Below are 72089 nucleotides of genomic sequence, written 5' to 3'. Positions count from 1 at the left end.
CGTTTTCATACGCTTCTTTTATCTCATCGACAAACCACCGACCAATATTAATTGATCTCTTGTGACTCACACGTTTTCATATGTCTCTTTATCCATCGACCGACAAACCACCCGATCGAATCTCATCTCTTGATCTCACACCATCTCTTAAATATTTATAATACTCACTTTTAAATTCACATTTGTTGAGATTTGAACTCTAATCTTAAGATTGAAATATGAACACTTTAACTATTAGACTACTTAAGATTGTCGAAATAATTTTATGTATGCATATATATTTTGTATTTAATATTTATTATCAATTGGTTAATCTTTATATTAACTAACAAATTATTTATACTCATAAAAACAATTATTATTTATGATAATAGATAAAATGATTCTCTCTTCTAGCCTAGCGACAATAAGAGTTGAATATTAACCCTAAGTTTCTATGTTCGAGCAAATTTTGCGCATGGTTAAATTGTTAAGTGTATTTGCGAGTTATATCTTTAATCTATTTTTCATTTTATTTTCTAAAAAAGATAGATAAAATGTATTTATATAAAGTTAATGATGAAAAATAATATATTATATATATAATAATTGTATTTATAATAACTTTGTTTATATAGTTTTTTTTTAATGAGAGATGATTGAGAGAGTAATTTTGGGTGAGAGAATTTAAGAGAGAATTAAGTGACGGCTCTTCTCTGTTTCACCTTATATTTTTTTAGCCTCCCTCTCCTAAATCCCTTCCTTATTAAGCTTTTATTTTTTATTTTTGTATATAGTGTTATTATATATATATATATATTAATTATATATATATATATATTAATTAATATATATATTATAATATATATATTATATATATATATTAATTAATATATATATATAATGAATATATATATTTAATATATATATATATATTAATATATATTAATATATATAATTATATATATATATTAATATATATGTATATATTAATATATATATATATATATTAATTATATATATATATATTAATATATATATTTATATATCATATATATATATATATTAATTATATATATATTAATATATATATATATATTAATTATATATATATAATTAATATATATATATATATATATATTAATATATATATAATAGGATCGGCTTTATTGATAGAGACGGAGTCTGGCTATTGACGAAGGCTTACGAAAAACGGTTTGAAAGAAATTCTGTTAGGGATTTAATTCACTTTCTATTTTACGCAAACACTTGTAAACACTTGAAACAGATTCAAAGCGGAATTGTTTTATTTGGTTTGAAGCTCAAGATGAAAGATGAAAAGATGACAGAAATGAAAGAACACATTAGTTTGTTTATGGATGTTCGGAGAAACTCTCCTACGTCACCCCTTCTTCCAACCACCGGAATGATTCACTATAATTTGATTATAATCAAATACAGTTTGCACACACTTAGCTCACTATTGAACAGAACACACTATGTTCAATTTACAAGATGAAGAATATCACTCAACTAAAGGTGTTTTTGATTCTAGCTCTCTCTTGATTCACACACAGTACAATCAGGAAAGCAACTTCACTGTAAAAGGCTTGATTTCTCTCTCTGGAATAGCAAGCATAATTGTAGATTGACTCTTTGTAAAATCTGGCAGTTCGTGAGGCAGATTGTCCGTTGTCCTTGAGATTTGATAAATACTGAGCAGAGGCTAACGGTCGAATCTTTTAGAATGATACGTGGTACTCTTACATTGGAAAGTCTCCATAGTACACAACAGGTTCTGAGCACAAGGATTGTGGTCGTACACCATTGGTAGTGCGCCGAATATTCCATCAGAGATGTACCTGCAAAACAAGTAATATGAGGAAAATTCTCTTACGTGGCATTCATTGGTTGGTTGCATATAGTTGTTGTACTAATCTTCACTAGAAAGTGGAACATGAGTAGGGTACAACTATAGCACGTGGGTAGGCTGGTGCTAGCTTCAAGCATACTGCTTAAGCTGAGCATTAGACGTATTTCAATTAGACGACCTCGTTAATGAAATCAAACATCCCCGTCTAAAAACAGAGACCATTAGACCGCCTGGTCTAATGGGATTAGACTAACGTCTAATTACAATCACTTCAGACTAATCTGAAGGAGTTAGACTACACGTCTAACTTTCACTAATTAGACTACACATTTAATTATCCAATAACCATTAGACTGCACGTCTAACTCCACTGAGTTAGACTACACGTCTAATTCCGGTTCTACTTCAGACTTGTCTGAAAGAGTTAAACTCACATCTAACCTTTACTAATTAGACTACACGTCTAATTATTCACTTAACCATTAGACTGCACGTCTAACTCCACTGAGTTAGACTACACGTCTAATTCCGGTTCTACTTCAGACTTGTCTGAAGGAGTTAGACTCACGTCTAACCTTCACAATCCAATAGACTGCATGTCTAACTCGACTAAGTTAGACTGCACGTCTAATTCCGTATACATTAGAATTCATGTCTAACTCCGCTGAGTTAGACTGCACGTCTAATTCCGTATACATTAGACTACACGTCTAACTCCGTTGAGTTAGACTGCACATCTAATTCCGTATACATTAGACTACACCTCTAATTTCGTATACATTAGACTGCACGTCTAACTCCGTTGAGTTAGACTGCACGTCTAATTCCGTATACATTAGACTACACGTCTAATTCCGTATACATTAGACTACATGTCTAATTCCAAATATATTAGACTGCACGTCTAACTCCGCTGAGTTAGACTGCACGTCTAATTCTGATATCTATTAGACTGCATGTCTAACTCCACTAAGTCAGATTGCACGTCTAATTCTGAGATCTATTAGACTGCACGTCTAACTCCACTGAGTCAGACTGTACGTCTAATTCTGAGATCTATTAGACTGCACGTCTAACTCCACTGAGTCAGATTGCACGTCTAATTATGTGCATTCATTAGACTGCCTAATTATTTGCATCTAATGTCAAAATCGGTCTAATGAGCCTCATTAGAGCCAAGTCTTATGAAATATAATTTTGATACACCTGCATCAAAACGCATAAGTCATTTCATCATCAAAATTCCACTAGTTAAATTATTTTAACACTCAGTCAAAATAATTTGACCCAACAATATATATATTACATATATATTAATTATATATATATATTAATATATATATATATATATTAATTATATATATATTGTGCTGAAGTAATACTGTACTTAAAGATTTTTTTTTTAATTTTTAGATTTCTCTTTGTACAAGTTTTAAAAAATAAACAATCTAAATGTAACTCATGATCAAACTATTGATTAAGATCCAAAATTAATTACTTTTATAAATGGGTTTGATTTCATTGCTTATATATATAATATCCTTCTCATACTATATATATATATATACTTTCAAACATTAAAATGATCAATTTAGATAGATGAGTAATTAGTCAATTAAATAACTGTAAAATTCATGTATATAAAAAAAGAAGAAGAAAGAAGAAAGAAGAAAGAACCAATGTATATACCTTTAGGGGGAGAAATGGCCACGAAATTGAAGAGATGAGGATAATGGAAAGAATATAAGAAATATAGATATTATATATTATATATTATATAATTTGCTTGACCAGTTGTTGAAGAGACTCTTGAAAGTTGGTTCTTTCATATATTTTTTATTTGGTAATTTTTTTTATCATGATCTTGTTTAGTTAGGTTGATCTAAAATTTAAAAACTTTATTTAATTCGTCATATCTCTTACCAAATGAAAACAAATTAAATAATTTTTAAAAGGGATAATAATTATGATAATAATCCTGACAAAATTTTAATTTTCAGATAATAGAAAAAAAAACATGATTATATATATATATTAATAGAGGAGTAATAGAAGGAGGGAATTTGAGGGAGGGAATGAGAGAGGGAATGACTTTTCATCACCTCATTGGTTGGAAAAAGGGTAAGTAAGAGGAAAGAGATAAGAGAGAAATTATTTAATTTTTTCAGCCAATCATATTGCCGCCACGTTATTCCCTCTCTTATTCCCTCACCAAATTCCCTCCCCCAATCATTTCTCATATTAATATATATATATATATATATTAATTATATATATATATATAATTAATGATGTTTAAATTTTAAAATGTTTGGATTGTCGAGTCGAGATCTATGGTTAATTTAGATATATATATGTGAGAGTAAATGAATATTTGGGTCGGATTGTGGGTTGACCCGCTCATAAACTTAAAACGGCTAAAATAAAATTAAAAATGTTATATGTAAGTTTGAACTTACAACCTAACAAAAACAAGTATAACCATTTAACCAACAAGGCTAATAACACTTTATATTTAAAATTCAACATCAAATTTGATGAACGCGGGACATTTTAACATTATAAGTTGAGAGCCTTTAAAAATATAACATTTTTCATACATTGGAGCATTTAAATCATTTTAGAAAAATCAAAAAAAAATATAGGCCGATCAAAAATATTATTTTCCACAATAATAAAAAATATTCCATAATTTTAAGGCCTATTTAAAAAATATCCTATCTTTGAGAGCTCATATCTTGAGTTATACATCTCCAAAATGATGAAATTAATTATCAAGTTTATAAAAATATTTTTAACCTACACAAAAAAAGTCAGAATTTTTGGAACACATTTGGAAAAATGTTATTTTTCATAATGTCATAACCGAAGTTTTGTTTTTTGAAGAAGGTCCATATATATTAAAAATGGAAAGAAAAAAAATTGTTTAAGCACAACAACAAAGCATGCCATGAAATAAAAAAAATCAAAATAAAAATAAGAAAAAATGGTACTCAATAAGTTATTGTTAGATAAAATTAGATCGGTTAAATAAAACTTAACAAAAACAAATCCCTTGTGCAGGAATAGGCAAAGAATTCAACCGGTAAATGAACTCAACCGGTTAAGAAACTCAACCGGTCAAGCAATCAAACCGACCAAAAACATGACCGAACAAGAAAGACAAGATCGGTCAAATCAGAAGGCCAGAATCAGTAAACAGTCGGTCAATAAGAAGATATGGAAAAACCGGAAGTCATCCGGTTAACATAAACAACCGACCAGTACAAAAAGACACTTCGAGTATCTGTTGAGAATGATACCGAAGGAACATACTTAATATTGCCATATTCATACAAGTCTGAGGAAAGTCTGCAAGCTGCAGAAGATCGTCCTACAAGATCTTTCCACTCCAGGATAAATCAGAAAGGCAATCTTCCAGGTACAGGCAACTGTCCAACCGACAGTTGCCATATTGAGTAAAAGACAAACCCAGCCGGTTTGACCTACACACTGGAAGACTAGACCGCCAGGTCTGAAGACTAGACCGCCAGGTCTGAAGACTAGACCGCCAGGTCTGAATCACTGAACTTCTGCTCAACCAATCAGATTCAAGGAAATGAAATGTGACCGTTAGCACATTTCACCTATAAAAGAAAGAGCTGAAGAGGAATAAACGGGGTTACTAGTTCTAAAAAATTTCCACAGCCTAAGTCAAAAATCGTGTTCTATCTCAAAAGAGCTTAAGCATTCATTTGAAGAGTAATTACAATTTCGGTTAAAATTGTACGGGTGTTATCGAGCAGAAAATAAGTCTCGATCAGATTGTGTGTGTATTCCTTAATGAATATCCTTCTCGCAGTTTCGAGAGGAAGGGGTGACATAGGAGTTTCATCTCCGAACATCCATAAAAACCTGTCTTGTCATTTACTTTCCGCCTACTTTACATTCTAACCGACCTGCATTAACCTACTAATACCGCTCCAACCGATTCAACATCATCTAAACCGAATTACTAAGTAGCAAAACTGACCCAGCAATTTCCAAACCTGTCCTATTCAAATCCAGTTCTGTCTATCTCGTGCGTGTGCTGCTTCAACCTGAAACAAACCACTTTCGCACTTGAACTCGGTTCAAGGGTTTGTGACAGTTTGTGAAGTATTAAAACCCCAGTGATAATCTCTAACCGAATTAATCACCACCCTTTGAGTGAGACGCGCTAATCGGCCAACCCCAGTTCCCCATCCGCGACCTAGATCCTAACAATTGGTATCAAAGCAGTTAGTTTCAATACTCAAGCAAGCATGTCTTTTGATAGACCCCCAATGCTAGAAGGTGACGACTTTGCCAATTGGAAGGCACGCATGCACCTGCACTTAATCACCATGGATGACGAGATGCAGTTCATTATAGCCGAAGGACCGATAATAATTGATAAAGACAGAAAGGATTGGACAGTTGAAGATAGGATAAGAAATAATTTGGACAATCATGCCAGAAACCGCATCTCCAACGGTTTGGATAGAAATACGTATTGCAAGGTCAGAGATTGCAAAACAGCAAAGGAAACATGGGAAGCGGTGATTCAGATTCATGAGGGAAATGAAAGAACCAAGGAAAACAAGATAATGGTGGCTACTCAGAAGTTTGAAAACATCAAGATGAGACCAGGAGAAACAATGAGAGAATACAGTGACCGGTTCACAGATGTGATAGACGAGCTAACAACTTTTGGCAAGAGGTATGACAACAAGGAAGTCATCATGAAAGCATTAAGATCTCTTCCAAGTGCATGGGACATAAAGACAATGGTGATGAGGGAATCAAACTGCCTAAGCAAGATGAAGCTACATGATGTATTTGAAGATCTTAAGGCAGATGAGTTTGAAATGAGATCTAGGACTGAAGAAGAAGTCTCAGCCTCAACCTCAACCAGAGCATTGGTCACATCCACAGAACCAGTTGCTCCCACACTGATCAGAACCACTGAACAGTTCACCGAGGATGCCATGGCAATGCTTGCACAGAAATTTGGCAGATTCATGAAGAGAAGCCAACCAACAAACAACAACTATAACTACAGTGATAAATCCAATGTTAGATGTTATAACTGCAACTGTTTAGGACATTTCAAGTGGGAATGCAGAAAACCGAGGAGAGATGACCGGAAATTGGACAATCAGAATCACCGAAATAACTATCAACAAACCGGTGAATGAAGTGAAGTTTAGAAAGCACTGATAGCCGATGATGGAGGAAGCTTATGGGCTCACAGTGACAGTGATGATGAACTCACCTGCCTTATGGCAAACGAGGAACATGTATTTGATTCTCCCTGTGACGAATTTACTAAAGATGAGTTATTTAATGCACTAAATGATATGGTAGCAGAGTATAAAAACCTATTAACATTATTACCTACTCAACTCAACTTTAGAACCGACCCCATAGTACCTATCTTGACCGAACCAAAGATCATACAACCTGATGAAACTCCTACCCTGGAAACCGAGGCAACAATTGAACAATCCTCTGAGACCGAACAGCTCAAGGAGTCAGTTCAAGAGTTGACAGAAGAGGAAAATGCCCGAATCCAGTATCGAATGGCCGCGTGGAAAAGGTCTAGTGAAATGGTAAACAGAATGTGTAGTTATAAAAGACACCCTAAGTGCATGTTTAGTCTAGGATACAAAAACAATAGATCCAACAACCGGAAACACTTCGACAAAATGAGGCTCACAAAGGATAATCTCCCCTTTGTAAGCTTTGTCAAAAGTTACTTAACCGTTGAAGAAGAATTAAGTGCCTCATATCCGAAAGACAAACTAACCTATGTAGGTCCAACCGATTCTGAAAAAAGGCTTCATCCTGAGAAAAGAAAAGTCAATCGGCCTAAAAGTAAGAAAACCGAACCACATAGGTCAAACCAAAGACCATCTCCGAATAAGGCACTTTTAGGAAAGCAGAAAGACTCCAAACCAAGTGCAAGAAAATTAGTTAAAACATTAACCGAGAAAGTAGTCCGACTTGTCAAAGTCTGGATACCCAAGGGACTAATCGCTTGTGGACCCAAGTAAATGTGGGTACCAAATAGTTGTAAATATGTACATTTTACAGGATATGAAGAAACGGCTAGGAAACTCTGAATGGTACCTGGACAGCGGTTGCTCCAGACACATGACCGGGAACAACAATCTTCTAACCGACATCAGAATAGAAACCGGTGCTATGATCACTTTCGGTGACAACTCAAAAGGTAGAACTGTGGGCAAGGGTAAGATTGTCCATGGTAACCTAACAATTGATAATTTACTCTTAGTTAAAAACCTGCATTTTAACCTGTTAAGCATTAGTCAAATGTGTGATGCTGGATACACTGTAGAATTTCTTAAACATGTATGTTTAGTTAAAAACTCTCAAGGTATCATATTACTAACCGGAAATAGACTAGGAAACATATACAAGGTAGATTGGAAAAATAAAGTAGAATACCCAGTTTGCATGGTGGCTAAAATCGATCAAACCTGGCTATGGCACAAAAGACTAAACCACTTAAACCTGAAAACCTTAAACTATATCCGCGGTAAAAAGTTAGTTGAAGGAATTCCTGACATAGTATTTAATAAGGATAAAGTCTGTTCAGCATGTCAAATGGGTAAACAAACTAAGTCAACCTTTAAAAGTAAAGGACACATTCAATCCAACTGATGCTTAGATCTCCTTCACATGGACCTATTTGGACCAATTAGGGTCGTCAGCCTAGGAGGTATGCTTTATACTCTGGTAGTTGTTGATGATTACTCTAGGTATACATGGGTAATATTCCTGCCATCCAAACGTGAAACCGCATCAAATTTGATTACATTGCTTAAATGTTTGCAAAATGAAAAATCAACACGCATTAATAGTATTAGAAGTGATAGAAGAACCGAATTTACTAACAGTACTCTAAATGCATTTCTTGATGAATCCGGTATTAGACACGAGTTGTCTAGTGCTAGGACTCCTAAACAGAACGGCCTGGCCGAGAGAAGAAACCGAACTCCTAAGGAAGTCGCACGGTCCATGATAGCCGATTCGGGTATTGCCTAGAAATTCTGGGCTGAGGCTATCAATACCGCATGTCGTACACAAAACCAGTCTTTAATCAACAAGTATCACAACAAAACACCTTTTGAGGTATACTTTGATAGGGTTCCTAACCTTAGGTATCTTAAGATTTTCGGTTGTAAATGCTACATTCACATAAATGGCAAAACCTATTTATCTACTTTTGATGCAAAAGCCGATATTGGGATCATGTTAGGTTACTCAGCAGTTAGTAAAGCATATAGAGTGTATAACACTAGAACTTTAACCGTGGAGGAATCACTTCATGTTGTTTTCGATGAATCGATTGAAAGCAACACTACATCATGCTTTGATCTACACAACATATTGGAAAATAACAATATCCATTCTGATAGTGAAGATGAGATTCCGGTTTTTAGGCGGTTTGTCCATGACCAAATGGATAATGATGAAACCCAGCCGGATCAAGCTATCCCACAGCAGGAAGCTGACACTTCGGTTCAAACCGAGAAAAACGGTCGGTCTGACACTCTTGTTCAGCCTACCAATATGTCTAGCCTTGATCAAGTAAACGGTGATTTGGTAGATGCCCCTAAATCGAATCTCAAAAGGAACACAAAACACCCTCCTGAGCTAATTATAGGTGACCCTTCAGAACCCGTTCGAACTAGGCGACAAATCCTAGAGGAATACTTCAATTCCGCCTTTATATCCCAGATTGAGCCAAAAAGAGTGGATGAAGCATTGTTAGATCCAGACTGGATCTTGGGAATGCAAGAAGAGTTAAACTAGTTTGAGAGTAACAAAGTCTGGTACCTAGTCCCCAGACCGAAAGATCAACCGGTCATAGGAACAAGATGGGTATTTAGAAACAAACTCAATGAAGACGGTTTGGTCATGAGGAACAAAACTAGATTAGTGGCACAAGGATACAAATAGGAAGAAGGCATTGATTTTAAAGAGTCATTTGCCCCTGTAGCTAGGATTGACGCTATTAGGATTTTTCTAGCTTTTGCTGCATTCAAAAATTTTAAAGTTTTTCAAATGGATGTTAAAAGTGCATTTTTGAATGGTGACCTACGTGAAGAAGTATATGTTGAACAGCCACCCGGTTTCAAAAATGTTGAACTACCCAACCATGTATACCGCCTAAACAAAGCTTTATACAGTTTAAAGCAAGCTCTTAGAGCTTGGTATGATACACTAACCGCATTCTTGTTAAAACATGATTTCACTATCGGTTCGGTGGACAAAACACTATTCAAATTTGAGAAAAAGGAATATATCCTACTTGTTCAAATATATGTAGATGATATCATTTTCGGTTCAACCGATCCTAAGCTATGTGATAAATTCTCAACCTTGATGACTAACAAATTTGAAATGAATATGATGGGAGAATTAAGTTTCTTCCTAGGCCTTCAAGTTAAGCAACTCGAAGAAGGAACCTTCATCAGCCAACCCAAGTACACTAAGGAACTTCTAAAGAAATTTGGGATGGACACGTGCTCCTCAGCCGCTACTCCAATGAACTCATCGGTCAAACTGGACAAGGATGATGACGGTCAAGTAGTAGACCTGACAGCTTACCGAGGAATCATCGGCTCTCTCCTCTACCTGACAGCAAGTAGACTGGACATACTATTCGCGGTCGGCGTGTGTGGAAGATTCCAGGCTAACCCAAAACAGTCTCACTACACAGCCGCAAAGCGAATCTTGAAATACCTAAAGGGAACTCCTAAAGTCGCTTTGTGGTATCCAAAGGACTCATCTTTTAACTTCACCAGTTATTCAGATGCAGACTATGCAGGTTGTAAGGTTGATAGAAAAAGCACCAGCGGAACATGCCAATTCCTAGGTGATCGGCTTATTTCATGGCACATCAAGAAACAGACATATGTTGCCACGTCAACCGCAGAAGCTGAATATCTGGAAGCCGGAAGTTGCTGTTCACAACTTCTTTGGATCCAACAACAACTGAAGGATTTCGGTATCACAACCGAAGAGTCTCCAATTTTCTGTGATAATACAAGTGCCATAGCAATCACTTACAATCTGATTCTACACTCTAGAACCAAACACATTGACATAAGGCACCACTTCATTCGAGAACATGTCATGCTAAAGCATATCCGGCTGGAATACGTATCAACAGAACAACAAGTAGCCGATATCTTCACAAAGCCTCTGCAGGAAGCTAAGTTTTCTCAATTCAGACTCACACTCGGTTTGACCGATATTAATCAACTTATCTCTAAAAATGTTTAAAAGGGAAATCAGCTCGGACAGACAAAACCGGTAGTTCCTCCTACATTGTCGGATTCCAAATTCACCAAGGTATCTATGGAAGAACCGCTTTGTCTATCAGTTAGATTAAACCGACCAGTTAATTAGTGCATGCACCAATTAACCGCATCAGAACAAATAAGTGAAAACCGACCGGTTTGGAAATAGTTTACTTCGGATTATTTGGCCTCCGAACAAAAATGGAATAATAATATGTGTTTAGGTTTATCTGTTTTGAAAAATTACCCTTTTCAAAGTAAAACGGTCATACCTCAAAAGACGTGAAGATACGATATCTTTTATTGTCCAGGTCTATGACCCACATCCTAGGTTGTAGACATGCTTATTTTATGCAAAATGCATTACCCTATGGGTAATAGACATCATTACATGTCACTCACTAGATAATACTCTCATCCCTTCACTAATATATAACTTAGGCAAACATCAGACAAAATATTCACAAGTATCAAACTACCCTCTTATTAAGACAAAATGTCTCAGTTTCCAAACATCCTTCAAGTGGATTTTGATTCAGCCCAAGGCACTGAACATTATGAAGTCTTCAAGATGATTAAGTCACTTGAAGACACCGGTCTCAAACATTTTCTAGATGACAAACACGTCATCTTTCCGGAAACAGTCCTGGAAATTTTCTACAATGCCAGGGTTTTCCGAGGTACTCCTCACTTCGACACCCACATTTAGTCCAAGGTGGGAGGGACTGTGTTTGATTTCACAGAAAATGATTTCGCCAGATGCTTCGACCTTCCGAAGCAAGGGTTCACCGATCTAAACGTTCCGGCTGAACTAAAGGCCGAAATCGCCTTAAGTTTTGCTCGGTCAAACCGCCCGGTCAATGACCACGGTGTCAGGTCATCGCTAAGAGCTGAGTACCAGCTTCTCAACGATGTCATCGGTCGAAGCATCCTGGGTAGGGATGTGACAAACACTTACTGTGCTGCATTTTTTAACATGGTGTCTGCCATAACCACGGGTACGCCAGTCAACTGGTCAAGGGTGTTGTTCGATGTCATAATCTGGATGATCGGCATTCGCCAAACCGGCCTCATTCCCTAGATAAGTTGTCTACTTTTGGAACTTGGGGTTCCACTCTGTCCGGGAGAAGGGTTGAACCAAGCCCAGGTCATCACCAAAGAGGTCATCGACTCATTCTATGAGCGGTTTCAGAAGGCCTGGAAAAGGAGGAACCGCCACCTCAACTCCTCCAGCAACTAAGTCACTCCTTCCTACAACCGGTCATTTTGTTGTACGCACCGGTTGTATCAGTGTTCCACTCTATCATGATAATTTCGGTTTAGTCTATGATATTTTCGGTTTTAATTACTTACTTCCGGTTTCTTGTACCCTCTTTTATTAATGATAAGTAACTTTCAACGTCCAACTACATGAGTACTTACTATCTAACAAGCTTAGTTACTCTCTAACTAGATTCTAACCTCGAGCTCCACAACCGGTCAAAAGTAACTCCTTCCCAAGGAGTTTTAGAAACATAAATATTCTCTTCTTAAATGAGACAAAACTGAATTTCAGCATTAAATGCTTTCATTTTCCCTCCAAATTTTAACACTATATAAGGAATCTTCCCGAAACAATCCAACACACCTCCAACAAATCAGAACTTTCTAATTCTCTTAGAAAAACTTGAAATCATGTCGAGCCGCACTCTAAGAAACTTTCTATGTGTTGATTTCGATTCAGTTCTTCAACATGATGACCTGGAGACAAAGGAACTCATGTTTGAATCACTAATCGACACCGGTCTTCGCACCTTTCTCGAAGAATCTGGACCTATACTCATTCCAGAAGTTCTGGAATTCTTTCACAATGCATACATAAGTGACGATGTTATTGTCTCCACGGTGAGAAGGCACACCATCTCTCTGAGCGAATCCCAATTTGCTGAAATGTTTAATCTGCCCACAGAAGGGTTTTCCGACTTTCCATCCAGGGTGGGAAGCGCAACAACCGACTATTCAGAACTGTTCTCCGGAACCGAGGTGCCGGTGGAGAACCATGGTCTTAAAACCCGCCTTGCTCACCATATCCAACTCCTTTACGAGATTGTCAATCGATCCATCATTTGCCAATCTCCGAACCAACACTACTCCAAAAAGGTTTTCGACATGATGACCTACATTGTCAGTAACACCCCTATCAATTGGGCATCGGTTCTTTTCCAAAACCTGAGGACTATGGTCGAGACAAAGAAAGGTCTCGGTTACGCCCCCCACATCAGCGGGCTCATCATGGACCACAGTTCAGATTTTGGACCGGGTACACTGGCGTGCCCATCGAATGTTCTCGATATGGATGGGGTGGAGGACAAGCTCTCTAAAATATTCATTACATAGGTTGTAATCTTATTTCCTATGTATTCTAAACCGATCATTGAATCGGTTTCTATCATGTATCTTTTCTTTCAATGACTATCTAACTTTTAAGCTTGTTAACCAGGTCAAAAATCGCAATATTGGAATATCCATCTAACTAACCGGTTAATATCGATAAATCACTTCGTTGAATAAATCATGTCAAAATCAAAAAAACCGAATCATCAAGGTTAAATAATCGCTTCGTTTAATAGACGGTTATAAGAAGAACCGCTTCACCGTCGGTTAAATGACCGCAATGAAAAACACGTCAAAAAATTACCGCTCAAAACCTTTGGAGGGAAAATTCCCGCCAATAGATTCCCGCCTATAAGTTCTCGCTCATGGGTTCCCGCCCATGGTTTCCCGCCTTGTGTCATTGGATGGAAAGTTCCCGCCTAATCATGATGGGACGGTTCGCGACAGTTGGAATTCCAAACCGCAACTATAAATAGGGTCCTTAGTCATTTTATTTCATTCTCACGCGAATCGGCTTTCTCTCTCTAGCTTTTAGCTTTCTCAAATCTCTCAAATTCTTATTCTCTTGATCTCTCGGTTCGATTATCTAAAATGGGTCACGATTCAGTGTTGTTCAAACACATCATCCAAGTCGATTTTGAGGAAATCCGGGCAAACGGTTTGGCTCAGGCAAAGCAGGTGTTATCCCGGATCTCCGAGTCTGGCCTCGAATATTTTCTGGGCGGTCCATTCGTATTATACCAGGATGCGGTTAACGAATTTTTCCTAACCGCATTCGTCACCGAAGGATCAATAATTGCAAACATAGGCGGTCAGCGGCTCGAACTGACGGAGGAGTCGATCGCTAAAATACTACATCTACCATCCGAAGGGAGCAACTTCTCGCCGACCTTAGATGAGGAAACATTCGAGGCCGCTTGTCAGGTTCTTTCGGAAACCGTGGTCCCTATCGTGGTATCTGAAAAGAAATCATCTCTTTGACCAGAATACCGACCGCTGTGTGATATTTTCACAAAATCGGTCCAAGCAAGAGGGGGAAACTATGACAGTCTCACCCGGGCAAAGATTGAGATGCTTGCCAGTTTGGTCAACGACATCAAAATAAACTAGGCTAAGGTAGTTTTCACTAACCTGTGTGAAATGGTGGATCCGACATCCACTCGGTCATGGGGATACGCCATCCCACTTGGAAAAATCATGCGTCATTTCAACATCAACACCGACCCTGGTGTTCTCCTCGCCCCTAGCAAAATCATAAAGTCTCAGCAGTTCAAGGAAAGGAAAAGCAAAAGGAAGTGTTAGGATCTAGGTCGCGGCTAGAGGACCGGGGTTGGGCCGGTTAGCGCGTCTCACTCAAAGGGTGGTGATTAATCCGGTTAGAGATTAACACCAGGGTTTCAATACTACACAAACTATCACAAACCCTTGAATTAGGTTCAAGCGCAGAAGAGGTTTGTTTCAGGTTGAAGCAGCACACTTATATGATAGACAGAACCAGTTTTGAATAGGATATGTTTAGAAATTGATGGGTCAGTTTTTGTAACTTGGTGATTCGGTTTAAGTAGTGTAGAGTCGGTTAGAGCGGTGTAGATAGGTTAGTACAGGTCGGTTAGAATGTAGAACCAGCAGAAAGTAAATAACAAGACGGGTTTTTATGGATGTTCGGAGATAAAACTCCTACGTCACCCCTTCCTCTCGAAACTGCGAGAAGGATATTCACTAAGGAATACAAATACAATCCGATCGAGACTTATTTCCTGCTCGATAACACCCGTACAATTTACACCGAAATTGTAAATACACACTTCAACTTAGCACTTAAGCTCTTCTAGAGATAGAACACAATCTTATCACTTGTAAATTAAATGCTCACTTGTTCCAATATGTTCCTTTTTGTCCCACGTTTACCTTTCTTCAGCTACTCCTTTTATAGGTGAAATATGCCAACGGTCATATTTCACTTCCTTGAATTTGATTGGCTGAGTAGAGGTTCAGTGATTCAGACCTGGCGGTCAACTGTTCAGACCTGGCAGTCAACTTGGCAGTCTGTTCTTTCGGTGTGTAAGACAAACCTTCTAGGTTTTTTTTTTACTCAATATGGTGACTGTCTGTTAGACAGTTGTCTGTACTTGGAAGATTGCCTTTCTGATTTATCCTGAAGTGGAAAGATCTTGTAGGACTGTCTTCTGCAGCCTGCAGACTTTCCTCAGACTTGTATGAATATGGAAGTGTTCAGTCTGTTCCTTTGGTATCATTCTCAATAGATACTCGAAGTATCTTCTTATGTTGGTCGATCATTTGACTTAACCGGATGACTTCTGGTGTGATTGGTTTAACTGGACAGCTTCCGGTTATTCCTTTGCCTTCTAGCTGATCGACTGTCTGGTGTTTCTGGTTTTTTAGTTTTGGCCGATCCTTTCTTTGTGCGGTCACGTTCTGAATGTTCCTGGTCAGTTTAATAACTTGACCGGTTAATCTTCTTAACCGGTTCATTTGTTTGACCGGTCCGGTTCCTTGTTCCTTCATGAAAGGTTTATTTATGTTAAGTTCTGTGAACCAGTCTAATTTTATCTAACAGGAAGGCTTCCGGTTCTACAGGTGGCCGAAAGAAGAAGGCAACCGGTAAGAAAGCAGCTCCGGTAAAAGAAAAATCCGGAAGCAAAAAGATAAACACCCAATCGGATCGGCTAATACGATGTCCGACACCCCCGACACTGAAGAATCGGCATCCAGCTCTGGCCGAACAGATTTACAACATACCGGAGGGAATCAGTCCGGTAAGAGGAAAGGACCGATAGTCGAGGAACAATCGGTCAGTCATAATAATGCTGATACCAGTTCGGACGGACTTGGGGAGGAAGATGACTACGCTGATGATAACACCCGAAAAACGGTCGAGGATCTCGTCAACAGAATCATGGACGAAATACATCAGCAGGCTAACGCGGCATCCGAAGTGTTCTATTAATGGATCCGGCACCGGCATCAGATATTCTACAAAAATATGCTACCGGGTCTAACCGTTGGCCAGAAATTCGAAAAGTTGGTTGAAATGGAGGAGGAGGTCATCAGCCTCACAAAGGCTCAAGACGTCACAACCACTCTAGAACGAAACACGATAGTCGAACCGCGTGCTCGGTTACATAGGCTCACTGAACACATTCAACGCCTTCAAGAAAAGAATACTCCGGGGACACCGAACTCTCAACTTGAACTTTTGGTGTTAGAATTGCTTGCGGTCAAGGAAAGAGCACTGACCGAGGAGTTGGCGCGGTTTGAAGCGGTGCCCGAACACCAAGACACATCGAACTCATCCAGATCACCTCCTGAGGTTGTTGGCGGTCAGAATCTGACCGATAAAGAGAAATCCTCTACTCCACCGGATCAGAACATCAATATAACTGATGTCAGGACAGGTACACCTCCTACAGACCAGCGTGCATCTGTTCAAACCGGGGACTCAGAACCGGCTATAACGGAAGAGAGGGTCAGGACCCTCATTGAAGAATTTGTCAACGACGCGGTTCAGCTATGGAAGAAGAAAATCAAAGAAACCGCGGCTAAAGCCTTCGAGATTGCCGAGACAACAAAGGATGATCTAAACAAGGCGGTCAATCGGATCACGTCCGTTGAAACAAATTACGGTAATACGGATCAACTGTACGGCGGTATCTTGACTGAACAAAGGCATTGGAGGATATAACTATGAAGCTGGTGAACGACCTCGATTCGGTAAGCCAAAGGGTTGCCATGATGGAACGGTCTCAAGAAACGACCGATCAAAGGTTGACAAAGGTCGAGGAGGACCTGGCTCAATCCGGTGCCCAAGCCGGATCTGATCGTTAGAGGGTGATGACCCTTGAAGAAAAGAATGTCAAGCTTGAAGCCGACCTCAAAGCGGTCACCGAACAAGTGGCGGAGTTAATAGCGGCTAAGCTGGCTGCGGACAAGGCACTTGAGGAGGAGAATGCTCTTGCGGCTCAGAAGCTCCAAAATGCTCTGGACGAGCAGACCCGGATATAGAAGGAAACGGCAGCGGCTGATGCGAACATAGCCGGACATATGCAAAACATAGCGATCAATGCACCGTCCATAGCAGCGTCCATAGCGGCTCAATAAGCCAAAGATGCTACCCGGCTAAGGGCCCAACAAGAAACGTATAACAAGTTCGCAAAGGCTCACAAGAAGTCCAAGACGGTTGCTTTCCCTTCCGTTTCGGTTACACGAAAGAGGAAGGCTGCTGAGAAAAGGGCGGAGATCATGGGACTATTGGGTAGAGTCACCGATACGGTTGTTGAACCTCATTTTAACCCGGTTTTGCAAGCCGATGAGGATTTCGAAGAAGAGCTAGAGCCGCAACTCAGAAAACAGCGAGGTCTCAATGTGGTTCCAATTCGATCGATCGGTCAACCGATCTCTCCTCACACCGGCACCTCAGGCGGTCGAGGATCCTCATCCAGGCCGGTTCAAGCGGACAAGGGAAAAACAATCGATGAACTGTTGGAACATTTTCTGCCGCACAGATCGAAGAAATAGGGGCTTCATTTAATTACTTTACTTATGTTTATTTCGGTTTTATATATAGTATTTTGCCTTAGCATATTTCTTATATATATAAAGTGATTTTTGGAAACCGGCCTACATTTGCTTTCTTACACGATTTTGAATATTTTAATTAAAATAATCAAAAATGGAGAAATTGATAAGATAAATAAAAATTTTCAAAATTTTTCTCAAAAGTTTCCAAAATTTTTCAAAAAATTCTCCCAAGTCAGTTTCCAAAAATCCGGCCAAATAAACTCTTAAAAACGAAACCGGCCTACATTTGCATTCTTACATGATTTTGAATATTTTAAATAAAATAATCAAAATGGGAGAAATTGTTAGATAGAATTAGATCGGTTAAATAAAACTTAACAAAAACAAATCCCTTGTGCAGAAACAGGCAAATAATTCAACCGGTAAATAAACTCAACCGGTTAAGAAACTCAACCGGTCAAGCAATCAAACCGACCAAAAACATGACCGAACAAGAAAGACAAGATCGGTCAAATCAGAAGGCCATAATCAGTAAATAGTCGGTCAATAAGAAGATATGGAAAAACCGGAAGTCATCTGGTTAACATAAACAGCCAACCAGTACAAAAAGACACTTCGGGTATCTGTTGAGAATGATACCGAAGGAACGGACTTAGTATTGCCATATTCATACAAGTCTGAGGAAAGTCTGCAGGCTGCAAGAAAACGTTCTACAAGATCTTTCCACTCCAGGATAAATCAGAAAGGCAATCTTCCAGGTACAGGCAACTGTCCAACCGACAGTTGCCATATTGAGTAAAAGACAAACCCAACCGGTTTGACCTACACACTGGAAGACTAGACCGCCAGGTTTGAAGACTAGACCGTCAGGTCTAAATCATTGAACCTCTGCTCAACCAATCAGATTCAAGGAAATGAAATGTGACCGTTGGCACATTTCACCTATAAAAGAAGGAGTTAAAGAGGAATAAACGGGGTTACTAGTTTTAAAAAATTTCCACAGCCTAAGTCAAAAATCGTGTTCTATCTCAAAAGAGCTTAAGCATTCATTTGAAGAGTAATTACAATTTCGGTTAAAATTGTACGAGTGTTATCGAGCAGAAAATAAGTCTCGATCGGATTGTGTGTGCATTCCTTAGTGAATATCCTTCTCGCGGTTTCGAGAGGAAGGGGTGACGTAGGAGTTTCATCTCCGAACATTCATAAAAACCTGTCTTGTCATTTACTTTTCGCCTGCTTTACATTCTAACCGACCTGCATTAACCTACTAATACCGCTCCAACCGATTCAACATCATCTAAACCGAATTACTAAGTAGCAAAACTGACCCAACAATTTCCAAACCTGTCCTATTCAAATCCAGTTCTGTCTATCTCGTGCGTGTGCTGCTTCAACCTGAATCAAACCACTTCCGCGCTTGAACTCGGTTTAAGGGTTTGTGACAGTTTGTGAAGTATTGAAACCCCGGTGTTAATCTCTAACCGGATTAATCACCACCCTTTGAGTGAGACGCGTTAACCGGCCAACCCCGGTTCCCCATCCGCGACCTAGATCCTAACAGTTATCGAACTCGTAAATCCTCAAGAATACGATTAACTCCCTAATAGATGATTTTCTTGAACGAATCTCAAAAAGCCTCATAATAATAATACTATGAATGATATGCATCGAGCGACTACGATCATTGAAAGTTCGACGATTTCTCTCCAACTAGATAGTCCACCAAAAAATAATTGGGATGGTAACCCAAATAAGTTGTTGTATGTGTCACGAAAATGTTGAATTAGCAACTCACTTATTTTTAAATTGTCAAAGGGTGACTAATATTTAGAGTCTTTTGTGGAGTATTAAACTCAAAAAATTAAAAACTCGATTGTAGCGTACACTTAAAATTATTATTGAAATGCATAAAAAGTTTCAGAAGTTTTAAATTACTTTTGGGAAAATATTTGACTTTTGTAGTATCATAAACGGAGCTCCAATACTCAACAGTTTCCAACGAAAATTTCTCACTAGTCGTGGACTTCTTTTCTACAAGGATCCATTATTCGAATCATTAATCAAGCAACATGTGAATTTTTTCTTCGCATTTATGTTCTCTTCGTGCTCGGGGAGCGTTCATGGGTCTTCTATCTCGACCTTGTCAAAACTTTATGGACGTAAAAAATCATCTATAAACAAGGAATAGGGACAGCTCTTTATTTAGACATAGGTTAGGATAATTAAAAGAAGAAAAATAGTTCTGAACTAAGAACGCGTGTATAACAATCCTTTCAAACATCAAACGGAAAACTATTTTCGAGTAAGACTATCCATTCAGACAAGCGTGTAGGGAAAAGAGTTGAGGCTCTTTCCCACACGTAACCAAGCATCGTACCCTTAAAATGAATCTCTGTAATTTATTCCTTAATTTTCTTTGAGATCAAAAATAAGGTGGAGACTCTTGAAGTCAATTAGATTAATCTGACCAATACTTATTAATCTAAAACTTGTACGAGCCAATAAAAAAGGCTTATACTAATAACTATACTTTGGTTCCTCATCTAACAATTAAGACATGGCAACTTCTGAAATGATAGTATTTTTTTCTACTTTTTAGGAGATTCAAGAGTAAGTTAAGTCAAAGGGTTCTCTAGTATATCATCCACATAAAACTTTTTCCTAAAGTAATGCCAGAGGTCGAACCTACCATCAAAGTTTGTTATTGCGTTCCCTCCCAATGTGGAGTACACGAATGAATATGTAAGGCAAAGGGATCCGACTAATTTTCGGATTGTACAAACTGCCCTTAAAGACTACCATTCGAATTGAAGAATGGGAAGAGGGATTTTAGGAGAGCAGAGTCGTAAAAAATGCGTATAAGTGGTAATTTTAATATCTCAACTATAATGGGAAGTTTTTCTCTTTGATTTTTTTAGACAATGAGTTTAACCTCTCTTCTAGGAAACATTAGGAGATAAGACATCCTCTTCCAATTCGTGGTTTTAGTCTTGGCTTTAGCGTCTTCTTTCTTTTTGTAGAGAGTTAACTTTTCTTAGTATTTAGAGAAACAAAAAGATCTTTCATTCAAATTGTTAGGATCGAAGACAACTGTAAAAGGGGGTTTGAATACTATTGTTCTATTTTTCACTTAAATGTGATTTTAATCTTGTAAAGGATTGAACATCTATTTCTATTCTTGATCAAATCGTAGCAAGCTCTTGAACGGTTTCAAGTGCAGAAAATGCTTGTAGGATTTGAAGCGACAAATATAAGAATGAATAAAGCAATGAAAAGACAACACAAGATTTTATGGATGTTCGAAGATAAAACTCTTACGTCACCACTTCTCCTTTTTCCAGAAAGATTCCAATAGAAGACTTTTATTTGTATAGACGCTATACAAACCCACTAAGATCACAAGTCTTAACACCTCCCTATCTGAACTTCTAGCTCTCATAATATCTTGTTGAACATGACTATTTGTTCAACTTACACAAGTAAAATGATTATCGAATGATACAAATGATTATTACTCAACTTATATCGTCTCGTGTATGCGTAACATAGTGACTTTCAAAGAATGGGAAAACCGGAAAACCGAGCATAAGAATTGAGAGGTTTCACCGTTGTTCTCGGATGCCATTTTATACTTGAGGAATGGCAACGGTCGAATCTATTTTTTCGATACTTAACAACGGTACGTTTATTGTATGCCTGACATACGGGATTTTAGTGCGCAAGGGAATGAAATATTCCTTTATCGTTTTGCATGTCAAAGTAGAGAGTTGGTTGTACATTTTTCCGTATTGTAGTTTATGAGTGTTCAGCTACTTGGCTTAGCTTATAAACATTCAGTTGATGTGGAACTCAACTGCTGGAGAACTTTTATGGGCAACTCTACTGATAGCGAATGTTCAGCTGATAACGACTCTGCTATTAGCGAGTCTTCAGCTGATGGCAACTCGACTGTTAGCAAGTTCTACTGATGGAGTAGCTTGGCTGAAAGCGAGTATGCTAATGATGAGCTATTCTGATAACAAACTTTGTTGTTTGAGCAACTATATTGTCATTGAACTCTATTGTTTGAGCAACTCTACTGCTAGTGAGTCTTCTAGTTTTACCTGCGCATTAACACATTGATGAACTTAGTTTTATTCATTCATCAAAACTATTTATGTTCATTTTAATTATCCTAAGTTCATTTTAATCAATTAAAACGTTTTTCATAATTCAACTTAATTTAACGATTTCCCCCTTTAACTTAATTTAACAATTTCTCCTTTTTGATTTAACACTCGTTTAACTTAATTTAACAATTTCCCCATTTTTGATTTAACACCCCATTAACTTAATTTAACAATTTCCCCATTTTTGATTTAACACCCCTTTAACTTAATTTAACAATTTCCTCATTTTTGATGATGTTAAAACTAAGTGATGATGCGTAAGCACTATAAATAATATATAGATATAGACAATGATAAATATAAATATAAATAATTAAAATATTCATTGTCTATCTTCTCCCTTTGTAGCTTGCCTGAGCTCGCTCCAGCTGACTTCTTTGCTTTGCTACCTTCCCCTTCCTGGTTTCCCCCTCACTACATTCCCTTTATTATTTTCCCCCTTTTTAATTAAAGGTTTTCTAATATATCATCCACATAAGACATTTTCCTAAAGCAATACTCGAGGTCGAACCTACCATCAAAGTTTGTCATTGCGACCCCTCTTAAGGTGGAGTCACGAATGAAAATATAAGGCATAGGAATCCAAATAATTTTCGGATTGTATAAACTGCCCTTAAAGACGTAACATTCGAATGGAAGAATGGGAAGAGGGTTTTTAGGAGAGTGGAACTGTAAAAAATGTGTACAAGTAGTGATTTTAATATCTCAACTATAACGGGAAATTTATCTCATTGATTTTTTTTAGACAATGAGTTTAACATCTCTTCTAGGAAACCCTAGGAGATAAGACATCCTCTTTTAATTTTTGGTTTCGGTCTTGGCTGTAGTGTCTTCTTTCTTTGGGTAGAGAGTTAACTTTTCTTAGTTTTAAAGGAAACAACAAGTCTAATTGAATATCTTTCATTCAAATTATTAGGATCGAAGACAACAGTAGAAGGGGAGTTTGAATACTGTTATTCTATTTTTCACTTAAATGCAATTTTAATCCTATTAATGATTGAACATCTGTTTCTATTCTTGGACAAATTGTTGTAAACTCTTGAACGATTTCAAGTACAGAAAATGTTTGCAGGATTTGAAACTGCAAATATAATAATGAATGAATGAATGAGAAGACAAAACAAGATTTTATGGATGTTCGGAGATAAAACTCCTACGTCACCCCTTCTTCTGTTTCTAGAAGGATTCCACTAGAAGACTTTGATTTGTATAGACGCTACACAAACCCACTCAGATCAAAGGTCTTAATACTTGCATGTCTTAACTTCTAGCTCTCTCACTATCTTGTTGAACAGACGACTATCTGTTCAACTTACACAAGTAAAATGATTATTGAATACAAATGATTATCGCCCAACGTATATCGTCTCGTGTATGCGTAACGTAGTGACTTGCAAAGAACGGGAAAATTGGAAAACTGAGCGTAAGAACATAGAGGTTTCACCGTTGTTCTTAGATGCTTTTTTATACCATAGGCATGGCAACGGTCGAACCCATTTTCTCGATACGTGGCAACGATACATTTGTCGTATGTCTAGCGTACGGGATTTTAGTGCGTATGGGATTGAAATATTTGTTTATCATTTTGCATGTCAGAGTAGAGAGTTGGTTGTACATTTTGTCGTATTGCGGTTTTTGAGTGTTCAGTTACTTGCCTTAGCCGGTAAGCATTCAGCTGATGTGGAACTTAGCTACTAGCGAACTCTACTAAGCAACTCTGCTGATAGAGAATGTTCAGCTGATGGCGACTCTATTGTTAGCGAGTCTTTAGCTGATGATAACTCTACTGTTAGCGAGCTCTGTTGATGGAGTTGTCCGGCTGATAGCGAGTCTGCTAATGATCAGCTCTGTTGATGAGCTACTCTACTGATAGAGAACTTTGTTGTTTGAGTAACTCTTTTGTTAAGAACTCTGTTATTTGAGCAACTCTGCTGCCAGCGATTCTTCTGATTTTACCTGCGCATTAACACATTACTGAACTTAATTTTATTCATTCATCAAAACCATGTATGTTAATTTTAATTATCCTAAGTTCATTTTAATCAATTAAAACGTTTTTCATAATTCAACTTAATTTAACGATTTTCCCTTTAACTTAATTTAACAATTTCCCCCTTTGTATTTAACACCCCCTTTTAACTTATTTTAACAATTTCCTCATTTTTAATTTAATACCCCCTTTAACTTAATTTAACAATTTTCCCATTTTTATTGATTATTGCAGTCTTTAGATTACCCTTCGTGACCTGGTCAAGAAATTTATCTCGGGCTGATGTTTTAGAGGCAACTGACACCCGCTCCTTGAGAGATTTCATTTCTCCAAAGAGAGTGGCAATACTCTATTGCAGGGGAGCAAGGGAGTCCTAGATAATGTCGTGGAGATCCACCGTCCCTTGTGATGACTCCTTTGTTGAATGAGTAGTCGATTGTTGATATGTGGAGACAATTGATAGGATTTGTAGGGGAAGAACCTTTTCACTTTCCTTAATGGATACTTCCTTGTCAGTGGTTGGCATGGGCTCTTTTGGAGATGGAGATGATTGTGGAGTATGCACCTGTTTCAGCTCTGGAGGTGAGAAGTCGGATTGTTGAATCTCTACACAAATGTATGTGATTAGTTCAGTTGCTGATGTGGAGAGACTAGATGCAACCGAAGAGGTTTGCTGCTCGGTTGGGGAGAGTTGCTGCCTAACAACTGAGCTGGGCTGGTCGACACTGAAATGACTAGAGTTGACTCGGGTGGAGGAGTTGAGTCGGGCACTCCCGTCGAGTGGGAGGTCAGAGGACTTGCGCTAGATGCATTGAGTGGTTCCCATTATAGCATAGCAACCCCTAAAGACTTAGTACCATGTTTGATTGTCATGGCTCTCAATTTTGTTCCTCTGTCACTTCTAATTTTTACAATGCTTAAGGATTTTTCATTTTGTAATATTCTAATAATTTTAATTAAATTAACACTAGTTTGATCCTTAGATGCTAAAAATATTACCCAAGTAAACCTTGAGTAGTCATCAATTATGACCAGTGTATATCTCATTCCCCCTAAACTAGTTACTGGAATTGGACCAAACATGTCCATGTGTAGTAATTCCAGACATCTATGAGATTGTATATTCTATTTGTTTTTAAATGTTGACCTGATCGGTTTGTCCATTTGACAAGCTGGACAAACCTTCTCTTTATTAAATTTCTGTTTAGGAATTTCAGTTATAAGATCTTTTGTACAAATGTTATTAATTGTTTTAAAGTTTAGGTCATTAAGCCTTTTATGGCATAACTAGTTTTGGTCATTTTTGTCAATCATACATACGGGATCGGAAGATTATTCTTCCAATTCATTTTATAGGAGTTTTCTACACTATTTCTTATGAGCATGGTGTTTCCCCTATTGATCTCTAACCAGACATGCATGCTTGTGAAATTCTATTGTGTGCCCATTATCGCACATTTGATTTATGATAATTAAGTTGTAAAATAATTTATACTTGAGTTACTTTTATGGATATCCCATTTTGTGTCTTTAATAATGTGTATGTTTAGACTTTGCAGATTTATTTCTATTTGTTGATGATCTATTAATTTTAGAAAATGATTTTTAATAAGACATTACTATATTACTGTCAGGTTTGTGCTTACTAAACCAGCTGGCTGCCCTGTTTTTGGCCCAGACCGGATTTACATTCGGTAGGCCTTTGCTGCTCATGTAGTTGCTTGAGAGCATTTCTAGACTTAGTCCGTGAACTAACCACATAGTTTATTCTCTTATTTTCAATAGATAAACTCTGAACTGTTTCTTTGAGCTTCTCATTCTCAGCTGATAGCTCATTCATTTTTTTTCAAAACTTCTGATTCATTGTTTTGAGTTGAGAAGCTTGTATTGTTAGATTTGTTTCTCAAATTTATTTCATTAAAAAGATCTGACAGTTTCTTGTACTCAATGACCATGTCATTGAGTGCAGTAATTAAATTATTTCTTGTGAATTCATCAGAGATGAAATCAAATACCTCGTTGTCATCTTCCATGAAGCATTTGACAATTAATTTCTCACTTTCACTTGAGGAGCTCTCATCGGAATCACTTTCAGACCATTTGCTCTTGCTTTCCTTAGAAAAGAAAGTCTTCTGTTCCTTCTTGTTCCTAAAAGATTTGTGATCCTCCTTATACTTTCTCTCGAATGACTTCTTGTCATCCCTTATGGGTTTCATGTAGTCATCCATTAAGTGATCTGGTCTGTCACAATTAAAACATTTTAAATTAGCATTGGACTCATTTTTATAATTATTTTTGTTAAGATTAGAGTTATAATGATTATTTTTCATGAATTTTCCAAACTTTTTGACAAATAATGACATCACATCGTTGCTGATCTATTCAGCAGACTTGGCAGATGTCGAAGCAGGTGGCTCTTCAGTAGTCATCAATGCTTGTGTTGTGATGGAGGTGGACGTCTCCTCCTCATTCCTTGAGTTTATCTCAAACTCATAGGTCTTCAGATCGACAAATAGATCATGCATTTCGATCTTATTGAGGTCATTGGATTCCCTCATAGCCATCGTTTTGATATCCCATTCTTTGGGAAAAACTCTCATAGATTTGATAACAACTTCTTTGTTTCTATATAAATTTCCCAGGGTTGAGAGTTCGATGACTATGTTGTTGAATCTTTCGTCAAACTCACACATAGTCTCACCCGGGAGCATCTTGATGTTGTCGAACTTTTGTGTGGCAACCATCAGCTTGTTTTCTTTTGTTTAGTTGTTGCTTTCACAAAGTTGAGTAAGCTTCTCCCAAATCTCTTTGGCAGAGGAACATAATTTGATCTTGCTGAACATGTTCTTGTCCAAAGTTTTGTAGAGGATGTCTTTGGCCACGTTGTCGAGGTTTTCCTTCCTCTTGTCTTCAGTAGTCCACTTGTATCTGGATTTCTATATCATCTGAGGAGCACCCTCCATTGTAGTTGTGGTTGTGTTGACCTTTAATATCTTCATGGGACAATCTGTGATGACATACCACATGTCATCATCTTGTGTCGCTAGATGTTCTTACATTCTGATCTTCCAGTCATCATAGTCTTCATTTGAGAATATTGGAATTTTGTTTAGGTAAGACACGATTCAGATATCTACAGTAGTTTAAGAATAGAAAACATACTCTAATACCACTTGTTAGTATCGAAGACAACAATAGAAGGGAGGTGGACTACTATTTTTATATATTTTACTTAAAAGCAATTTTAATCCTTAACAAAATATATTTTCATTCTTGGACAAATCGTAGCAAGCTCTTGAACGATTTCAAGTGCAGAAATGCTTGCAGGATTTGAAGCTGTAAATATAAGAATGAATGAAGCAATGAAAAGACAACACAAGATTTTATAAATGTTCGGAGATAAAACTCCTACGTGACACCTTCTTATATTTCCAGAATGATTCCACTATAAGACTTTGATTTGTATAGACGCTACACAAACTCACTCAAATCACAAGTTTTAACACTTGCTTGTCTGAACTTCTAGCTCTCACACTATCTTGTTGAACATACGACTATATGTTCAACTTACACAAGTAAAATGACTATTGAATGATTCAAATGATTATCGCTCAACGTATATCGTCTCGTGTATTCCTAACGTAGTGACTTGCAAAAAATTGGAAAACTGGAAAACCGAGCGTAAGAACAGAGAGGTTTCACCATTGTTCTCTAATGCCTCTTTATACTTGAGGCATGGTAACGATCGAATCCATTTTGCCGAAATGTGGCAACGGTACGTTTGTTGTATGTCTGGCGTATGGGATTTTAGTGCATAGGGGAAAGGAATATTCGTTTATCGTTTTGCATGTCATAGTAGGTTGTACATTTTGTCGTATTGCAGTTTATGAGTGCTCAGCTACTTGGCTTAGCTGATAAGCATTCAGCTGATGTGGAACTCAACTGCTAGTGAACTTTGCTAAGCAACTCTACTGATAGCGAATGTTCAGCTGATGACGACTCTACTATTAGCGAGTCTTCAACTGGAAACTCTGCTGTAGCGAGCTTTAATGATGGAGCAGCTCAGCTAATAGCGATTCTGCTGATGAGCTACTTGATTGATAGCAAACTTTGTTGTTTGAGCAACTCTGCTGCCAGCGAACTCTATTGTTTGAGCAACTCTGTTGTCGGCGAATCTTCTGATTTTACCTGCGCATTAACACATTGCTGAACTTAGTTTTATTCATTCATCAAAATCATGTGTGTTCATTTTAATTATCCTAAGTTCATTTTAATCAATTAAAATATTTTTCATAATTCAACTTAATTTAACAATTTCCACTTTTAACTTAATTTAATAATTTCCCCATTTTTTATTTAACACCGCTTTAACTTAATTTAACACAAATCCTTTTTCATGGAACGAATCAGATTTCTTTCGAAATAGTCCTCCAAATTATAGTCTTGACTTTACTTTTACTAATTTCTTATAATCCTAATGTTCATTGTCATCAATTTTTTATTTGATGTTTTTAGTGGGGTCAAGCCTCAATCCTTCTCTCGATTTCAAATGAAGGAATTTTTTATTATAATAGGACTGAACATATGAATATGTTGCATATGTATCTCCCAAGACGGAAGAATCAAGTTACACGTAGTTCTTTACAATGTATTTATAAAAATGAGAAACATTTTCTTAGAAAGGAATTATAGAAGTAAAGGATTTGACCTTAAGTTTTGCTTAGGGACCTTTCTTTATGGGAGTTTTAGTATGACATCATTGTCTATGAGATCTTGAATCTTATTTTTAAGGACGGAGTAGTGGTTCGTGTCGTGACCTTTGGTTTGATGGTAAATACAGAACGAGTCCTCTCAATCACCCATCACAAGTTTTCCTACCTTCAGAGTTTATGGCTAAAAGAACTTCCTTCCAAACAAGATTTCAAATGTTTGTATCAATGTCATCCCCATGTCGTCAAACACTTGGCAGGATTTGGAGTTTTTGTTATTTGGATGGAAACGTCTTTTGCTTGATCCTTCGCATGTTGTTGCGGCGAGATCTCAAGTTCCAACAGCACAATGAAATACATCTCTCTCCTTCTTTCCACATTGTCTTGAGGTGGGTCAATGATCTCGAGTGTTGGTCAAGAGATCTTTTACCATCCTAATGAGGGAATCAACTCATTTTTCAAGATATAGTATCAATATTTGTAACTTAATAATTTCTAATTAGGTCGCCTCGCCGTGTATTGTTTGTCTATTGGCCATGACTATCTTGTGAAGTTTATTAAAGGTCATGTTTAGTATGTACATGTATAAGGTTTTGTTTTCAGGTTTTTTACACTCTCATTAGGTTTCTTTTCTTTTAGGTTTGAGTGGTGTAATGTGTTATGCCTTTTTAAACTAGCAGCTTGTTTCGAGTCAAACATCGCATCCCTAGCAGAGTCGCAAGTTTTGTACAACCTAAAGAATAGGTCGCTTATAGACTTCGGCATTTTTCTAATGGGTTTTGTTTATGTTCGTCACATAATTCGACCCCTTAAGAAATTATTTAAAACTTTTTAACATTATTACGTTTTAGCGTCTTCTTTTTTAAATTTTTAGTCTTTTGAATTCTTAGTTTTTCCCTTTGTTTTCCAAATATTCTTCTTTAGTTCGGTTCTTAGTTACATGCAGAAAAATGTCTTAGTGTTGTAGCCCGCACTCCCGTCCGAAATGACAGCCTCTACTATGAAACCGTTGTTTTAAACATGACCACCTTTTACATCACTTTATTTGAATAAACCTTTATAAAATTAATATATCTTAAAGACGACGTCCTTGAGCCGGAGCTCAAGTACGACGTCGGAGCTCCGATTGAATGAATTCAATGTTCAATTGAGCAATTAGGTTTTAATAAATGTTTAACATTTAATGAGAGAACAATAATACATCCAATGATCGAACTATTACTGAATTAAATTGACACAAACAAAGATGATGAATTGTTTTTTATTCAAATCGAATTTTAAATTGATTAAATGACTTAACATGGCCTAGGATTCTTGTGAATGGTTCAAAACAAGTATATAAAACTTAGAAATTCAACGGTGATGTTTCCTAAGGTCGGACAAATAACCCTGATGAGTTGTAATCGTTAATGACGAATTTCACTACAGTGCGATTCAGGAGCTCTTCTCTCTCCCTTAATTATGTTCTCTTTTCTTCTCTTTCTCTACTCTTAATATCACTACAAGAAATTTGTAATTCTCTCATCTTTTTTTTCCTTCTGTTTGGTGGTGTATAATCGTCTCTTATTTATAATTATTTTGAAAATTGGAAATTAATTAGGACAAATGCATAAACACTTAATTATTCTAAAATCTTACCATTTTCTATAATTCTAATTTTAAAAATCTCCAAATTTCCCAAAAACTTTTTTTTGATTGTCTTTGTCGTTAGTGACGTTCGTTTCGCTCGTGACATTTGAGTTGTTCCTGTCGTTTGTACCGCGAGTTTTATTTATTTTTTTCTGCAAAAACATCCAAAAATATATATATATATATATATATATATATATATATATATATATATATATGTGTGATTTTCCCACCCCCTCCCATATTCCCACCCCACCTTCACTCCTCAATTAACTTCAAAATTATTTATTTATCCCTTTCACTTTTGTATATTTACCTTTTTTATTTTATTTATTTTACTTATTTATTTTATTTAATTATAAAGTTTTTTTTAAATATAATTAATTAATTAATTTTTAATATGTTTTTTTAACTTTATTTATTTAATTAAAAATACAAAATATTATTATTTTTATATTATAATTATTTAAAATATATTTAATATTAAATTATTATTTAATAGATAATTTAATTTATAATAAAAATTGAATCATTCAACTATTATTTTTATAAGTATTTTAATATATATATATATATAATTAATATAATAAAATATTAAATATTTATATTTTATTAAATCAAGACACACTTTAATATTTAATATATTTTAAACAATTATAATATAAAAAAATAATATTTTGTATTTTTAATTAAATAAATAAAATAGAAAACAAATATTAAAAATTAATTAATGAATTATATTTAATGATAAAAAACTTAATTATTAAATAAAATAAAATAAGTAAAATAAATAAGATAAGAAAGGTAAATATATAAAAATGAAAGAGATAAATAAGTAATGTTTGAGTTAATTAAGGAATGGGGGCGGGGTGGGAATATGGGAGGGTGTGGGAAAAGCAATTTGCAATATATATGTATCATTTATTTTATTTATTTATTCACTAATTATATTTTGTTTATTTATTTTGTCGGACTTTTAATTAATTTATTTTGTCCGACATTTATTTATTTATTTTCTCCAATAAACTTGCAAAGTGACTTAGAGCTTCTGCATTGTACATGTGTGCTGGGATGTTCCAAAACTTAAACTATATTGGGATGTTTCTTTTGGTTTACTTAGTAGGTTCAATTCTTCAGACCATTTCTCCAACTTCATACAGTTGGATCCAATATAAGTATGTCCATGTTTTAGAACATCATCCAAGTTTGATTTCTTCTTGAAGTGCAGAAAATAGAGATCATGTATATTTGTAGAAACCTTCTCTAGTTCCTTCCGCTCCTATTGTTTCATTAAGGCTTTCTTGATGACTGAGAATGATATTTTATTCTTCCCTATGTAGTTTTCAACCACTACATTTTCCCATTCTTTAACACATTTTTCATCCACTTCAGTTGGCAGTTTAAATTCAAAAGGAGAAGTGAGTACCTCCACTTTTGTTTAACATCGTCCAAGTAAATTTTTCCTTTATAACATAATCATCAGCTTTCTTTCTTGCATTATTTTTCCAGACTTCGTTTACTCTCCAACTGATAGTATAAGTCTTAGATTTAGGGGACTTCATTAGCTCCCTCATTGTTTCAACTAACTAGTTCACTATTTTTTATACTCTTCATTCTTTAGTAAATTTCAGTCCTTCAGAAAGTGTACATTCAATTGAACGGTAGTTTGCTGCATTTTATCTTTGTTGAGCACAATCTCTCTTTTCTTTGCGTGCATTAGGAGCTTTATGATTTGATTTTTCAGTCCAAAGAGATTTTCTTTTTCATTGTAACCAACTTTCCAAATTTCTTCTTTCTTCTCCTGTTTTCCTCCTATATTTTCTTCAGAATTTTTATCAACAATTGGTTCTTGACTTTTGTTGCATTCCTATTTTTCATGGATAATTTCTACAGCAATTCTATTAATTTCATTTTTAGTTACCTCCCTTACACCTTCCATCATAAATTCTTTGACTTCTTTATCCTTATTATTTTTCTTTCTTCTAATTTTAATGAAGAACAGAAAACAACATCAAAATAGAATAATTATAGAATAGGGTACACCAGAAACCCTAGCTATTACAGAACAAGGTAAACTAGAAACCTTAACCCTCCAACCAGGTTTTGCAGATGAATGAACGACCTAGTTATTAGAGATACCGTGTCGTTTGCGTTGTTCGTGCCGATTGTACCGAAAGAGACCCGAAACGACTAGCAACCGCGAACAACAAGCGAACCGCGAGCTTGATATATTATCGATCGTGATGATCATTATGTTCGTGTCAATTGTGTCGTTCACGCCTGAAACAAAACAAAACAAGTACAACTTTTTAATCAACTATGCTAATAAGACTTTATATTTTAAATTCAACATTAAATTTGATGAACGCGTAACATTTTAAAAATATAAGTCAACGTTTTAACTAACTAATATATATATATATAATGATGCTTAATTTCAATAGTGTTCGGATTATCGGGTCGAGAGGTTTGATTAATTTGGATATATATGTGAGAGTAAATGGATACTTGAGTCGGATTGTGGGTGACCCGCCCATAAACTTAAAACGGTTAAAAATAAAATTAAAAATGCTATATATATGTTTCAAACTTACAACTAACAAAATAAGTATAACCATTTAACGAATTAGGCTAATAAAACTTTATATTCTAAATTCAACACTAAATTTGATGTGGGACATTTTAACAATATAAGTTCAATTTTTTAACTAATTAATATATATATATATATATATATATATATATATTGATGCTTAATTTCAAAAGTGTTCGGATTGTCGGGTCGAGAGTTGTGGTTAATCTATATATAATGATGCTTAATTTGAAAAGTGTCCGGATTACCGAGTGAAGAGCTGTGGTTAACTTGGATATATTTGAGTGTAAATGGATAATTGAATCGAATTGTGGATTGACCCGCCCATAAACTTAAAACGGTTAAAAATAAAATTAAAAATGCTATATATATGTTTCGAACTTGCAACCTAACATTATAATGATTTAACCAAATAAACTAATAAGACTTTATATTTTAAATTCAACACCAAATTTGATGTAGAACATTTTAACAATATAAGTTCAATTTTTTAACTAATTAATATATATATATATATATATATATAATGATGCTTAATTTTAAAAGTGTCTGGATTGTCGAGTCGAGAGTTGTGGTTAATTTGGATATATATGTGAGAGTAAATAGAGATGATTGATTTGACCGAAGTAAAGTGTAAGGTCACATATTAGAGATTGATTATTGAGGTGAATAAATGTGGAATGAGATGAATGGTTAGTCTAATCAAGGATAAAAAATGTCAAGTTGTATTTGAATGATATTGGTTAAAATTTGCGATGAAATTGGTGGTAATAATAAATGAGATTGTTTTATTTTTTATTTTAATATATTATTCATGATTTAATAAATCAATTTTAAATATTAAATACATATTATTATAATTTATTTTAAAATTTGTTTTTTTTTTATATTTGTATCCGTGTGAATGGATAATTTTTCTAGTTAATAATAATAAAAACTTTTATTAACATAAACATGACAAGTATATATGAAAATTCAAAGAAAAAAAAAAATAAAAACTAAGTGATCAATAAACAAATCAAACCTAACCGCTCATAAATCAAGATAATTATTATTTAAAGCTTTTAAAAAGTTTAAGTGTGAAATTTCAAACAGAGGCGGGGGGTTCTTTCACTCAAGATCAAGCAGCGGTCCGAATTCCAAAATCTTCACCGGAACTTTTACGCCATTCCAAGAAGTAGTTATGGATGAGAATGACCATCTTTCAAACTCTGACAAAGAAGACATTGAAAGCCTGCTTGGATTCGTTTCATGCCAAACCGACGATATTAAGCATGAAGGTGGAAAAATCAGCGGCCGGGAGATGGTGGTTTTGGTAAGAGAGTCTCAGAATTCCTCCGAACCCAACGCAATTATGGTATTCAATACGTGTACTATTAAGGTGGGTTATATAGAGAATATAGTCGCGTCTGTTCTTGCACCGCTTATCGACCAGAATCTGATTACAGTCGACGGCATCGCTCTCAATTCCGTAAGGGAAAACCGCCCAATTTTCGATTTCCGGGTTCAAGTGAACATCTTCGCGCGACGCGGGGAGTTCAACACGGTTCGATCAGAACTTTCCAGAGGTGGGTTACAGTTAATATCTAAAAATGATGCTGGGTTTAGCTTGTCTGAAACGGCAATGGTGAGGGGGAGAAGAAAAGGGAAGAGTCAGGAAGAGGTGGATGAGATATTCGAACTGATGAACGAGAAAATAAGCAAGAGAGAGCTAGAGAAATTGGAACCGCCATATGATATTATCAAATCGGAACTCCTCCCTCATCAGAAAGAAGGTTTGGGATGGTTAGTTCACCAAGAAACATCAAACGAATTGCCTCCTTTTTGGGAGGAGAAAGATGGGGTTTATGTTAATGTATTGACAAACCATCAGACCAGAGTCCGTCCCCATCCATTGCGAGGCGGAATCTTAGCAGATGATATGGGATTGGGTAAAACTCTAACTTTGCTTTCCTTGATTGCTTTCGATAAACAACCAACTAAAAGTTCAAGAAAGAAACTGAAGGTAGAAAAACAGAGTTTGAAAACAACTTTGGTTGTTTGTCCTCCATCTGTAATTTCAACATGGGTAACTCAATTAGGAGATCATACCAAACCAGGGAGCATGAAGATGTATATGTATCATGGTGAAAGAACTGATGATCCTACAGAACTTCAAAAATATGATATTGTTTTACAACATATGCAACTCTAGTTTCTGAAGAATCTTGGAAAGAGTCGGCTATGAAGAAGATCGAATGGTGGCGGCTTGTTTTGGATGAAGCACATGTTATTAAGAATTTCAAAACTCAACAGAGTCGCGTTGTTACTAACCTGAGTGCTAAGATGAGGTGGGCTGTCACCGGGAACACCGGTACAGAATGGATCTTTTGATTTGTTTGCTTTTATGACCTTTTTAAGATTCCAGCCATTTTCAATAAGATGCTATTGGAGGAGGTTGATTTCAAGACCACTTGCTCAAGAATTTCAAGTGGGACTCGCTCGTTTGCAGGTGATTGATTATGTATTGTTCTATGATACAAATACAACGATTTTCATCTGAATCAATTGATGTTATGTTGTTGTGATGACAGACTTTGATAGCAACATTGAGTTTGAGGAGAACAAAAGAAGGAAGCTTAGCTGGATTGCTGCCCGAGAAGTCTATAGAGACTTGCTATGTGGAACTTTCTTCATCTGAACGAACTTTGTACGATGAGTTGGAAAAAGATGCAAGGGTTATTGTCTCGAAATATATGAGTCTAAATAGAGTAACAAACAATTTTACGAGTATACTCACTTTAATCTTACGCCTACGCCAGGTCTGTTTAGATGTCGCTTTGTGCCCTGCAGATATCAAACTCTTGCTCCCATCTGTAATAGAAGGTATTTTCCTTAATCCTTACCTAGTATTGTGTATGCAAGAGAACATGCATATGAACTAAAAATGTTTAAAAGAACCGAAAAGTTCTGAATGGTTCTGTTTTATGCGTGGTTGCAGATGTGAAGAACAATCCAGAATTACTAAAAAAGATGGTGGCATTTTTACAAGAAGGGGAAGATTTCGATTGTCCCATATGTATGTGTCCGACAACAAACATGATCATCACGTGTTGTGCCCACTTATTTTGTAAAGCCTGCATCTTGAAAACACTAAAGGATACTAGACGTGTTTGCCCATTGTGCCGTCACCCTTTATCAGAATCAGATCTCTTTTCGGCTCCCCAAGATGTCTCAGACAACGATGAACCTATCAAGGTTCCGAATTCCAAGTTGTCGACAAAGGTTTCTCTACTGCTAAAACTACTAATCGAATCTAGAAACGAGAAGCCTTCAAGGAAATCAGTTATCTTTTCGCAGTTTAGGAAAATGTTGATAATGCTTGAAGAACCTTTGAGAGAGGCCGGTTTTAAGTTTTTACGTTTGGATGGGTCTATGAATGCGAAAAAGAGAGGCAAGATTATAAAAGAGTTCTCGGTGGTGGGCGGGGCGACGATTTTGCTTGCGAGTTTGAAAGCTTCGGGTGTGGGAATAAATCTGACGGTTGCCTCTCGCGTGTATTTTCTTGAACCGTGGTGGAACCCTGCAGTGGAGGAGCAAGCCATGGATCGGGTTCATAGGATTGGGCAGACCGAGAAAGTTAAAGTTGTTCGAATGATTGCGAAAGATACCATAGAAGAGAGGATGTTGAAGTTACAAGATATGAAGGATGGTGCTAAAAAAGCATTTGTAGGTGGAGTGGGGAGAAATAAGAATGATAGTCATATTCGATTTTTATTCTCATTAGAATGAGAATTAGAAGTTGGCTCTTTCTTTGGTAACTTTGAAAATTTGAAAAGTAATGGACTAAAGCCTCTTTTTTGATTAGTTCTAGTACCAAGGAACTAGAGATTTGAGAATTTTCTAATCTAGCTTTGAATAGATTCAATTTTAGATAGAGTTGAAAAAGCATTATTACGGTAAAGAATGAATATGTAAAAACATGTAACGCAGGTTTAGATGTTTTAGAACCATGAATGAATCATTACATATGTTTTTCTAAAGTTTTGATCTTTCTTTTATTATTTATTGAAATAATTGAGTTGTATTTTCATGCTATTCCATCTTTAAAAAAAATTAAGTTGACGAGAATTGGTTATTGGGTAAGATAGATATATGAATCTTAAAAAAAATAGCAGATTTCATTTAGGAGCCAGGCATGTATCGGTTGAGTCTCATACAAAGTGCCATAAGTATTGTAGAAAGTTCAATCCTCTATATTGAAATTTTCAAATAGACTCAAATAATAGCTAGAATTTATCGATAGAAATTAAGCTAATTGGGGGAATTATTTATTTCATTAATAGTTAATCAACATCGGAAAAAATTCGGTGAAGTGATAGCTGACCATATATGTATATATATATAAATGTATGTAAGGGACTACAAAATGAAGAGTTTCAATAACTTTTTATGGAATAAAAGAGAAATAACTCTTGATTGGACAATTTTCTATATTTTGCTGCTAAGAAATAGAGGTACACAAACTCGAGAAAGTAATAACAACACAATTAATGGATATGAGCAGCAAACAACCTCCATCGAAAATCGAGAGTATTATTTGAATTATAAAAATCCGAAATGAAAAATCCGACTTAATTAAATATAATGTTGGATCGAACAAAATTTAACACCAACTCAAATCTGTGTGGTTAAAAATAAAACTAGACAACCTCCGATACTAAAATAAATTAAAAAAAATAATACGAGGTTTTAGTATACGAGGGTAAATAACAAAATGATTTTTCTAACTTTTTAATTCATTATTTTAAATTACTTTGTTTAGTAGTTTAATATTCATAGTTTAATATAAAAGGTCATCATTGAGAGTATAATGTTGGACTTAATCTCTTTATATTAGGTTTTGTAATGTTACATAATTTCTTTATTTTAAAAAATAAAAATTGAAATTCGCAGGACAACCTAATCTTTAGAGTTAGTACATTATATAATCATGTTTTTTTTTCTTTCTATTATCTGAAAATTAGAATTTTGTCAGGATTATTATCACTTAAAATTATTTAATTTGTTTTCATTTGGTAGGAGAGATCTGACGAATTAAATAAAATTTTTAAATTTTAGATCAACCTAACAAAACAAAACAAAATAAGAACATGATAAAAAAAAATTACCAAATAAAAAAGGGGAATTTGATGAAATGGCCCTCATGAGTGGCTTAATTCCAAAAAAGGCCCGCGCCTACTAATGTTTGCAAAATGGGCCTTTTTGCCCTGCGAAATGTCCATTTTACCCCTGTAATTGCACTTACTCGAATTATACTTGCGCGTAATACACTTACGCGAATTACACTTACGCGTATTACATTTACGCGAATTACACTTACGCGTATTACACTTACGCGAATTACACTTACGTGTAATATGTAATATGCGTACATTGAAAGACGCATATTACATATACGCGCTTTATGTAATATGCGTCTTTCATATTATATAAAACGCCTAATTTTGATCCTCATTTTAAATCTCCAATTTTTAGGGTTCCGACTCTCTCTCAAACCCTATCCCCTTCGATCCCGCTGTTCCTCTAAGGTAAGACATTCTTGTCTCAATGCATTCTTATGTATTTTAGGGTTTTGAATATTATCCAAGTGCTATTATGTTGGATGAGGATTTAGGATTTTAAGTAAATCTTACAAGTTTATCTATATAAATGATAATCAACAACACATGGGTTTGTAATTCATTGATCTATGGAAGCAGAAGTTAAACATTTCGACGGATATGGAAATTGAAGAGGAGAATCCGACGGAGCTTAACACTCTCAACATCGGTAGAGGATTCGCTAGCGTAGGCAGATTGATTGATGGAGTAGGCAGAAAGTCAGATTGGACGATGAACCATGAATTCAATGCTCATTTATATTAAAAACATGCTCTTTCATTTTGTCTTCCATCTTCCATTGATGATGAACCTATTCCTATTTTGATCTTTTAGAAGTTGCATCCACATATTTTCTGCCAAATTTTCCTTTTGCTGCAATTAAGTAAATTACTTAACATATGGATTAATTACTATGGTACACATTTTCCATTTCCTGATTTTTTGAAATAAATATAATTTTTAGTTTGTTTGAACATTATTTTCCATTATTGCAGGAGATTCTTGATGGAATTGAGTTTGCTAGGGGTGACTCCAAATCAACCTGGGGTTCTATGCGTGCAGTAATGGGGGACCCATAACCTTTTGACTTGAAATATGTTGCTATTGGGAATGAAGACTTTGTTACTATTCAATGATATTTTTTTATTGAAAAAGATCCATATTTTATGAATAGTAATAAAATATGTTAGTATTCAATGATCTGCGAATGTGAAACCATCAAATGACAAAATTCTGAAATGAAATGCATAATCTATTTGAAATTGCGAAAACCTATGTTGTTTCAGGGAATTACCTCCAGTTCTATTCTGCCATAAAACACGCCTATCCAGACATCCAGATAATCACAATTTGTGACGGTTCTTCTCAACCATTGGATCATCCAGATGATTTTTATGTAAGATAAGTAATTTTGTATAAATTAGAATTTGAACTGAATATTCTCACAATCTTCCTTCCTGTTATTAGATTTTTTTTTGTTAATAGATTGATTTTCTCAACAAATTTATAACAATGCAGATGATGTCTTCTCTAAGACTTATAAGTTTGATCAAACATCACGAAATGGCCCAAAGGTACGCGCTAAATCTTGTCTTATATTTACTTAATTCCATAAATATATATTAACAAAAAGATAATTGTTGCAAGAAACATTTAGATGGTTCTGAGGCCGACTCTATTATTTCAGGCTTTCGTTAGTGAATACACTGTGACAGAAAAAAATGTTGGTCAAGGAAGCCTTCTAGCAGCATTAGCTGAAGCTGGATTCCTTATTGGTGTAGAAAAGAACAGTTTTTTTTTTATATAATTCTAAAAAAAGATCATTAAAAGCTTGCTTATAGATGATAATACTTGGTTATATGTAAATATAGTTTTTTTCCACTAATATGCAAAAAATGAACAAGGAGGCAATTATATATCTTCTTTACTTTTTCGAATTTTTAACCTTTCTTTGCTCGCCTTTGATACTTGAATGCAATGATGTTGTGTCAATGGTCAGTTATGCACCTCTGTTTGTTAACTCCAATGATAAAAGGTGCATATGTTTTATTTGACTCTTGTCTACTATAATACTATTACACTAATGATGGTGTTTATATCAAAGTGATACTCTATTTTTTATATGATCCCAATGAAGAGTCAACATATTTTGTGAAGGTGGTACATAATGGAACACATAATCTGGAACAACAGATTTAAGGAGGATTTCACCCATATATAAGTTCGTTGCAATGTGTAGTTGGCTCCAATCCAGAGTGTGTTTGATAACATAGACACGAAAATAGATGTAACGATCTCCCCGCATTCGTTTACATGTTTAGACTTGACAATTGATCACTTAAACCATCTGCATACAATATCAGACAACGCCACTGCAGTCAATACTTTCAACATGAGAAAGACTCAATCTATCTTACTCGAAATACAGTAATAAAATTGTGGGGATGTATAACTATGATCACTACAAAGTAGTTAATTAATTATATATATGTTTGACTTCTTTATTATTGATTGTGCCTCTTGGACTGCACTGCACAGATGCATGTTTATTTTATTCTATGGCTGTTGTTTATGTTTGAATTTGAGAAAAATATCTCATACTAATTTAATGGTCAAAATTAATCTGGTTTCTTTTAGTACTTCCACTTAAAAGGCAAAAAATATGTAGAAATGATCTCAAACCAGTCATTTTGGAAAATATAAAGGCAAACAAGAAAATAGAATTAAGCCACAAGCTTAAAGAAAAGATATCACTGTCATAGTAACATTTTTAACAAAAGATCACAAACCAGATTACCATTATCTCACATTATGATTGTCTAATGTAACATTTTTAACAATGTTATTATTACAAATATCATATGATAGAAATTACTTGGTCGGTCGGTGTCTTATGAGTTCACACAGCTAATAAGTAACTTCATAAAGTCTTAGCCTGGTGGCCAGTTCATTTGACGTCCCCCAAGGAGATGGACATGAAGGTGTTGATTTACATTCTGCTAGTCCATCATTAATCACAACTCTAAAGCCATCTTCAAGGCCTTCCTGCTTGGCAACAATTTTGGAAGTGCACATTAGTCGGCCAAGAATCTCACAGTGCCTCTCCTCAGCCTGACAATAATATTAAGCAGCTATCTATTAGTTTTTCGTAGACTTATGTTATTATGCAGTTTTCTATCTAAAAGGGTTAAAGTTTCGAACAAATTCTTTTTTTCTTATATAAAAATACAATTTTTTTAGCTTGTCCAAGTTATATGCCCATTTATTCTTCTGAATTTCTTTGGGAGTGAATGAAGCAACTAGGTTCAAAAGAAAATATAGTCAACCAAACCAATCCTTGGATTTGCACTGAAAAATGAGAATTCCCCATCAAATAATTGGTTTAGTTTAGGTATGTTGTCATAGGACCACAAATGAAAAGTTCTCAGGGTCATGTGGGCTAGCCTAAAAGACCCCAAAAAACTAACAAAATAGTTAGTTCAGTAAATTTATGAATTTTTTAACCAAAATAGTTAGTACCTGAAGCAAAAACGACTTCATCACATTAACATCATAGACGTTCTCAGCAATCAACCCCTCGATAAAAAGCCACGCCAAGGCTTTGGAACATTTCTTGTCCTGTTGTGTTCCATATCTGCAGAGATTGATTACTATACTAAGAATATTGAGAAATTAAATATATAACAACTTGTGTAATGAAAATTGGAAGTAGAAGTGAGACATTTAGTCCATCACCAAACTGACATTTCCATGTTCAACTTATTAAAGAATGAAAAATGAATATAAATTATCATCTAGCCATTATATCAAGTATATAGGACCATATTGGCATATTCAACATAAACATTTTGTTCATTGCAAATCATTAGGTGTTTGAATCCCGTTGTTAAACCCTAAAGAAAATGACACAAAATTTAACCTCATTATCCTTTTGTGATCACCAAATACATTTTTTTAATGTGTTTAAGGATCTTGAAAAAAAGAATCTAGTGCTGACATTATATACTAATTAAATAATCCAATCAAAATCTAATAGTGAAGAAAGTTGACCTGCAAAGTGAAGGCTCTGTCTTCAAACTTTAAATTGCTGAAATTCTTTACTAAGAAAATCAGCTCAAATGGTAGCCTTATACTGATTGCTAAACTTACGATTTACATACTCACAGAGTCGAAGCAATAAATAAAACACTAGACAAAGAAATACATCAAAGAACTTCAACAAAAGAAACCATTATCAGAATGTAGGGTACCACATGATTCTTATTGATTCATCAATGACGTCTTCCCGACCTACCAGAAGAAGATGAAAGATATATCCATGTCAGCAAATCAAAACCTCGAACCTTAATATACAAACGAAATCAAAAGTTGAAATTCTACAGAAGGGCATGTTTTGACCAAATTCAGAAAATAATGTTTCAGATCTACGAGCAGCCAACATGATATCTCAAGTAAATGATTCGAATAGCAACATATTTCAAGTCAAAAGGTTATGGGTGCCCCATTACTGCACGCATAGAACCCCAGGTTGATTTGGAGTCACCCCTAGCAAACTCAATTCCATCAAGAATCTCCTGCAATAATGAAAAATAATGTTCAAACAAACTAAAAATTATATTTATTTCAAAAAACCAGGAAATGGAAAATGTGTACCATAGTAATTAATCCATATGTTAAGTTATTTACTTAATTGCAGCAAAAGGAAAATTTGGCAAAAAATATATGGATGCACCTTCTAAAAGATCAAAATAGGAATAGGTTCATCATCAATGGAAGATGGAAGACAAAATGAAAGAGCGTGTTTTTAATATAAATGAGCATTGAATTCATGGTTCATCGTCCAATCCGACTTTCTGCCTACTCCATCCATCAATCTGCCTACGCTAGCGAATCCTCTACCAATGTTGAGAGTGTTAAGCTCCGTCGGATTCTCCTCTTCAATTTCCATATCCATCGAAATGTTTAACTTCTGCTTCCACAGATCAATGAAGTACAAACCCAAGTGTTGTTGATTGTCATTTACATAGATAAACTTGTAAGATTTACTTAAAACCCTAAATCCTCATCCAACATAATAGCACTTGGATAATATTCAAAATCCTAGAATACATAAGAAGGCATTGAGACGAGAATGTCTTACCTTAGCGGAGCAGCGGGATCGAAGGGGATAGGGTTTGAGAGAGAGTCGGAACCCTAAAAATTGGAGATTTAAAATGAGAGTCAAAATTAGGCGTTTTATATAGTATGAAAGACGCATATTACATAATGCGCGTATATGTAATATGCGTCCTTCAATGTACGCATATTACATATTACGCGTAAGTGTAATTCGCGTAAGTGTAATACGCGTAAGTGTAATTCGCGTAAGTGTAATTCGCGTAAGTGTAATTCGAGTAAGTGCAATTACAAGGGTAAAATGGACATTTCGCAGGGCAAAAAGGCCCATTTTGCAAACATTAGCAGACACGGGCCTTTTTTGGAATTATGCCACTTATGAGGGCCATTTCATCGAAATTCCCAATAAAAAATATATGAAAGAACCAACTTTTAAGAGTCTTTTCAACAACTGGTCAAGAAAATTATATAATATATATAATATCCTATATTTCTTACATTCTTTCAATTATCCTCATCTCTTCAATTTCGTTGCCATTTCTCCCCCCAAAGGTATATACATTGGTTCTTTCTTCTTTCTCTTTCTTCTTTCTCTCTATTGTTTATATACATGAACTTTAGAGTTATTTAATTGACTAATTACTCATCTATCTCTAAATTGATCATTATATATATATATATATTTATATATATATATATTTATATATATATATATATTTATATATATATATATATATATAGTATGAGATTATATATTATATATATAATCAATGAAATCAAATCCATTTATAAAAGTAATTAATTTTGGATCTTAATCAATAGTTTGATCATGAGTTATATTTAGGTTGTTTATTTTTTAAAACTTGTACCAAAAAGAATTCTAAAAATAAAAAAAATATTCTTAAGTACAGTATTACTTCAGCACAATCTATATATATATATATATAATATTTTTCAAGTAAAACTCTTAAAGTAGGCACTTCGATTTCGATAGGTTGCATTGCATCCATTCCGTAGACCAATACAAATGGCGTTTCTCCCGTTGACATTCGAATGGTTGTTCTATATCCCCAAAAGGCGTATAGAAGCTTCTCGTGCCAATCCTTGTACGTCTGAATCATTTTCTTGATGATATTGATGATGTTCTTGTTGGCAGCCTCTACTGTGCCGTTCGTTTGAGGACGATAAGGTGAGGATTTGTGGTGTTCAATCTTGTATTTATCTAGTACTTTGAGTACTTCTCCTTGGAAGTGTCCACCATTGTCTAAGATCAAGGCTTGAGGAACTCCATAACGTGCAATGATGTTGTTGCGTATGAACTTGGCAACATGTGACGACTTGAGAACATTGTATGATTGAGCTTCGACCCACTTTGTGAAATAATCGATAGCTACAAGGATGAATTCGTGTCCGTTTGAAGCGTGAGGATAAATTTTTCCGATGATATTTGTTCCCCGTGTCGAGAATGTCCATGGTAAAGTCATGTTGTAAAGTAGAGATGCTGGAGTGTGCTTCAAGTTCGCATAAAATTGACATTGATGACACTTCTTAACATATTCTACACATTCTTGTTCCATGTTCTTCCAGTAATAGCCAAAGCGAAGGATCTTCTTAGCGAGTGATGATCCGTTTATGTGTGGGCCACGGGCCACATGTTCCTGCGTGTACTTCCTCCATGATCTGTGATGCTTGAGGTTCGTCGATGCATATCATGTTCTAACCGTCAAAGGAGCGTCGATATAGCTTTCCTGTGAGTAACACGTAGTTGGTTGCGTATTGGCGTAGAGCTCTCCAAGGTTTGGGCGCCACTTCGTTGTTTGCAATCGTCCTCTTCTCGATGTCTCGTTTCTGTTTCTAATGAATCTTCAAAGACTTGATTTTGATTCATTCCGGGATTTGCGTCATGGCTACTAACGTGACCAAAGCGTCTACGAATCGATTCTGACTTCTCGGAGCATGTGTGAATGTCACGTATTCAAACTTAGTCATTAGAGTCAATAATTGTTGATGGTAGGGTTTAAGATTCTCTCCTTTGACTTTCCATTCACCATTATCCTGTGAAATGACTAAGTTCAAGTCTCCTACTACTTCTAGACGTATCGCTCCTTTTTCATGAGCAATCTTTAAGCCAGAGATGCATGCTTCATACTTTGTTTCATTGTTCGTCACGGATATTCGAGCTTGACTAAAATTGGGTTGTCACTCTGAATGTGCACTTCTTTGGATTGAGCCTAAGTTGGAACTTCCTGATGCGTTGTAAGAATTTGTCAAGATTTTGGATGTGCCCTTCTCGATCTTTTGATTTGACAATCATATCGTCGACATAGACTTCTACTTCATTGTGGATCATATTATGAAGAATCAGCGTGATAGCTCGTTGATACGTTGCTCCTGCGTTCTTCAGTCCAAAAGGCATGACTCGATAACAAAATGTTCCGACTTCTGTGATGAACGTTGTCTTCTCCTTGTCTTCTAGAGCCATCAGTACTTGGTTGTAGCCTGAGAATCCGTCCATAAATGATAGAAGTTGATGGCCTGCTGAATGATCCACTAGCCCGTCGATGTGTGGTAGTGGGAAGCTATCTTTAGGGCTTGCTTTGTTGAGATCTCGATAGTCTACACATACTCGGATCTTTCCATTTTTCTTTGCGGCTGGGACTACATTGGCGATCCACTCTGGGTAATCTACCACTTTGAGGAATCCTGCGTCGAGCTGTTTCTGAACTTCCTCCTTGATCTTGTCCACGATGTCTACCTTCATTCTCCGAAGCTTCTTCTTCACCGGTTTTGCGTCTTCATAAAGTGGTATGCGGTGTTGGATGATTTCTGGATCAATGCCTGACATATCTTTATAGGACCATGCAAAAACATCTTTGTTTGTTTTTAAAAGTTTAGTTAAATTTTCTCGTTCTAAATCATTTAAACTTTTACCGATTAAAACAATCTGAGGATCTTCTTCTGTGTTAAGATTTATTTCAATTGTTTCTTCTATAGTGGAAAAATTCTTCTCTTGTTTATCTAGATAATGCCTCATCTCATAGGTCATTTCTGATTTAAACGTTTCATTGGAAGACATATAATCAAAAGTTTCTTCTTCATTTTTAAAATCATTGTTCAATGTTCCCACATACTTAGAGTTATTAAAATAATGTTCTGCATGTGAATGAAATTCAGAAATCATAGATTTTAAGTTCGAATTCTTTTTAGCGATTGCATGTTTTGTCAAATATGGATTTTTCTCCTCGCTGTCTGTGACGTCATCAGTTGGTTTTAACCTTAGGTACTGGGATGATCTTAGCGTCGATCAGATCTTGAATCTTTTGTTTGAGAGGGAAACAACAATTAATGGAATGCCCTCTAGTCTAGTGATATCCACACCACTCATTTGCGAACTTGCCCATTACTTCTCTCCTGGGTTCCGGTGTTAACGTTTGAATCAACTTCTTCTGCAACAAGTTCCTTAAGGCCTTCTACAATGACATCCCCAAGTCGTCAAATTTTCTACGAGGTGGAGTAGTAGTCGCACTACTTGCTTGTGATGATTGTTGACTTTGTATAGGAGAAATGAGTTCTCTTGATGAACATTTTGTCCTTGAGTTTGACGTGCTTGCATGACTCTTGTTTTGAATAAACCTTTCTACAACTTTCCAACCTTCCATGAATGCCCTGCTTACCCTTTATCTTTCTTCTCATAAGCTTTTCGAATTAAGGGGTTCGATTGTCGCATAAGTTTCGACTTTTGCTGTGAGGTCTTCAAGTTGTTGCCCCAATTGTATTAGTGTATCACGAAGATCGTCTAGCTTTAGATGAACTGACTCATTGAACCTTCTTGGTGGGTTTGTCATTGTAAATTATGATGAATATGAGTATATTGTGTTCAAGAGAACAAAGTCAGTTCGAACCCCTTTATCAAGTAAAACAAGCAATGCGTTGCTCATATGCACATAATCCCTAACACGCAATAAATGCTCAATTTACCCATTCACAATGTATAACATGTAGAAAAGGATGAGTAAAATAAGAATGAGTTATTTTATTAAAATCCTAAGTGTCATGGATAAAATCACAAACTCAGGTCATAAAATAAAATAAGAAAAGAAAGCAAGCACCCCTCATCCTTTCGTTACAATGTTGCTCATGTATCTTCATAAAGAGATTTACATTTCAAGCATAAAGAAATCTAATCTAAGTCTTCGAATCTTCAAGTATTTCCATCTTTCTTGATCGTCTTTGTGTCTCATGTGTCTCTCTTGATCGTCTTTGTGTTTCACGCGTCTTTCTTGATTATATTTACGCTTAGAATCTGAGTAGTAAAGACACAAAGAAAGAAACTAGTTACATTATATTCTTCTTTTAGTTTTTCTAAGTTTCCTCGATTTTACTCCTTTAAAATTATAAGGCTTAGCTTCAAAATTTTGAAATTGTTCACATGTTTCATGGCATTTTAAAACTTTGAATGGATAAACTGAGCGCCTAGAAATATCTATATGCATACATGTATTTATCATATATACTAGTCAAGTAAAAATGCTTCGTGAAGTGGCTTTGTTGCTCGACAGGACGAGACGTGGCAACGACTTGGTAGAATTAACTTTTTAGATTTTTGTTCTAAAGATGGAAATGGCTTAAGAGAGAGTTGTTCCACCGACAAGGATACTATCCCAAAAGGGATCTCTCGATTTAAGGGGAGCTCTCAATTGGACATCCCCCTCACCTCTATTTCAAAATCCCTCATTTTCAATAATAGGGGATATTTGAAAAGAAGAGATGATTAATCTGGGTTATTTCCTATTGTTTTTCTCAACTCTCAAATCACACAAAAGCCTTCAAGGCAAGGGTTGAGGGTGTCATTCACATTGACTACCCTTAGCACATAAAATATAGATGTGTGAGCTTCATCCAACGATGTATACCCACACACCTCCACATTGGAGCTCCAAGTCTCATGAAAATAATCAAGTAATGTGAACATGGAGTATGAATTAAAGCGTAAGAAAGTTTAAATACTTGGCCAAAATTACTTTGGAGTCAAACGTCGAATGTCCCCAGCAGAGTCGCCAGAAAACTGTGATCGATTTTTAAAAAACATTTTTTTGATCGACTAGTTTGAAAATTATGGGACGCTCTTTAAAAATTTTATTTTGAAAACGTGAGGGGAATTAATTTTAATATTTGAAAAATTGAAGTTTTAAAAATGAGGCTTTATAAACAACTCCATATCTTACCTTCCCGTCGAATCTAGGAGAGATTGAGAGTTTTTTTAATGGGAAGTATGTCATATTCCTACTTTAAATTTTTTCAATATTAATTCATTCTCACGACTAGAGAGTCGCCACCTAATTTCAAAAATTAGGAAATTAAGAGATATGTGTTCGACGTTTGGTTACGTGTGGGAAAGGGTTTTTTAGACGCTATGTCCCAAAACGCCCCTAAGGTCTCTATTAATTAATTTTGGCATTTTTTCAAATTTTTTACGCTTTACATTTTAGAATTTTAAACATTTAAAGGTTTGCATGAGATAAACAAAAAAAAGAAAGAATAAACAAAGACAAAAGAAAAACTAAAGCAAATAACTTACACATAAAGTTATCCTAAAAATCAAAACTAGACAAGTTATTAATCAAAAATTAATTGGCCTAAGTCTAGATTAATTTTTAAGAACTTTAGTGAATTATTTAAAGGGTCTAAAATTTTATTTTTTTGGGTTTTTATTTTAAAAAAATTTCAAAAAAAAGTCTTAAGTCTAAGGAAAATCCTAAGTCTAAGTTTGGGCTAGGTTCAATTTTAGTTAGGGTTTAATTTTAATTTTAGTTAGAGCAAGTGTCGCCTACGAAGCGTCAGTAGGTTGGTTCAGCAGCAGTTGCAGCAGAGGGAGCGTCGTCTGGAAAGCGTCGGTATTCTGGTTCATCAGCATTTGCAGCAGGGCAAGCGTCGTCTGGAAAGCATCGAGTTTTCACCTAATCCTAGCTAACAAACTATTTGTTGATCCAAATGAATCCCAAATTGCATAAAAATTTCCAAAAAGTCTTATATCCTAATTCTAATATCATGAAAACGATGAATTAAATCAAAACAATTTTTTATATCTTCTCTTTTCCTCTCTTTTAAACCTAACTAGATTATTAATCATATACAAGTAAATCCTAGATCTAATTTTATACAAAAATAAATCAAAACATTTTTTTTACTTTTTGTTTTGCTTAAGAAAAATTAATATATACACTATGTACAAGTAGGAATAAAAAAAAATAGACTAAACCAAAACAGAATTTATTGTAAACTTATGCAAATATTTGATTTATGCTATAGAAGAAATAAACAATAAAAATAAATAAATAAATGTTGTGCAAAGAAGCTTACAATGGGTTGCTTTCTTTGCAAAGAGGAATGGAAATTCTAAACAAGAGGCTTATGACCTAACAAAACTAGTTGGAGCTCTTGCTTAGATTCTTAAAAGAAAAAGGGCAGATTTTTTAGAGAAGCCTAAGAGAGAAGGTAGAAGGTGAATGTCAAGAGTTGAAGGTCCCCCTTTCCTAAGGTGTTAAGAGGAGTATTTATAGGCAAATCTATGAAACCCTAGGGCCCAAAGTCCCATTTAACACACTTAACCGTTTGAAAGAAAACTATTTTAAATATTTACAAATATTTAAAATAATAGAGCAATCTCCACTTGATATGTCACTAAATGTTAAGTTTTTCATCCAATGGGATTTAAGTTTTATTTAATAATGATGTAATATTTGGTCATTTTAATTTTTAATTAAAAAGGATGACCAAACCTTCATTCTCACGGTTGAATCTTTCTTTCATTTCAAATTTTCCTCTTTAGCAATTAGATCTTGGTCATGGGTCGGTCCATAGGTCGGGTCACCGGTTGGATCCGTCAATTGGATCCTTTCCTTGGCCTTACTTCGGGTTGACTTGCCTTTGATTTGGATCTTCTTGGCCCCATTACTAAATCTGATCTGGATCTTGTATGTAGATATTGGATTGAACTATTTCCCTTTATCCTTAACTTATTAAGAATCCAAAATCAATTATTTTCAAAAACTTCAATTGTTCTAAAAATAATCATCTTTAAAATAAATCGTACAATGAGCCCGTGAATGAATTCAAAATATTTTATAGGCTCAGATTTAATAAAATCATAAACTATAAAATTTGGGGGGTGAAAAATGAGTGTATATATATATATATATATATATATATATATATATATATATATATATTAGTTAGTTAAAAAGTTGAACTTATATGGTTAAAATGTCTCGCGTTCATCTAATTTGGTGTTGACTTTAAAATATAAAGTGTTATTATCATAGTTGATTAAAAGATTGTATTTTTTTTGTTAGGTTGTGAGTTCAAAACATACATATATCATTTTTAATTTTATTTTAAACCGTTTTAAGTTTGTGGGAGGGTCAACCCACAATCCGACCTAAGTATCCATTCACTCTCACATATATATCCAAATTAATCAAAATTATCGACCCGATAATCATAACACTTTAAAAATTAAGCATTATATATATATATAGATAAGTTAGGGTAAGTTCTTTGAGGTTCGTCCTTTGTGGACATGGCATGCTTTGTGATATTGCCTTCAATTTTGTGATTTTCACATGCTTTATACTCTTGCGTTTGATCTTTGTGACTTTCGCATGCTTTGTGCTTTTGTGTTCAATCTTTGTGATTTTTGCATGCTTTGTGCTCTTACGTTTGATCTTTGTGATTTTTGCATGCTTTGTGCTCTTGTGTTTGATCTTTGTGACTTTCGCATATTTTATGCTTTTTCGTTTGATCTTTGTGACTTTCGAATGCTTTGAGCTCTTGCGTTCAATCTTTGTGATTTTCACATGCTTTGTGCTCTTGTTTTTGATATTTATAATTTTCGCATGCTTCGTGCTCTTGCGTTTGATCTTTGTGACTTTCACATGTTTTGTGCTCTTATGTTCAATCTTTGTGATTTTTGCATGCTTTGTGTTCTTGCGTTTGATCTTTGTGATTTTTCGCATGTTTTGTACTCTTGCGTTTGATCTCATTGATTTTTTTAGCATGCTTTGTGATTTTGCGTTTGATCTTTGTGACTTTCGAATGCTTTGTGCTCTTGTGTTTGATCTTTGTGATTTTTCTGAAATTCTTTTTGATCTTGTTCCCGATCTTTGTGACACGAGTTTACCTTGGGTATTCTCTTTATTGCCTCAATGGTAATAAATTGACGATGATGTATCATGCGATTCTGTGATTGTGTTTTGCACTGTTTTTGGCCAAATGTGGAGATTGTTGAGTATTTGTTGGCCCAACACTATAGCTCAATAACTAGTAACCCACTTATTGGACACAATAAGAAAAAATGTACTACTCTCTTTGTGAGAGGGGTTAGGTCAAGCTTCTAGTGGTGTTGGATGCTAAAGAAAGTGTTACCTCCTTGATGTGAGGTTGTAGTGTTTCGAAAACGATAAACAAGAGTGATTGAGCCAAACTCCAAACTCCAATCACATTCACACCCAACAATATTTGTGTGTATTATATGGACATATATGTTATCTAATTTACACTAATATGAATATCCAAATTGATGTTACTGTACAATCTTGTGATATTATGTTAACTAGGTAAATGAATCAAACAATTTAAAATGGATTTAAAATAAATAATATATTTTTTAATTAATTTTTTTGATGTGTTTTGCAGGTAAAAGAAAAAAAGAGGAAGACTGTACATAAAAAATAAGGTCTGGTACAACAATACCCAGACCCCAAATTGTCAAATCAAACAAGGCATAGACGTGTCAAGCGTTAAGACCCAACAAAGGCCTTCCCAAAATGATTAGACATGAGTGTGTATTTTCCCATACCTTCCTCTAGAGATCTAAAAGAGAGAGAAAACTTGAGAGTTTCTTCCTTTGACGATTTCAGGTAGAGAGGCGACGAAGAACCCTCAAGGAAAAGACTAGTAAATTTTCAATTCATCCACACGACCGAAGGACCACCTAGAGGATTGTGCCTCTAATTCTCTATAAGATGTTGTTTTTTCCCTACGCGGTGTTGTCAAGAGCAAAAATGCAGAAAGCTTCAGATCTGCTATCGTAGAAATCGTTCCAATCAAATTTTTTCCAAGGTGGTAACTCGAAATCAGGAACCTGGCCATGCTTTTGACCAATGCGTTTTGGCAAGTTTTTCTGAGGAAATCCCTAAAGTAGGACTGGCCTCTCATGTGTTGGGTTAGGGGGAAAGATTTTGACAATACATGGGGGATTCGCTAAACTTAAAAAAAATAGATCATAAAAACACACTGAGGGGGCTTTTTTCAGATACCGAACATGAGGAGATTTTAGAGGACAACTCTAACAGGCGATCCCTATTTAGATATCCTTAGAATAAAAACTCCTAAAAGAAATTTAGAAATATTGTGTTGTAAAATATTTTGTTGAGTGTGTGATCGATTTTTAAAAAAAAATTTGATCGACTAGTTTAAAAATTATGGGACACTCTTTAAAAAAAATTATTTTTTGAAAACGTGAGGGGAATTAATTTTAATGTTTGAAAAAAATTGAAGTTTTAAAAATGAGGCTTTATAAACAACTCCATATCTTACATTCCCGTCGAATCTAGGAAAAATTGGGAGTTTTTTAATGGGAAGTATGTCATAGACCTTTTTTTTAACTATTTTTCAATATTAATTAACCTCACGACTATAGAGTCGCCACCTAATTTCAAAAATTAGAAAATTAAGAGATGTGAGTTCGGCGTTTGGTTACATGTGGGAAAGAGTTTTTTAGACGCTATGTCCCACAAAGCCCCTAAGGTCTCTACTAATTAATTTTGGCATTTTTTAAAATTTCTTACGCTTTACATTTTAGACTTTTTCCATTTTAATCATTTAAAGGGTTTGCATGAGATACAAAAAAAATAAAATAAAATAAAATAAAGAAAGACAAAAGAAAACTAAAGCAAATAAAATTGTACAAAGAAAACAAATTGTTTTTTTTTACTTAGGGTTCTTCAAATTCAAATGGCCCTTAAAGTTTTATAAAAGTTTACTAATATATAATTCAACATCATAGATCTAATTATTCAAATAATAATAATAATAAAACTGTACAAAGAAAACATTTTTTTAACCTCTTATTTACATTAAACTTTCTGTTTTTTTAGTTATATTTTATTTTATTTACATGTTAAATATGTTATTAATGTTTACATAAATCATACATAAAGTTAAAAACCTAATTAGCTAATAATTATACATACAATCATATTATATAATAGAAAAACCAAAAGCAATCTTATTATATGAAGACAAAAACTAAAGGTGAAGTCAAGAAGCTTATTACAAAGATGGTTGCTTTATTGACTCAAGTGGATGAACTCTTTTATTTCAAAGGGGCAGCCTAAAGGCACTTGAATATTAAAATGTGGGGTTTTGAAAAGAAGATGAAGGTCATGTGAAATATGAAAAGAGAGAGAAAAGAACCCTTTGCTAGGGTGTTAAGAAGAGTATTTATAGGTATAGTTATGAAACCCTAGGGCCCAAAGGCCCAATTAACACACTTGACCATTGGAATGAGATTTCTCTTTTAAACATATACAAATGCTTTAAAAAATTGATCAATCTCCACTTGACATGTCACTAAATGTCAAGTAATATCCAATAGGATTTAAGCTTTTAATAATAATGATATAATACTTGGTCATTTTAGTTTTTAATAAAAAAAATGACCAGGCCTTCAATCTTTTCTTCCACACACGGTTGAAACTTTCTTTCTTGCAATTTCTTCCCTTTTTTTTGAATCTTCCTTTTCTTTCTTTTACCGCACATGATAGGATCGACATTTCAAGATTTTTGACTGACACCATCAAGAAGGTGACCGTTGCCTTCACCTAATTCATTTTTAGCATTTGATTTCATGGGGCGGATCTTGGGCATGGGTCGGTCCATTAGTCGGGTCATCGGTCGGATCCCTCAATTGGATCCTTTCCTTGGCCTTACTTCGGGTTGACTTGCCTTTGATTTGGATCTTCTTGGCCCTATTCACAAATCTGGTCTAGATATTGCATGTGGATCTTGTATTGACCAATTTCCCTTTATCATATAAAAGAAATATAATTAAAACAAGCAATTAAAGAAATTAATTTTATTATTATTAATTATTCCTATTTCGAATGAATAATTCTAATTATAATAAAATGCTAACTAATTAAGTCAATTAATTAAATTGAAAAATCTAATCTAACAAACTAATCTAACAAACTTTTATAAAAACGTTAAAACATATTTCATAAAATATATATTTTAAATAATCAAGGTAATTAATTAAATAAAACCCTAAATATTCTAAGTATAATAACTTCCCTAAGTGTTGTAACAAAGATAAATTACTACCTTAACTTATTAAGAATCCAAAATCAATTATTTTCAAAACTCAATTATTCTAAAAATAATCGTCTTTAAAATAATCGTGCAATGAGCCCGTGAATGAATTCAAAATATTTTATAGACTCAGATTTAATAAAAGCATAAACTATAAAATTGGAGGGGTGAAAAATGAGTGTCTACAGAATGCCCCTCTTGAACAAAATTTGTAGGAAACACTCAGTTTTAGAAAAATACATGTCCAAGCTTGAAAATAAGCATTGCATTTTGAAAACACCCAACTTATAGTTTATTTCGGATCCTTTGAATGAAAAAAGAATAAATTTGACGAGTCTCTCGGGAGACCTGTGTAATTTACCCTTCATTCTTCAAAGTCGTTTTATCATCCACTCGTTGACGATTCACCTTTGTTTAGAATATACATCGCTCCTGATTTATCAATTGTGTAGATCGAGCCTGGTGGTTTTGAGAATATTTCTACACACCTCGCCTAGTCTTTGGATTGTACATGATTACACATCTTGACTTAGTTTGCTGATTGTGTTTTTTTATTACTCTTATCATTGAGCAATATAATAATCATTTTAATCACAACTCTGTTTAGTGATTATGTTTGTCTCGCTTTTCACATGTAGCGAACAAATCTTAATGATTATTCTAACCACAACTCCACTTAGTGATTATTATATATTTAAGTATCGCTGGTCAGTTTAGCGAAATACTATATAATCACAACTCAGCTTAGTGATTATTATAGATTTAAGTATTGCTGATCAATTTAGCGAAATACTATATAATCACAACTCTACTTAGTGATTATTATAGATCTAAGTTTCGCTGGTCAGTTTAGCAAAATACTTATTTAATCACAATTCTACTTAGTGATTATATAGATTTAAGTTTCGCTGGTCAGTTTAGCGAAATACTTATTTAATCACAATTCTGGTTAGTGATTATTATAGATTTAAGTACTGCTGGTCAGTTTAGCGAAATAATATATAATCATAATTATGATTAGTGATTATATAGATTTAAGTGTCGCTGGTCAGTTTAGCGAAATACTATTTAATCACAATTCTACTTAGTGATTATATAAATCTAAGTATCGCTGGTCAGTTTAGCGAAATACTATTTAATTACAATTCTGCTTAGTGATTATATAAATTTAAGTGTCGCTGATCAGTTTAGCGAAATACTATTTAATCACAATTCTGCTTAGTGATTATATAAATCTAAGTATCGCTGGTCAGTTTAGCGAAATACTATTTAATCACAATTCTGCTTAGTGATTATATAAATCTAAGTATCGCTGGTTAGTTTAACGAAATAATATTTAATCACAATTCTGCTTAGTGATTATATAAATCCAAGTATTGCTGGTCAGTTTAGAGAAATACTATTTAATCACAATTCTGCTTAGTGATTATATAGATTTAAGTATCGCTGGTCAGTTTAGCGAAATACTATTTAATCACAATTCTGCTTAGTGATTATTATAAATCTAAGTATCGGTGGTTAGTTTAGCGAAATACTTATTTAATCACAATTCTACTTAGTGATCATATATATTTAAGTCTCACTGGTTAGTTTAGCGAAATACTTTTTAATCACAATTCTGCTTAGTGATTATTATAAATCTAAGTATCGCTAGTCAGTTTAGAGAAACACTTTTTAATCACAACTCTGTTTAGTGATTTAAGTTCAAAGTTAGACTTCCTTAATTTTCAAGGCACTAGCGTCTTTTCAACAGTCTTGAAATACTTTCAAGAATCGGTTCTATACTTTCTTCCTTAGAGTGTGTCGAGAGGAAACTACATGTAACCGACGTTCTTTGAGATTCATGCTGTCACTTTTAGGGACTTGTCTTTCTCCTAGACGTTTTCCATGAGTTTTTCGAGGGATTTGTTCGCTCGAATGCTTAATCTTTCAACCATGCATCATGAGGTTGAATCTCGTTTCTTAAATTCGGAGGTCAATTTGCCTCAAATTATAAGGCCTTGGGCTCTTTTTATACTCAGGGTATATTTAATAGAATCAGTACATTCTTGTTCTTGCATTGGCAATTTAGACAAGAGTCTAAATGAACAACAAATGGTAATTTCAATATCTCAACCTCCATGAGTATTGTTCTATTTTTTCGGCCTCTTTTCTTAGTGACCGGGGTGTATCTGATAGATTCAAACACTTTGTTCTTTCTTAGAAATTAGATAGAATCTAAATAAACAACAGTATTGTATTTCATATCTCAACCACCACAGTCTTTGTTTAATTGATTTTACTTTTCTTGAAGTCTTAGATCTTTGGCACTTGACCTCCAATTGAGATGAGACATCGCCTTTGTTGATGACATGGTTCCGAGTTTGGGCATTCATTTTTTATGAGCTCCCTCTTAAACATTAGTAGTTTAAGCTTTCGTCTAGGCTCGAGGTAGATCTGTTTGCGAAGCGCTTTACTCGGATCCTACCAGTTACATTAGTTCGTCAAGAGACATCCATTAGGGAGAAACGTATTTTCCCGCATCCCTACTTATTTCTTGCACTCGCTCATCAATTCGCTTGGCACTAGAAAAATTCAAGGGTTCTATCTTGTTTTATCTTCCACAAATGCCCCTAGTTTCGACACAAGGGGTTTGATTGTTTTGGATAGATTTGTGATACCAATTTCTCGTTGGCTTGAACTCTATGGGGATGTATTTTTTCCTATCTCAAGATTTGTCTTGTTGGGGATTTGGGATTGTACTTGTGAAAAGTTGCATACGTATTCTTATAAAAGGAGAAATCAGGTCCGAACGTAGTTCCAAAATTTTATCACGGATAGATCGTGATTCCGCATTTTGTTGAGGTTGATTTCTTAGGTTTTTGCTGGAGTTGCAATTGACTTGAATTGTGGAATTTTCTTAAGTGTCTGCTGGAGTGGCAATTGACTTAAGCTGGGGAGGTTGTTTAAGTATTTGTTCGAGTTACAATTGACTTAAGATGAAAATATTTTAAGATCCTAAGATTTTAGAGAATAAAGTGCTTTAGCCATGTGTTAGACGTTATATTTACTCATTTAAGCTAACTATGTGAGGATCTTTCAATCATTTCATTTTCATAAAGTGCCCTTAGTGTCGATACAGGGTTTGATTTTTGAAAATGTTTAGGACCGGGCTCATACAAGCTGCCTACGTATCCCATAGCTAGGGGAATTCAGGTCCAACGTAGTTCCATGCACATGCTTGTGAAAATTGTTTGTGTATGTGTGAATGTTTTGAAAATCTTTTGAGATCATCAGTCGAAGAGAAAAATACTTTTGCTTTGGGCGTTATATTTTCTCAACTGGGACTCTGTGAGGATCTCGTGCTCACTTTAAAAAAAATGCCCCTAGTATTGATATAGGGGTTTGATTTTTGAAAATGTTTAGAACCGGGCTCATACAAGCTGCATACGTATCCCATAGCTAGGGGAATTCAGGTCCAACGTAGTTCCATGCACGTTGTTTGTGAAAAATGTTTGTTTGAATTCTTGTGAAAACGTTGAGATCCTAAGTCAAAGAGAAAAATACTTTAGCTTTGGGCGTTATATTTTCTCAAGTGGGACTCTGTGAGGATCTTGTGGTCATTTTTATTTTAATAAAAATGCCCCTAGTATTGACTAGAAGTTTTTGGTTTATGAGTCAATTCAGAGTGTGATCAACTCCCTTTTTAATGTATATGCAATGAATGTATGCGATGTGATGTGAAATGAAATGTCTATTAACTTCTTTCGATAATTGACAATGGTGACCGCACCCTAGATGGGTTGCCTACGTACTCTCGAGAGAGATCAGGTCTCACGTAGTTCACAACTTTTGAATTATGAACTTCAGTGTATGTAATGAATGCATGTAATGGAAAATGTCTATAAACTTCTTTCGATAATTGATAGTGGTGACCGCACCCTAGATGGGTTGCCTACGTACTCTTGAGAGAGATCAGGTCTCACGTAGTTCACAACTTATTAGTTATGAACTTCAGTGTATGTAATGAATGCATGTAATGGAAAATGTCTATCAACTTCTTTCGATAATTGATAGTGGTGACTGCAACCTTGATGGGTTGCCTACGTACTCTCGAGAGAGATCAAGTCTCACGTAGTTCACAAATTGTGAGTTATGAACTTTAGTGTATGTAATGAATGCATGTAATAGAAAATGTCTATCAACTTCTTTCGATAATTGATAGTGGTGACCGCACCCTAAATGGGTTGCCTACGTACTCTCAAGAGAGATTAGGTCTCACGTAGTTCACAACTTGTGAGTTATGAACTTTGGTGTATGTAAATGAATGCATGTAATGCGAAATGAAATGTCTATCAACTTCTTTCAATAATTGATAGTGGTGACCGCACCCTGAATGGGTTGCTTACGTACTCTCGAGAGAGATCAGGTCTTACGTAGTTTACAACTTATGAAGTTATGAACTTTGGTTATATGTAATGTGTATGTAATACAAAATTTCTATCAACTTTTGTCGTTAATTGATAGTGGTGACCGCACCTTGAATGGGTTGTCTACGTACTCTCTCGAGAGAGATCAGGTCTGACGTAGTTCACAACTTGTGAAGTTATGAACTTTGGTTTATATGAACTTTGTCAAACATGCTTTAGGCGAAGTATCTTTTGAGCATGTCGGCATTGAAGGCTGCTGAGAGTTCTTCTCCATCCAAAGTGGTCAATCTCGTGGCGCCACCTGAAAACACCTTCTTGACGAGGTAGGGTCCTTCCCATGGTGTTTGGAATTTTCCTTTAGGGTATAGTATCCGTAAGTTCTTCTTTAAGACTAGATCACCTTTTTGAATGTTTCTAGGTTTCACCTTCTTATTGAAACCTCTAGTCATTCTTCTTTGGTATGCTTGCATGTGACATAACGCGTCTAACCTCTTATCTTCCATAAGAATTAACTGATTGTACCGTGACTTACACCAATCTTCCTCCACTACTTGTGTCTCGAGTAAAACTCTTAGAGTAGGGACTTTAACTTTGATAGGTTGCACTGCATTCATTCCGTAGACAATTGCGAATGGTGTTTCTCCTGTTGATGTTCGAATGGTCGTTCTGTATCCCCATAGGGCGTATGGAAACTTCTCGTGCCAATTCTTGTATGTCTGAGTCATTTTCCATATGATAGTGATGATGTTCTTGTTGGATTCTTCTACTGCGCCGTTCGTTTGAGGACGATAAGGTGAGGACTTGTGGTGTTCAAATTGTATTCATCCAGTACTTTGAGTTTCTCCTCTGAAGTGGCCACCGTTGTCTAAGATCAAGGCATGAGGGACTCTGTAGCGTTCAATGATGTTGTTGCGTATGAACTTGACAACATATGATGACTTGAGCACCTTGTATGATTGAGATTCAACCCACTTTGTGAAATAGTCGATAGCTACAAGGATGAATTCGTGCCCGTTTGAAGTGTGAGGATAGATTTTTTGATGATATCTATTCCTCATGTCGAGAATGGCCATGGTGAAGTCATGTTGTATAGTAGAGATACTGGGGTGTGCTTCAAGTTCGCGTAAACTTGACATTGATGACACTTCTTAACATATTCTACACATTTTTGTTCCATGTTTTGCCAGTAATAGCCAAAGCGAAGAATCTTCTTAGCAAGTGTTGATCCGTTCATGTGTGGGCCATATGTTTCTGCGTGTACTTCTTCCATGATCTGTGATGCTTGAGGTTGGTCGATGCATAGCATGTTCTGACCGTCAAAGGAGCGTCGATATAGCTTTCCTGCGAGTAGCACATAGTTGGTTGCGTATTGGCGTAGAGTTCTCCTCTCTTTCTTCTGGAAGTGTGAAGGATACTCTCCATGCTCAACATACTTCTATAGTGGTTCGAACCAAGGTTTAGGCGCCACTTCGGTTTTGGAAATCGCCCTCTTCTCAAAGTCTCGTTTCTGTTTCTACCGAAACTTCAAAGTCTTGATTTTGATTCCTTTCGAGATTTGCATCATGGCTGCTAACGTGGCCAAAGCGTCTGCGAATCGATTCTGACTTCTCGGAGCATGTGTGAATGTTAAATGTTCAAACTTTTCCATTAGAGTCGATAAGTGTTGATGGTAGGGTTTGAGGTTCTCTCATTTGAATTTACATTCACCATTAGCTTGTGAAATGACTAAGTTTGAGTCTCCTACTACTTCTAGACGTCTCGCTCCTTTTTCGTGAGCAATCTTCAAGCTAGAGATGCATGCTTCATACTCTGCTTCATTGTTCGTCACTTGATATTCGAGCTTGACTGAGATTGGGTTATATGTACCCACATGATCGATGAGTAGTATTCTGATGCCATAGCCTTGTTTGCCTGAAGCTCCATCGAATAGTATCCTCTGGGTTGTAGGATTGATAGTCATCATTTCATCGTCTAGGAATGCTAAATCCTCGTGGTCTTCAACTTCGATTGGTTGGTCTGCGAGAAAATCTACTACAATGCTTCCCTTGATAGATTTCTGAACTGTGTTCTCGATGTCATACTCTGATATCATCATCATCCACTTAGCTAATCTTGGTGACAAAAGCGTTTTCTGGAATAAATGACGAATTGGATAGAGTCTTGATACTAACTTGATTGTGTGGGCTTGCATGTAATGCCTTAGCCTCTTAGTGACCCAAGCTAGGGTCCAACACAATTTTCTACTGGCGAGTAATTAAGTTTGTATCATGTCACGCGCTTACTCATGTAGTAGATTGCGACTTCCAACTTTTCCTCATTTTCTTGGGCTAGTAGACTACCCATTGCGTTTTTCGTGACTGTTAAGTATATGATTAGTGGTACGCCTGGTCTTGGTGGCATTAGAATATGAGGATTCTTGAGGTATTCCTTTATCTTCTCGAATGCGTTCTAACAAGCGTCATTCCAGACGAATCTTTCATTTTTCCTTAAAAGTTTAAACAAAGGATCACATGTCATAGTCAACTTGTTTATGAATCGACTTATATACTGGATCTTTCCTAGAAATCCTCACACATCTTTCTCGCTTTATGGAGGTGGCATTGTCGTGACCGCTTCTATCTTGCTCGGATCAACCTCAATTCCTCTTTGTGTGATCAAGAAGTCTAGCATCTTTCTTGTTGTCACTCTGAATGTGCACTTCTTTGGGTTGAGCCTAAGTTAGAAGTTCCAGATGCGTTGTAAGAATTTGTCAAGATTTTGGATGTTCCCTTCTCGATCTTTTGATTTGACAATCATATCGTCAACATAGACTTCTACCTCCTTGTGGATCATCTCGTCAAGAATCATCGTGGCAGCTCGTTGATACGTTGCTTCTGCGTTCTTCAGCCTGAAAGGCATGACTCGATAACAAAATGTTCTGACTTCTGTGATGAACGTTGTCTTCTCCTTGTCTCTAGGAGCCATCAGTACTTGGTTGTAGCCTAAGAATCCGTCCATGAATGATAGGAGTTAATGGCATGCTGCATGATCCACTAGCACGTCGATGTGTGGTAGTGGGAAACTATCTTTAGGGCTTGCTTTGTTGAGATCTCGATAGTCTACACATACTCGGATCTTTCCATTTTTCTTTGCGACTGGGACTACATTGGCGATTCACTTTGGGTAATCTACCACTTCTAGGAATCCTGCGTCGAGATGTTTCTGAACTTCCTCCTTGATCTTGTCCACGATGTCTGCCTTCATTCTTCGAAACTTCTACTTCACCAGTTTTGCGTCTTCGTAAAGTGATATACGGTGTTGGATAATTTCTGGATCAATACCTGGCATATCTGTATAGGACCATGCAAAAATATCTTTGTTCACTTTTAAAAGTTTAGTTTGATTTTCTCGTTCTAAATCATTTAAACTTTTACAGATTAAAATAATCTGAGGATCTTCTTCTGTGTTAAGATTTATTTCAATTATTTCTTCTGCGGTGGACAAATTCTCATATTGTTTATCAAGATAATGCATCATCTCATATGTCATTTCTGATTTAAATGTTTCATCGGAAGGCATATAATCAAAAGTTTTTTCGTCATTGTTAAAAACATTGTTCAAAGTTTCCACAGACTTAGAGTTATCAAAATAATGTTCTGCATGTGAATGAAATTCAGAAATGATAGATTTTAAGTTCAAATTATTTTTAGCAGATGCATGTTTCGTCAAGTACGGATCTTCCTCCTCGCTATCCATGACGTCTTCAATATCAGAGTCTGTGTGGATTAACTCTTTTGGCCTGAATGGCTTAGAAGGTCTTGTGTATGCGTCGTCTTTAGAGTTGAAGGTCTTGTGTATGCGTCGTCTTTAGAGTTGTTCCTTGATCCTGGCTCGCTTTCATGGAAGAGTTTGTGCATTCCTTTCAGTACGTCCTGTCAATCATATGGTTCCCCCCGATCACGAATTAAAAAGGGGTTTGATTGTCGCGTAAGTTTTGATTTCTGCGGTGAGGTCTTCAAGATATTGCCCCAATTGTATTAGCGTATCACGAAGATGGTCTAACTTTATATGAACTGACCCATTGAACCTTCTTGGTGGGTTAATCATTGTAAACGATGATGAATATGAGTATGATGTGTTCAAGAGAACAAAGTCAGTTCGAAATCTCTATCAAATAAAATAAGCGATGCGTTGCTCGTATGCACATAATCCCTAACACGTAATAGACGCTCAATTTACCCATTCACAATATATAACATGTAGAAAAGGATGAGTAAAATAAGAATGAGTTATTTTATTAAAATTCTAAATGTTATGGATAAAATCACAAACTCAAGTCATAAAATAAAATAAGAAAAGAAAGCAAGCACCCCTCATCCTTTCGTTACAATGTCGGTCATGTATCTTCATAAAGAGATTTACATTTCAAGCATAAAGAAATCTAGTCTAAGTCTTCGAATCTTCAAGTCTTTTCGTCTTTCTTGATCGTCTTTGCGCCTCATGTGTCTCTCTTGATCGTCTTTGTGTCTCACGCGTCTTTGTTGATTACATCTTACGCTGAGAGGCTGAGTAGTAAAGACACAAAGAAAGAAAACTAGTTAGATTAGATTCCTCTTTTAGCTTTTCTAGGTTTCCTCGATTTTACTCCTTTAAAGTTATTAGGTTTAGCCTCAAAGTTTCGAAATTGTTCACATGTTTCATGGAATTTTAAAAAAACTTTGTATGGATAAATTGAGCGTCTAGAAATATCTATATGCATACATGTATTTATCATATATAATAGTCAAGTAAAGGGCTTCGTGACGTGGCTTTGTTGCTCGACAGGATGAGACGAGACAACGACTTAGTAGAATTGGCTTTTTGGATTTTTGTTCTAAAGTTGGAAATGACTTAAGAGAGAGTTGTTCCACCGACAAGGATACTATCCCAAAAGGGATCTCTCGATGTAAGGGGAGTTCTCAATTGGACATCCCCCTCACCTCTATTTCAAAATCCTTTGTTTTCAATAGTAGGGGATATTTAAAAAGAAGAGAGGGTTAATCCGTATTTTTTCCTATTGTTTTTCTCAACTCTCAAATTACACAAAAAGCCTTCAAGGCAAGAGTTGAGGATGTCATTCACATTGACTACCCTTAGCACATAAAATATAGATGTGTGAGCTTCATCCAATGATGTATACCCACACACCTCCACGTTGGAGCTCCAAGTCTCATGCAAATAATCAATTAATGTGAACATGGAGTATGAATTAAAGCGTGAGAAATTTTAAATACTTGGCCAAAATTACTTTGAAGTCAAACGTCGAATGTCCCCAGCAAAGTCGCCAGAAAATAGTGATCGATTTAAAAAAAAAATTGATCGACCGCAGAGTTTGAAAATTCTGGGACACTCTTTAAAAAAAATATTTTTTTGAAAACGTGAGGGGAATAAATTTTAATGTTTGAAAAAAATTGAAGTTTTAAAAATGAGACTTTGTAGACAAGTCCATATATTACTTTTCCGTCGAATCTAGGAGAGATTGGGAGTTTTTTAATGGGAAATATGTAATAGGTCTTTTTTAACTTTTTTTCAATATTAATTAACCTCACGACTAGAGAGTCGCCACCTAATTTCAAAAATTAAGAAATTAAGAGATGTGAGTTCGGCGTTTAGTTACGTGTGGGAAAGGGTTTTTAGACGCTATGTCTCACAACGCCCCTAAGGTATCTACTAATTAATTTTGGCATTTTTTTAAATTTCTTACGCTTTACATTTTAGACTTTTTCCATTTTAATCATTTAAAGGGTTTGCATTAGATACAAAAAATAAAATAAAGAAAGACAAAAGAAAACTAAAGCAAATAAAACTGTACAAAGAAAACAAATTTTTTTTTTAAATTTTTTACTTAGGGTTCTTCAAATTAAATGATCCAATAGATCTAATTATTCAAATAATAATAATAATAATATAATAATTATAATAAAACTGTACAAAGAAAACATTATTTTTAACCTCTTGTTTACATTAAACTTTCTATTTTTTTAGTTATATTTTATTTTATTTACATGTTAAATATGTTATTAATGTTTACATAAATCATACATAAAGTTAAAGACCTAATTAGCTAATAATCATACTTACAATCATATTATATAATAGAAAAACCAAAAACAATCTTATTATATGAAGACAAAAACTAAAGGTGAAGTCAAGAAGCTTACAAAGATGGTTGCTTTCTTGACTCAATTGGATGAACTCTTTTATTTCAAAAAGGGAAGCCTAAAGGCACTTGAATATTAAAATGTGGGGTTTTGAAAAGAAGAATAAGAACACATGAAATGTGAAAAGAGAGAGAAGAACCCTTTTCTATGGTGTTAAGAGGGGTATTTATAGGTAAAGCTATGAAACCTTAGGGCCCAAAGTCCCATTTAACACACTTGACAGTTGGAATGAGATTTCTCTTTTAAACATATACAAATGTTTAAAGAAATTTATCAATCTCCACTTAACATGTCACTAAATGTCAAGTAATATCCAATAGGATTTAAGCTTTTAATAATAATGATATAATACTTGGTCATTTTAGTTTTTAATAAAAAATGACCAAGCTTTCAATCTTTTCTTCCATACACGGTTGAAAATTTCTTTTTTGCAACTTCTTCCCTTTTTTTTTTGAATCTTCCCTTTCTTTCTTTGACTGCACATGATAGGATCAACATTTCAAGATTTGTGGTTGTCACCATCAAGAAGGTGACCGCTGCCTTCACCTAATTCTTTTTTAGCATTTGATTTCATGGGCCGGATCTTGGGCATGGGTCGGTCCATTAGTCGGGTCATCGGTCGGATCCGTCAATTGGATCATTTCCTTGGCCTTACTTCGGGTTGACTTGCCTTTGATTTGGATCTTCTTGGCCATATTCACAAATCTGGTCCGGAAATTGCATGTGGATCTTGGATTGACTCATTTCCTTTTATCTTACAAAAGAAATAAAATTAAAACAAACAATTAAAGAAAGTAATTTTATTATTATTAATTATTCCTATTTCTAAGGAACAATTTTAATTATAATAAAATGCTAACTAATTAAGTCAAATAATTAAATTGCAAAACATAATCTAACAAACTAATCTAACAAACTTTTATAAAAAAACGGTAATACATATTTTGTAAAATATATATTTTAAATACTCAAGGTAATTAATTAAATAAAACCCTAAATATTCTAAGTATAATAACTTCCCTAAGTGTTGTAACATAGACAAATTACTACCTTAACTTATTAAGAATCTAAAATCAATTATCTTCGACACTCAATTGTTCTAAAAGTAATCTTCTTTAAAATAAATCGTGCAATGAGCCCATGAATGAATTCAAAATATTTTATAGGCTCAGATTTAATAAAAGCATAAACTATAAAATTGGGGGAGTGAAAAATGAGTGTCTACAGAGTGTAGTTCTACTGTAAAAGAAAAAAGATAGAAACATTTGTTTTCGAGACTCCGTTACTTGTTTATAAGTATTATGAGTTTTTATTATTATTTTAGATTTAGGACCAATGATATAGATGAATGACCTATTAACATAACGATACAAAATTAGACAAATGTTTATGTTTGAATTTATCTTTAGACATATGCCCTAGGATTGAATAAATAAATATGGTGTACACTAATATTTTTTTAAATGACCAAAAGTTTAAAGTAGAGACTGTTATGTGACATTCACGCGTGACATAGCGCGTTGTAGCCATTTCTTGTATGTAATCAAGCTTTGAACCAGTAATATAATCTCTAAAACTCGTTTGAACAAGCTCAATTTTTTTTCATAATCTCTCGAGTAATAAATTATGTAACAATTTTAAAAAAATCAAAATTAGTCTAAATTGACATTTTTAAATGTACTTTAGTCAATCTTATCATTTTGATTCATCATATGGGAAACGATTATCGAGTGAGGAAAACCTTATCGGGAATGATCGATTACAATTTGGATCAAGTTATTATTTTTTTCCAATTTTTTAATAGATATAATTAATTTTTATCTAAAGATTTATTTGACTTAGATAAAATATTTTTAAATAAAAGAATGTTTAGATAAGTTACTATTGTTTTTCTAATTTTTTATAATATACATAATTAATTTTGATTTAAATATTGAAGATTTAGATAATCTTAAAAAAAAATTAAGTTAAAAAGTGGATGAAAAAGAAATTTTATAATAATTTTTTATATTTGATTACATAAATATTTTATCAACTTTTTATAATAAAATAATCTTTTGATTTAAATATTAATTTTTTTTTTTAAAGTGAAAAGTGAATCACAAAAATAAATTTAGATAAACTTTACAAAAAAAGTTAACTTTTTTATCATTTATTTTTTATAATAAACATAATTAATTTTAATTAAAGATTTGATTGATTTGAATAAAAAAAATAAAAAAGTGAATGAAAAAAGGACTTTTTTAATAAACTTTTAGATAAACTTAAGAATTTTTATTAAAAAATATGATATGTATCAATTATTTAGATAAGATTATTATTCACTAACATAGTTTATTTTAAATAATAATCATATTTATCTTAGAGATAAATATTTATTAATTCAAAAAGGACTTTTTAATAAATTTTTAGGTAAACTTAAGAATTTTTATTAAAAAATATGACATGTATCAATTATTTAGATAAGATTATTATTTACTACCATAGTTTATTTTAAATAATAATCATACTTATCTTAGAGATAAATATTTATTAATTCATTTAAATGAATAATAAAATTTAAGGAAAGGGGACTCATTTCCATTCCATCCCCTCCTCTACTATTTAACCGCCGCTTCGCTTCTTCGCACTCTCCATAGTTTCCATAACAGAAGAATGACTCCTGAAATTCTCTCCCTCTTCGGTCCCTTGGCCGGTTACACTTCTTTACTCACCTTTGATTTCATCCTCTTTGCTTCTCTCTTCGCCGCCGTTTCGTTTCTCTTCCTGGCTCCCGGCGGTCTAGCATGGGCTCTTTCCAAAAGCCGACTAGGGTCCCAGCAGGGATCCGCCATACCTGGCCCATCTGGGTTACCTTTACTAGGACTTGTTTTCACTTTCACTGGCTCTCTTACTCATCGTGCCCTGGCTAAGCTGTCTGAAAGCTTAAAGGCCACCCAGCTTATGGCGTTTTCTATCGGTTTCACCCGTTTTATTATCTCGTCCGAACCCGAAACGGCGAAAGAAATCCTCAGTAGCTCCGCCTTCGCCGACCGTCCGGTGAAAGAATCTGCTTACGAGCTTCTTTTTCATCGGGCGATGGGGTTCGCTCCGTTCGGTGAGTACTGGAGAAATCTGAGAAGGATTTCAGCGACTTATCTGTTCAGTCCTAGACGTATCAACGCTGCGGGTGAGTTTCGCGCTGAGGCTGGGCTTAAGATGGTTAATCAGGTGAAGAGTTCGATGGCTGTAGATGGTCGTGTTGGAATCAAAAGCATCTTGCATTTTGGATCGTTAAACAATGTGATGATGACTGTGTTTGGGAAATCTTACGAGTTTGATCAAAACAGAGCCGAGTCTGCTCAGCTTGAAAGCCTTGTTAGTGAAGGTTATGAACTGTTGGGTATCTTTAACTGGAGTGATCATTTTCCACTTCTGGGTTGGATGGATCTTCAAGGTGTGAGGAAGAGATGCAAGGCTTTGGTTGATAGGGTGAATGTTTTTGTTGGTAAGATCATTGATGATCATAAGATGAAGCGTATGAATGATGAAGGTGCTGTAACCGACGTCGAAAGCTCCGGTGATTTCGTTGATGTTTTGCTTGATTTGGAGAATGAGAACAAGCTTAGTGACTCTGACATGATTGCTGTTCTTTGGGTATCATTCATTCTCTTTCTCTTCTCTTTTAAGAATTAATTAACGTTTTATTTTGATTAATGCTAGCTTTTGGGATGGATTCCCCTGCTCTTTCTTTTGTAGAGAAAAAAGATTTCAATCTCTGACTGACCGTCTCTCTTTATTTATTTATTTATTTATTTCAGGAAATGATTTTCAGAGGAACAGACACAGTTGCCATTCTCCTTGAATGGATTCTCGCAAGAATGGTCCTTCATCCCGACATACAATCCAAAGCTCAGGCCGAAATCGACGCCCTAAACCGACCGATATCCGACCAGGACATCCAAAACCTACCATACCTCCAGGCTATTGTCAAAGAGACACTCAGAATGCATCCTCCGGGTCCTCTTCTCTCATGGGCAAGGCTGGCAATTCACGATACCAAACTCGCCGGCGGTCACTTTATCCCTGCCGGAACTACTGCCATGGTCAACATGTGGGCTATAACCCACGATGAGAAGGTGTGGGCTGACGCCGGTGTGTTCAGGCCGGAGAGGTTTGTTGAGGAGGAAGTTAGCATCATGGGTTCTGATCTAAGGTTGGCTCCCTTCGGCGCCGGAAGGAGGGTTTGTCCTGGGAAAGCTTTGGGTTTGGCAACTGTTCAACTCTGGCTTGGACAGATGCTTCAGAACTTCAAATGGATGCCTGTCGAGGATGAAGCTGTTGATTTGTCTGAGGTTCTTAAGCTTTCAATGGAGATGGAACGCCCTCTGGTTTGCAAGGCCGTCGTTAGGGCTTAGACAAATTTGTCTGTTTGAATTGATCTCAACCATGATTATGTAATGTAAGCTGTGTGTCAGTGTGTGTGTAGGAAAGAAATCAGAGTTTGTAAAGTGTCATGTGTGTGTTAGGAGGGATATTGAAATAAAACGGAAGGAGATTATGTTTTGTGGTTTATGATATTAATGGATTATCTACCAAAATCTTTGGTTAGTAATGGTTTCTTTTATGTGTTAATCTGTTTATTTTGTCTTTAATCTAACACAACTTCTTTTATTAATAAATAATCATTTTTAAATTGGGCTTCTTAGTAATTAAAAAAATATATAATTAAAAAAAATATATAATTAGACCATTATTTATTTAAAATTTAATATTTTATCACATATATCATTACTGAAAAATATTTTAGATAAATTAATATTATTAAAATTTAATTAATTTAAAATTAAATTTAATTTATAAAAATTAAATTTAATCTAAAATTTTAATATTATTTTAATCCAAAATTTTAATATTAAAATATATTTTAAAATTTATCAAATATATAAAAAAAAATAATTTATAAGTTTAATTTTTTTTTTAAAAATTATAAATTTCTTCTTAGTAAGAATCAAGTCAATTACACCATTTATATGTATAATTATACGATAAATTGATCTAGAGATTTTTACTTAAAGTTGTGTCATACATTTTTCTCTTATCTAAAATAATGTTAGACGTGCTTTACACTATTATATTTATCCTCACTTCGGCAAACCAATCGACATTTCATCTCGTGACATTACACATTTTCACACACGTTTTATCCCCCGTCAAACCAACCACCAATCCCTCCAATCGACCATATTTTTGTGACTCACTTTTTCATGTCTCTTTATCCTCGGTAAACCACTCACAAATCTTATCAAGACATTTTGTGACTCACACTTTTTCATATGACTCACATTTTTTTATCCCTCGACCGACAAACCTCACGATCGTATCTCATCTCCTTATCAACATCTAATTCATATACTCGGTCAATCAACATCTCATTCCCTCGTCAAACCAACCATCAATCCTCATCTCGTGACTCACACGTTTTCATACGCCTCTTTTATTCCATCGACAAACCACCGACCAATCTTAGTCGATCTCTTGTGACTCACACTTTTTCATATGTCTCTTTATCTATCGACCGACAAACCACCCGATCGAATCTCATCTCTTGATCTCACACCATCTCTTAAATATTTATAATACTCACTTTTAAATTCATATTTGTTGAGATTTGAACCCTAATCTTAAGCATGAAATGTGAACATTTTAACTATTAGACCATTTAAATTGTTGAAACAATTTTATGTATGCCTATATATTTTGTATTTAATATTTATTATCAATTAGTTAATATTTATATTAACTAACAAATTAATTATACTCATAAAAACAATTATTATATATGATAAATATAAAATGACCCTCTAGCCCTAGCGACAATAAGAGTTGAATATTAACCCTAAGTTCCTTCGAGCAAATTTTACGCCTGATTAAATTGTTAAGTGTGTTTGCGAGCTATATATTTAATCTATTGTTTTATTTTATTTTCTAAAAAATCGATAAAATGTCATTATAATATATATATATATATATTATATTTAACTTTTTTATATTTTTTAATTAACTTTTTTAATCTCATTAGATATATTATTTTTTATTATTAAGAGATAAAATATATATAAGAGAAATAAAAATTTATATATATATATGAGAGAAAAAATAAAAAATAATTAAAAGAGAGAAACGAATAACTATTTGAACGGAGAATATAGACAATTTTTATAAATATACTTAACTTATAAAAATTAATAATAATAATAATTAAATTTTCTTTTTACTTTATTTAAATATTTTCTCTCTAATTATATATATTTTTTATTTATTTTTTATAACTTTTAATTATTTTTTTCTCTCATTATATATAAATTATATATATTCTTTTTTATTATTAACATATAAAATATAAAAAATAATAAATTTTTATTATTATATATTTTATGAGAGAGAAAATAAAAACAATAAAAAATTAATTAAAAGAGAGGAAAGAATACTTATTTTGTGGGAGAATAATTATTATTTTGAAAGAGAGAATAAATGATTGTGGATAAAAAAATAATAAATTTTTAAAATCTTAGATTAAAGATTATTAAATATATAGATAAGAAAATAAATTTAAACTTAAATTTTTTCTGATAATAAAATATCCCGGTACGGTGGGATCCTGATATTCCTATAAATAGGAAAAAAGTTTATAGGATCTTAAA

General features: G+C 34.7%; 2 protein-coding genes and 1 pseudogene across 2 annotated transcripts; 2 read left to right on the top strand and 1 right to left on the bottom strand.

The window, feature by feature from the left end:
• The first annotated feature begins 34372 nt into the window (after positions 1 to 34372).
• On the top strand, positions 34373 to 37074 carry LOC124935258 (annotated as a pseudogene).
• A 4163-nt stretch (positions 37075 to 41237) lies between these two features.
• On the bottom strand, positions 41238 to 46290 carry LOC124935248. Its single transcript, XM_047475697.1, has 4 exons — positions 45899 to 46290; positions 42839 to 42904; positions 41850 to 41964; positions 41238 to 41441 (listed from the first exon to the last, which is right to left on the bottom strand). Exons 1-4 carry the CDS (start codon positions 46288 to 46290, stop codon positions 41238 to 41240), a joined length of 777 nt encoding a protein of 258 aa, XP_047331653.1.
• A 21751-nt stretch (positions 46291 to 68041) lies between these two features.
• LOC124935238 (cytochrome P450 78A5-like) lies at positions 68042 to 69803 on the top strand. The gene is made up of 2 exons (XM_047475688.1): positions 68042 to 69042; positions 69207 to 69803. The coding sequence occupies exons 1-2, from the start codon at positions 68062 to 68064 to the stop codon at positions 69801 to 69803; spliced, it is 1578 nt and encodes a 525-aa protein (XP_047331644.1). The 5' UTR covers positions 68042 to 68061.
• The last annotated feature ends 2286 nt before the right edge of the window (positions 69804 to 72089 follow it).

This window comes from Impatiens glandulifera, chromosome 1 (assembly GCF_907164915.1).
Source record: "Impatiens glandulifera chromosome 1, dImpGla2.1, whole genome shotgun sequence".
Lineage (NCBI taxonomy): Eukaryota > Viridiplantae > Streptophyta > Magnoliopsida > Ericales > Balsaminaceae > Impatiens > Impatiens glandulifera.
The sequence above is the reverse complement of the archived record's forward strand: the minus strand, read 5'-3'. Positions and strand labels throughout refer to the sequence as shown.

What these genes read in the sequence shown, in the direction of transcription:
- LOC124935238 (XM_047475688.1), top strand. Translation starts at nt 68,062, where the DNA reads ATGACTCCTGAAATTCTCTCCCTCTTCGGTCCCTTGGCCGGTTACACT. An exon ending in ACATGATTGCTGTTCTTTGG is followed by an intron (nt 69,043 to 69,206) that starts GTATCATTCATT and finishes TATTTATTTCAG; the next exon opens with GAAATGATTTTCAGAGGAAC.
- LOC124935248 (XM_047475697.1), bottom strand. Translation starts at nt 46,290, where the DNA reads ATGTCAGGCATTGATCCAGAAATCATCCAACACCGCATACCACTTTAT. An exon ending in GAAGACAAGGAGAAGACAAC is followed by an intron (nt 42,905 to 45,898) that starts GTTCATCACAGA and finishes TCATTATTGCAG; the next exon opens with GAGATTCTTGATGGAATTGA. An exon ending in CCTGGGGTTCTATGCGTGCA is followed by an intron (nt 41,965 to 42,838) that starts GTAATGGGGCAC and finishes CAATCTCTGCAG; the next exon opens with ATATGGAACACAACAGGACA.